This window comes from Sinohyriopsis cumingii, chromosome 5 (genome assembly GCF_028554795.1).
Source record: "Sinohyriopsis cumingii isolate HCF-2022 chromosome 5, ASM2855479v2, whole genome shotgun sequence".
Taxonomy (NCBI): Eukaryota; Metazoa; Mollusca; class Bivalvia; order Unionida; family Unionidae; genus Sinohyriopsis; species Sinohyriopsis cumingii.
The window spans coordinates 45,794,433-45,866,521 of NC_142965.1; the positions used below are offsets into that span (position 1 = coordinate 45,794,433).

The window sequence follows — 72,089 nt, forward strand, 5'->3', positions numbered from 1 at the left end:
AAGTAAAAAGAGACTGGAGTCAAAGATGCGTGTGTGGCGCCAGGCCAGGAAGGTGCAACCATTAGATAGGTGCATCTGGAGTTAAAAAAAACAGCCCTTTTCAGGGCTACCCAATACTCTAGAAAAGAAATAACTATTAATTTGCCAATGAGTGTAGGTAGAGTAGTGTGAATATAAACACTAACTCTTTTTAAAAAAATGTGAGGGTATGTGTGTTTGTGTGTTTGTGTTTGTAAGAGCTCTGGTATGTTTGTGTGAATAGTAGATTATAGGTTTCTTTATTGTTTCTTAGCGTATGTGGAGAGTATAGTTTGGGTTTGATTATATGAAATGAGAAAAGTGGGGATGTTTTCCTTCACGTCCGCGCGTTGTTGGGTCATGATCTAGGTAAGATCAATTTTATGTTTTAGGGGGATGTTTTCCTTCACGTACGCGCTTTCAGTATAAAACTAACAGTGTTGGCCATTGGAACCCATTCTACGGAATAAGCAAACAAGAAGATGCCAGCAGCTTCAGCTTTATACAACGATCTTATGGGAAGTTGGTATTGGATGGTGGATGGATTGAGTGTAGTAGAAAGGGTTGAACAGGAATGGAGGTATGCAGTGACAAAAGACTTCGTCTCAAGACAAGTAACCAGCCTCCACTTATCCGTAAATATTGTAAAAGAAATGATAGAGGATGAGGAGAAGAGAATCAGAGGTTTAATTAACCCACCGTATGTCAAAGTGGGTAAGTTAAAAGAAGCGATAGATCATGTGACGAGTGCAAGGTGCTTTCTAGAAGACATTGTAGAATGGACAGATTGGTGTTTCGCGAAGTGGGGGTTAGAAAAACTTAAGAAAGCTGAAGAACTAATGAGGAATGTGCTGACCGAAGAGGTCAAGAAGATCAAAGAAAAGTGGTCAAAGGAAAGAAAAGAAGAAGAAAATAGAAAAAAAGGATGAATTCGAAAAACTGAACACAAACTGGATGAAAATCCAAGAGAAGTTCCGGGCCATGGGCCACCCGGACTGGCTGCCGGAAACAGAAAAGAAGAAGAAAGGAATGATGGACAAAATAAGAGGATGGTGGAAAAAGTTAAGAAGTTAAAAGAAGAAGAAAAAACCCAAAGGCCCTTTTCAGGGCCCGCCATATTTCTCGAAAAGAGATAGCCTTTCCATTGCCTACCCCTTTTTTAAATTTAAATTTAAATTTAAATTTAAAAAAATTTAAAAAAAAAAAATCCCATATTCAATTCCCCTTGACGCTAGACAGTCCCACGATTTATTCCCATGTTAAATTCCCCTTGACGCTAGACAGTCCCACGATTTATTCCCATGTTAAATTCCCTTGACGCTAGATTGTCCCACGATTTTTCTCCATGTTAATTTTCCATTGACGCTAGATTGTCCCAAGGGGGTCTGTAATGCTAATTTCCATTGACGCTAGGGTATCCCACTTCACTACTGCCAGCTGTGGCCTATTTAATCATCCACATTTCGGTATAGTTTTTAGATGACAACTTGTACAAGAGTTAACATACACAGAACGAATTCCTCTACTGTAATTGTAATTTACTGACCATTTAATTTTAGGAGGTGGGGTTGTTGCAATATTCTTTTGAGCAGAGATAGTTTTTGTTCCTTTATTTCAAGATAATTTTTTCTCTTCAAATAAAATAATGGAGATAGTATGGAGTCATTTGGATTTAAACCATAGTAAGCTATTTTTGGTAGCTATTTGAGATCCGGATATGGAAAAAAAATGCGATGTCTCTGCCCCAGAAAATTAAATTGCTGGTCGCCGATATAACTGCGATATATTGTGGTACATATCGCAGTGTATTCAAATATAATGCGGTACAAAATTGTTCAGGGTACACATTTTTAATAGATAGTGACTGGACTTATTTACAAAGGCAATGTATCTTGATAACACCTGTATCATCGAGTAAATCGTTGAAGACTAAATAATTGTTGATAAACTACCTCAAAAACGTGCAATATGTCCCAAAATCCAAAGTTTTATTTGAGGGTTTAACTGCTTTTTTAGGAAACGTTGTCAAGGAATGAGTATTTTATTTAAACAAATATAAGATAGAATAATGTAAATTATATTGCTTAAGGATATTATCGGTACAAAGAGGACTTCACTAAACTGAGTCATTTTTGTCAGAGTAGTAACACGAAAGAAAAGGTTTTAAAATTATTAAAAATATGTTGAAGACGATTTTTAAAATACAATTAATTTCATAGTGATTTTGTCTGACCTTTCATAAACTGAGGACTAAGACGGGATCTCTTAGTGATTCGATATGATCTCTTAGTGATTCTACATGATCTCTTAGTGATTTGATATGATCTCCTTCAGTTATGCTGAAAACTTTTAAAATAACATTACTTAATCTTTCAAAGTAAATTTCACATTCCTGTATTTTTACAGATCCAAGATTCTAATTTATTCATTGGAGCACCTTTATTAAAATATGTACGAACATGAGTGTCGGGGATAACGTCCTTCGTAAGTACGATGAATTCTGCAACGGGTGTCTATTGTAACAAAATCTCCCGGTGCTATAATTTCATGTTAAAACTGCAGTCTTAACCGCTTCCTCTTTCGCATAGTTTTTATAAGTCCGTCCAAAGAATACAAAACCCCCAAAACTAAATATCAGCACTATTGAAGAGATAAAAAGTAATCCCTATTTTGCTGGTAGTCAAATTGTCAAGCAAGTAAAACAGCCAATGTTTTTCACAAAGGCTTTATTTAAATTGCAGGTGTCATATAGTGTCCACACTTTTATGCTTTATCTACAAAATGCCCTAAGGAATAAAAGTTAGTAGCTTTCTTTAGAAGAAAACGAGATTGGCATCTGCACAAACGTAATTCAAAGGTTTGTTCATATCGGCTTCAAAACAAAGGCACACGTTCTAATGAGTCGATGTCAAGGCTGGGTAATTTAACAATTTGATGTTAAAATATACACTATACATTAGAATTACTCATTCCTACATCTGACTAGCAGAATTAGTCCCTTAGTCCTGTTGTTTTTTAATTTAAGCGGATTTATTTATGGTAATTGTTCTTTGGATTTACAAAGTGCTCATTTATACTTTTCGGACTCGGTAACTATTTTGAGATAATTGTGAATTCATTTAGAAACGTTTTGAATTAGGCACAACAACACTATTCCAGACTACTGGTACATGAACACATTCAAAATTGGAATTAATTCGGAATACCACTTGTATTCATTCAGAACATTCTATAATTTTGGGCATGTGTTAGAACATTTAGGACAACTTGGGATTTAGGTCACAATACTGTATGTTCTTTAAGAATGTTCGCTTTGTATCAAAGAAAATAAAGAATCTGTTGATTTTTACAAAACTTGTTTGTTTTCATTCTTTTCTGTCGCTTAATTTAAGACAATAAAGTCGTAACAATGACCATATGTGCAGACATTTAATCTTAAGGTTTGACAATATTCGTTCACCGAGATATGTACGAGGTATTTATAGAAATATATTAAATATGCATTAATTAATTTGATTCCGATATTTCATGACTGCTAGGTTTGACCATTGTTTAAAACTTTTCTCAAAAATAATCTTCTTATCTCTTTATGGTTACATAGGGAGAGGATATCCTCACCAAGGCACCCAACTCTTCAAAATGAAAAACAAAATCTCGACAGCAAGCTAAACCAATTAATAATATTCGTGACTAGTTTTCCACAAATAGTTTTTCTAATGGTCACATGTATATTGTCTGTTATCTATATCTGTATGTGTTTTTAAAATCTTGGTACATGATTGTGTATATGTATAAGTTTTGCTCATAACTGTAAAATAAAATGATCATCTGAAATCAAGATATTATATATCTGTTATTGTACACGTGTATAACATTATATTTTAAGATATTGAGAGTTCAGATTGCGTAAGATCTAAAAATAAGTGTTTACGATCGGTAATGATATTAATAATAAAACCCATTGACAAGTTTGGGGTAATTCCTCATTGGCTGCTGGTGTCAGGTGCGTTCTCAGAAGAATAAAGTTATTTCCCTTTAGATGGGTTTGGTCAAGTGGGTTCTTTCACTGTATGGGGTATTTGCCAAATGTTGTGTAGCTAGGAGGAGAAAAATGCATTCTCACCCTTTATGCTTGTATACACGTAGGTGGAACTGGACACTTCTCTAATTTTATTTCTTATGTTGTTGTTACATCAGTCTGCAGACGAAAGTTTAGATATTATTTGAGAGGCAACATTTGTTTAGATTATTCGTTAGAGCTATTGAGTGCATGTTTAGCTAAACTATTATTCTGTTACAAGTATGAATTATTCAAATAAGTTCTGAACAATGCCAATTTGACACATCGGGACTCTTGGCAGACAAGTGCATTCAAGGAACTGAACTTCAATCGGAACATTCTATTCTTTTCGACTTGAATGTGACTTTATACAATTATTTTGGATTCAGTTCCTAATACTGGTCGTTCCACTCAAATTTTCATTTTATAATTTTGATAATTAAATTGATTTGTTAAATTGTACAAAACTTGTTGCTTTTGCTTCTTTCTGTTTCTCAGTTTATGGCCATAGACTAGTAAAACTGTCACATTAAGACCAATAGGAGAATAATGGTACAATAAATATATGGTGTTAAGTGACTACATTGAATAGGAGTAAACACAAGGAAAGCAAATACTGTAATCTCTTCACCATACTTTAGTAGATACCCTTATCATGTCACGTAGACCATGTGACTCGTTCGGCTGTTTCCGCATTTTGAATAATCATGATCATTTTCGAAGACAATTCAGCTCTCAAACTTCACCAACAACCGCCTTCGGCATATCTGTTTTCAATATCTTTATTTAAACAGTATGGGGCATGTAATTTTATAAATCAAGTAGTTCCTTGAAAATATTTTCCCAAGTGATTCCCGTCCTGACGATTATGACGATGATAAGCAATGTTAAAATATAAACAGTAGGTCTTAAAATTATTTATAGCTTCTCTTTTTTTTCTCTTTAAAAACTTTCATCTTTTAATAGGAGCAGAAATGGAAGTGAATCTCAGATTACAGAAAGCGATAGTGGTACATCACATAATTCAAGTAGTTAGTTCAGTGGTTGTCATCGCCTTGGAAGCAACAGCGTGGCCATTGCATTTGATGATGTTAATTTCGGTAAGAAACTACAGTGTTGTAGCGTCAGTCACAGGAATCGCTGTATTTAACTACTACTACTACTACTACTACTATTACTACCACTACCACTAGTAGTAGTAGTAGTAGTAGTAGTAGTATCAGTAGTAGTTGTCCGCTCCGGTGGCCTACGTGGTTAGAGCATTAACCTCTGATCTCGGAGGTCGTGGGTTCGAACTCTGACCGAGCCATACCAAAGGCATATAAAAATATTAATAACATCTGCCTTGCTTGGCGCTCAGCATTAAGAGGTTAGTGTTAGGACTGGTCAGCCTGGTCTCAAGATAATGTGACTGGGCGGGACATGATGCCACATGTCTGCTGCATGTTACCCCAGTGCTGGACATCACTGTAAACAGCCGCACTACAGACATCGTTGCGATATGACTGAAGCTAGGTTCAAAGTCCAATCACACACGAGCACACACACACACACACACACACACACACACACACACACACACTACTTCTACCGGCACCACCAAAATAGCGACATATAACACAACCATGCCTTCAATCCAATAGTCAGCAATTACTACACATTATAAGTATCATTAATTACCATCATCAGTAAAATATAATTACCATCCTCAGTGTCATTAATTACCATCATCAGTAAAATAGAAATAACATTATAAGCATCATTAATTACATCATCAGCAAAATATAACTACCATCATAAATATAATTAATTACCGTCATAAGTATCATCCTTCGCCATCAATTTTGTCCCTTTTCACTCCATTGATCTTGCCAATTTCAGTGCAACACCACCACCACTTCTAACACTGCTACTATTTCCAATTTGACATTTCTCCTGTATTCATATTTATTTTTCTACATGCAAAGTGCAACCTAATTGCATACTATAAACAACTTACAGTGAAGTAATGAATTTATGAATCCAATGTATGTATGTATGTATGTATGTATGTATGTATGTATGTATGTATGTATGTTTGTATGTATGTATGTATGTAAGTAGTGAATAGGGCCACCTTAGCGTCAAGGGGACTTACCATTAAAAACACTCCTGGGCCACTCTAGCGTCAATGGAAATTTAACATGGGGAAAAATCATGGGCCACTCTAGCGTCAAGGGAAATTTAACATGGGGAAAAAGTCTTGGGCCACTCTAGCCTCAAGGGAAATTGAACATGGGAAAAAGTCTTTGGCAACTCTAGCCTCAAGGGGAATTTAACATATGAAAATTGAACATGGTGGGTCTGTATAGCGTCAAGGGGAATGGAACATGATGGGACTGTCTAGGGACTATGATGGTAGAGGGTCAAACACAACAGAGACAGAGACATACATACACTAGTACAAGCGTGAAATTTATATATAAAGCATTACCAAGACCTGAAATCTTGCTGGGGTATTAAAAATTTGCATAATTGTAATGATGCTATAAATAGCTATAATCAAGGAAATGCTCAACGACAAAATGGATGTGACTAAAAGTAACGCTAAAATGACGAAATTGTCCCAGAATTTAAAGGAAAATAAACATATCCCCGAAAATTAAGTTACAGTGGTTTAGACTAAAATGGATAAAATTAGTAACTACTTACAATATCAACTTGTGTGACGATCGTGGATAAACACCCATATATCTATTTATAGCTATAATCGGCTGAAATTCCTATGAAAGCTCACTATCTATTTATAGCTACAACTTGTGGGCTATTCCTTTGAAAAACCCCACTATCTTTTTATAGCCTCAGCTTGAGTGACGTTCCTGTTTATGAACTCTAGTACATATGCATAGCTACAACCTGTGGAAAACCCCAAGTCCATATTTATAGTTTCAAAATTTACAGCGTCAGTGACGTCACTGTACTGGAAACCAGGGGATAAATGGCAACAGTGTTGCAAGTGACTGACCTGAATACGCGCTACTGTAGGTAGGTAGAATGTATTTGATAAGGATAAAGGGAGTTTTATAGGGAGAAACAGAGACCAATGCACACACACACACACACACACACACACACACACACACACACACACACACACACACACACCGCAGAGGGAAGAAGAAAAAAAAACAAACCCAAAATATACTATTCAGACAGGGAAGAGGAAAAAAAAACAACAAATATACTATCCAGACGTTCTTATACTAACACACACACACACACACAAAGATCGAAGAATAAAACCAAAATTAAAATATACTATCCATACAAACGTACGCTAACGCATACAAAACCCAAATATACTATCCACACAAACGTACGCGAACGCATACAAACCCCAAATATACTATCCACACTAACTTACGCGAACGCATACAAACCCCAAATATACTATCCATACAAACGTACGCGAACGCATACAAACCCCAAATATGCTATCCATACAAACGTACGCGAACGCATACAAACCCCAAATATACTGTCCACACACCGTCGCTAACGCGTACAAACCCCAAATATCCTATCCACACAAACGTACGCGAACGCATACAAACCCCAAATATACTATCCACACAAACGTACGCGAACGCATACAAACCCCAAATATACTATCTATACAAACGTACGCGAACGCATACATACCCCAAATATATTATCCACACAACGTCGCTAACGCGTACAAACCCCCAATATCCTATCCACACAAACGTACGCGAACGCATACAAACCCCAAATATACTATCCACACAACGTCGCTAACGCACACAAACCCAAAATATACTATCCACAATGAAGGGAGGGAAAACAAACCCAAAATATACTATCAACACCGAAGGGAGGAAAAACAAAAACAAATATACTATCCATACAAGCGTACGCGAACGCATACAAACCCCAAAAATACTATCCACACAACGTCGCTAACGCGTACAAACCCCATATATACTATCCACACAAGTCGCTAACGCATCAAAACCCCAAATATACTATCTACACAACGTCGCTAACGCATACAAACCCCAAATATACTATCCACACTCGGGAGGAAGAATAAAACCCAACCAAATATACAATCTACACAACGTAAGCGAACACACACACACACACAAAAACACACACGCACACCACAGAGGGAAGAAGAAAACCATTATACACTATCCACGCGGAGTGAAGAAATAACCCTTTATATATACTATCAACAGAGAGTGAAGAAAATAACCCATTATATTCCATCAACACAGAGTGAGAAGAAAAAGATTTTTGAAAGCACCTAAGCCCTCACCTGCAATGACCAACTCTGCCAAACACCTACACCCCCCCCACAACACTACAAAACCCATTTAACCCGTTATTTTATGGCATCAGTGTGTGATTTAGGAAACATCAAGACACAAAATGATGGATGAATAGACTGACTATTATTTACCGACTTGCATGCCTAAAGAGCATGCGTGAAGGAAAACATCCTTCCATTTCAATTCTAACTAAAACATGATCCAGAGGGATAGAGAGAGGTGAAAGAGCACAATTTCATAAAGTGTTAGTAAAAACAAAACACGCCATCCTTATTATACAATGTCAAGACCAAGAGACACTTACGTTTTCTTTCTGGTCTATTCTCTTTTAGAAGATAGTATGAAATTTCACATCAGGGCCAACGCATCGGCTCACATTGTCAATTTTTCCATTTCCATGTCTTCACTGGCACAAGTTCTTCCTCATCTTCAATTTCTTCTTCTTCTGAATCCCTCTTCTCTTTTTCGTCTTGTTTCTGTTTCTTCTCTTTTCCATGACTTCTAATAGTTTAGAATGACTTCTCTTAAACTGTTGATTTTTATCGTATTGTCAAATTCAGCATACAGGATGACGTTCACCATATTATCTGCGCTTAGATTTTCTGCAAATTGAATTTCCACACGAATCTGGCCGGATTTTATAGGGTGGAAATGTCCCTCGTCGCTGTCTTGACTTACAATTCGTTAGAGAACCGTTTTCGAAAATGGAGTTTCACTGTAAATTTCCCTTTGGTGAATGGAATATTTTGTCCCAGATCTCCTTTTATAGCAATGTTGACAGTGTTCAAATACGACTTACTGACGGGCAAATAATGAGGATGTACGAATTCCCGGTGTATGTGGTAGATGTTTCCACCTTCCTGGTCACTGGTCGTGGCACTATCCACTTTGAAAGGAATGACACGCAGTAACGGTATGGAGGTGTGTCCCACCACGTTGTGCTCCACAACATCGGAATACACAAAGATCAAATTCAGTCCTTGGTTCAGTTCTACCGGGTTTCCAAAAACTCTGTAAAAATCCATATTACTGTTGATCTTGGGGCTCAAATTGTTTGCGACCATTTCTGCATGTCCATCCAAAATTTCAAACAAACTACCATTGAACCTGCGGGACAATGTGTCCGTATCTTGAAATTTGATCATGAGACGATGAGCCACTTTATGGTACTCAATCTTCACACTTTTTTGGCTCTGTTCAGTGCTTTGCCAAAGGCTAAGTTGAACCTGTCCGCAATAGTGTCCACCAAATGTTCACCACTAAAATAATAACCTGAAGGAATTTTCAAGGTGTAGATAATGAAGGCTGGATTGCTGGCTGGTCTTGTGTCCCCTAAAAACCCGATTTTATTGATTTCTTCTTCCAATTGGGCATTCAGGATTTCCACCTGGAAAGTGTTTTGCTTTTCGGTGATGTTTTTGATTTGTGTTGGGTGAATGATTTCCACCAAAGCCACTTCCCAATGGGCTTCGTGATCTAATTGGATGGTTTGAGGTAACTTGACCGTGTAAGAGCACAAAGTGTTGTTGGAAAACACCTCCACAGAACTGTCACTGGGTAAGGTTAAGTAAAATTGGTTGTTATTGTTCATAATTCCAGAGTTCTGTGACTGTCCGAGGGGTTACTGGAAGTCAGGGAGTGTCTCCGCCCAAAATGGGTTGTTGTTGTTGTTGTTAGAGTGGTGACTGACACTGGACACAAGATTCCCGTTCTTCCCATTCGAGGAGAATTTCAGGAAGGGATTGGGAAGCAGGTAACCGATGCAACTGCTTAATAAAATGGTCCACAATTGTTTGTCTCCTTGTTGCAAACTCAAATTGGCAATGGCTGCCCCGATGACACAATACACCACGAAGATTTGGCAGAAAAAGACGATTTGCGTTTTAGGCACACGTTCTCCACACCACACCCACAAGGGTTGTTTTTGTAAATCTTGCACAGAAGAACTGGGTGAAGGAGTGATCGCAGTAGCTGAATCTGTGTAAAAGGGCATGATGGTCACTTCTTTTTATAGTCGATGACTTGCGAAGCGTCGATCCAAGAATCAAAACTGGGTGGATATCCTTTACAACGTACTTTGACTTCTTTGACACGTCGTTTGCCCACTTTACGGGTTCTGCGTTCGAGAATGCCTTCGATGTCGTACACGTCTTCTTTTTTGGTGACACGACTTGATTTGAAATAAGTACGGGTTGGCGTTTTTAGGAGTACTTAACATCCATCGCTGGCTTGCTGAGCACCTTTTTCCCTCCTTTACCACACTCGGACATCGTACACGTGGCAGAATGTGGAACGATTTCCACCTGCCACACGCCCATGTGTCCTAATGTGACGTCATCGCTACCGACCAATCGTAGCGGGCTTTACATACTGCTTGGGTTGACACCTGAGGCATTTCAAACCAACTAAGAAAAATGAGTGTCTGGTGAGACTATTCCCACTCATGTTTAAAGCCTTTCCGTCAGGTTGTTAAGGACTAGTTAGTCCTACACCTGAGTGGCTAAATTTAAAAATAGTCTGTGAGTACATAAAAGCCTGGGGAATGAGGCTCTCTTTCCTTCCCCAGGAGTAATTAAAAATCACGCGGTGCGTGATTAAACCAGTGATACATGCTCCATTGGAGCGAAAATCACTTTTATTCAAGTAAGCAAGCAAGCAAGTTCGGGTACCGTCTCTAGCACTCTTGATGACACCAACTGTCTGGGTTATTTTCTTTCTTGCAAGCCCCTATGTTCCACTTCTGTTTGTGATAATAACTTGCGATACTTCACATTTTCTAAAGTGGAAATCTTTACAAGCCGTGCAAAATACAAAACTTATCTGAATTTGGCTTTTGACACTTGCACAGACTCTTCACTTTATAAGTGTCACGAGAAAATTGTATATCCAATTTTTGCCATTTTCCAAAACACGAACACACTTGCAGCTTGACCAGAAATATGTACATCTTGTTTTGTGGACAAGTCACAGACAAGTCCAAGCATATATAGGTGATTATGAACGTTAGGAATATCCCCTCATTTTTTCAGAACTATCAAAGCTTTTATGTGCATTTTCCCTTTTCCACTCTATATTAGTACTTAGATTTGTTCCAGAAAAGAAAACAGAAACGAAACAATTTCTTTTTAAAAAAAGAATTTTGAATTCAGATTTCTCTCTGTTTATAATTTTTTCAAGTTGATGGTGCATGACAGATTACATTCGCCTACCTTTCCAAAATGACAGACATTTCTTCACATGTCATTGCCTTTGTTAAATTCGGTTTCATTGGTTAGTTATCGTTAATCTTTAATTTGTTGATGCATTTCTTTTTGAGAGAAGATTTACGGCTTTGTGGTGTTGTGACGGTATTTATGTTGTTTAGTCTGTTGATGAAATTATCTATAGCAAAGTGCTTAAGATTTTACAAAAGGAGACCAAGTTTGTCTTGAAAGAGGATTGAAACTCTAAATTACACGGGCGTGAAGGAAAACATCGTTGTGTTCGTTCTAATCATGCTTGCCGTATCTCTTTGTGTTTTAGAGGTCATATTTCTTCTTAAGTAAATACACGCATCAATAGACAGACAGATTGGGTCATCATCCTTGAGGTTCACTGTACTTTCGGTTCTTTACTTCATACAAACCCCAAATTTATCTGTTTGAAGGAAAACAAAAGATAACATGCCCTCAATACTGTAACACGTCTGTTCTGACTCTACCGATGTGAGCGTGAGTGTTTATGTTAAAATGTTTAAGTAAGATATAGAAAATGGTCAGCTTGAAAACGCGAACAAATACTGTGACGCTCAGTATTTTGATGTGGTAAGAAGAAATGGTACAATACACAAAGAGGGCTTGTAAGTTCACATTCCAGTCTGTCTGCACTGTAATGGTAACAACGCAAGAGCGTAGGGATTATTATGCCACACAGTCCTAGAACTAAACAATGCATCATTGCCTTTTACTTTCTCAATGAAATCCTTTCATCTTATTGCAAAATTACAATTGACAAGGTTTCATACGCAGTAGGTCCCTGTATATAGAGAGAGTGTCTTAGCGTCAGAGTATTCATTCCGCTCTCAAACGGTCAAGAAGATGGAAGAGTCAGCACAGATCGACCTGCTGGTCAAATATATGCTAAAAGTCATACGGAAGCATAATTCGCAGGCGAAAGTGGCAACAAAACTTACTCTTTTGGTCGTTGATTTGATGAGAGTCATACGAAAGTGTGTAAGTGCTGATGAAGTTTGCTATATCTGCAAAGGTAAATGGGTATTTGTCTCCAGAATACCTGCTTCGTCTAAGAAAGAGAGACATAATGCCAAGATACCTAATATCGTTGTCAGGAGAAAGGACGCGGGATTCAAAGTGCCCTAAGAGAAAAGAGAAGAAACAGAAACAAGACGAAAAAGAGAAGAGGGATTCAGAAGAAGAAGAAATTGAAGATGAGGAAGAACTTGTGCCAGTGAAGACATGGAAATGGAAAAATTGACAATGTGAGCCGATGCGTTGGCCCTGATGTGAAATTTCATACTACCTTCTAAAAGAGAATAGACCAGAAAGAAAACGTAAGTGTCTCTTGGTCTTGACATTGTATAATAAGGATGGCGTGTTTTGTTTTTACTAACACTTTATGAAATTATGCTCTTTCACCTCTCTCTATCCCTCTGGATCATGTTTTAGTTAGAATTGAAATGGAAGGATGTTTTCCTTCACGCATGCTCTTTAGGCATGCAAGTCGGTAAATAATAGTCAGTCTATTCATCCATCATTTTGTGTCTTGATGTTTCCTAAATCACACACTGATGCCATAAAATAACGGGTTAAATGGGTTTTGTAGTGTTGTGGGGGGTGTAGGTGTTTGGCAGAGTTGGTCATTGCAGGTGAGGGCTTAGGTGCTTTCAAAAATCTTTTTCTTCTCACTCTGTGTTGATGTAATATAATGGGTTATTTTCTTCACTCTCTGTTGATAGTATATATAAAGGGTTATTTCTTCACTCCGCGTGGATAGTGTATAATGGTTTTCTTCTTCCCTCTGTGGTGTGCGTGTGTGTGTGTGTGTTCGCGTACGTTGTGTAGATCGTATATTTGATTGTTTTTTTCTTCTTCCTCCCGAGTGTGGATAGTATATTTGGGGTTTGTATGCGTTAGCGACGTTGTGTGGATAGTATATTTGTGGTTTGTATGCGTCCGCGTACGCTTGTATGGATAGTATATTTGGTTTTGTTTTCCCTCCCTTCGGTGTGGATAGTATATTTTGGGTTTGTTTTCCCTCCCTTCCGTGTGGATAGTATATTTTGGGTTTGTGTGCGTTAGCGACGTTGTGTTGATAGTATAGTTGGAGTTTGTATGCGTTCGCGTACGTTTGTGTGGATAGGATATTTGGGGTTTGTACGCGTTAGCGATGTTGTGTGGATAGTATATTTGGGGTTTGTATGCGTTCGCGTACGTTTGTGTGGATAGCATATTTGGGGTTTGTATGCGTTCGCGTACGTTTGTATGGATAGTATATTTGAGGTTTGTGTGCGTTAGCGTACGTCTGCATGGATAGTATATTTTAATTTTGGTTTTATTCTTCGATCTGTGTGTGTGTGTGTGTGTGTGTTAGTGTAAGAACGTCTAGACAGTATATTTGTTGTTTTCTTTCCTCTTCCCTGTGTAAATAGTATATTTGGGGTTTGTTTTTTTCTTCTTCCCTCTGTGGTGTACGTGTATGTGTGTGTTGTGTGTGTGTGTGTGTGTGTGTATGCATTTGTCTCCGTTTGTCCCTATAAAACTCCCTTTATCCCTATCAAATACATTCTACCTACCTACCTACAGTAGCGCGTATTCAGGTCAGCCACTTGCAACACTGTTGCCATTTATCCCCTAGTTTCCAGTACAGTGACGTCACTGACGCTGTAAATTTTGAGACTATAAATATGGACTTGGGGTTTTCCACAGGTTGTAGCTATGCATATGTAATAGAGTTCATAAACAGGAACGTCACTCAAGCTGAGGCTATAAAAAGATAGTGGGGTTTTCCAAAGGGATAACCCACAAGTTGTAGCTATAAATAGATAGTGAGATTTCATAGGAATTTCAGCTGATTATAGCTATAAATAGATACATGGGTGTTTATCCACGATCGTCACACAAGTTGATATTGTAAGTAGTTACTAATTTTATCCATTTTAGTCTAGAACATTGTAACTTAATTTTCGGGGATATGTTTATTTTCCTTTAAATTCTGGGACAATTTCGTCATTTTAGCGTTACTTTTAGTCACATCTATTTTGTCGTTGAGCATTTCCTTGATTATAGCTATTTATAGCATCATTACAATTATGCAAATTTTTAACACCCCGGCAAGATTTCAGGTCTTGGTAATGCTTTATATATAAATCTCACGCTTGTACTAGTGTATGTATGTCTCTGTCTCTGTTGTGTTTGACCCTCTACCATCATTATACCTAGACAGTCCCATCATGTTAAATTCCCCTTGAGGCTAGAGTTGCCCAAGACTTTTTCCCATGTTCAATTTCCCTTGAGGCTAGAGTGGCCCATGATTTTTCCCCATGTTAAATTTCCACTGACGCTAGAGTTTCGCAGGGGTGTTTTTAATGGTGAGTCCCCTTGACGCTAGGGTGGCCCTATTCAATACTTATGTATGTATGTATGTGTGTGTGTGTGTGTATGAACTGTTCGGTCAGGGACTGTATCAGAATAAATTAGAAGCTGAGATGTAATTCATAACACCAACGAGAAATCCAATCTTCAACTTTGTCAATCTTTTTTGTAGGCCATCGCTCCTACAATTTTGTTCATCATCTTCTGGATTGCATCGAAATGCAATTACAAGGACCTGCGTGCTATTCTTGTAAGTATTCATATTATTCATATGTTCCACGTTAAGTTCCAGTAACGATAGCACTATCATTTATATAGAATGCATATTCATTCCTCCAACACTAATTTAGATGAAACTATCATTGTCGTTTAGATTTGGTGGCAACAAATTCCGAAGATTCTTCTAAGTATTCATCTGATCCATGTTATTTTCCAGTAACGATAACTATATCCATTATATAGAATGCATATCAATTCCACATCATTAATTTTTCAATCCTTGATGTATTGAATTAATCAGAACTGGCCATAAATCCTTCCAAAAAGAATTGACAAAAATTCAGTAGTGAATCCATATCCATCACTTCAAGGAATATTTCTATTAATTATTTTATTTATGGATTCTGAAGCTTCAGCAAAAATGATTCTACCGTCAAACATTTTTTTCATCATCGGTCAATTTGAGAACCTCAAATCTTCCAACTGCCTTTTCTAGATTTATTTGACTTTTATTATTATCTTCTGTACTAAATAATGTATCATATAACTTATCTACCTCATTCAAAACCTTTCCCTGATTCATCTCTCTTATTCGTTATTGTTTCATGCCTTTTTTCCAGGTAAAATATGTTTTGTTATTTAGTCTCCTTTTTTTATTCATTTACTTTGTGATGCTACTAGATTCATCCCTTTAATTTTATTTGTCTATTTTGTTCGAGCCGAATGTTCACATTTTCAAGTATATCCAAACAAAATGCATTGCCATTGATTTTAATACATTTTCAGAAATGGTCAGCTTCCTTGAATAGTTTCTTTTTTTTCTTTTTCTTCATCCCTTCTTCTATAAAAGGAATGTTCTGAGGTGAGAGCGCCGATTTCTTATACAAGGATGTCGAAGACTAATTCAGAATCCAAATTTTTTTTAATTATTATTATTATTATTTGTTGTTGTTGTTGTATACAGTATATTTATTTCATATCTTTTTCATTATCTTTTCTGCATATAATTGGTCTTTTAACATCGAATTATTGGATGTCTAGGTAATTTGTCTCTTTTTAAACTGTGTAAATTGAACGGTGGGTAAGGGCATCTGGGACATGTGTGTATTCTTCCTATCAATACAACTTAGACATTCTTCATTCTTAAGAAAAAAATCTACGTGTGCCATTTTTAACGGGCTTTTCTGATTGCAGATATAGCCTGTGATTTTCTTCTTCCAGATCCAGTAATCTGTCTGTTGCTTTAGGGTTATTTATTGTTCTGTAGTCATATGCATCTATGTCACTATTTTGAACTAAGTTCCAGTCTGCACAGAGGACAGAGGTGGGATTTTTATATTCTTTGATAACTGACTGGCCACACTGGAAAATGTTGGAGAATCTTCATTTTGCCAATACATATTAGTAAGCGTTTTTATTCTCAATACCCTTATCAAGAGCAGTTATACTTAATTAGAGTCCTTAAAGCTTCCTTAAAGCGTCTATTAACTTATAAATCCCTTCTTTGCTTCGATATATGTTTTGATTACTTTTTGTAAACAATGTATGGAACTTGTTATTGCTTTTGGTCCTCTTGCATTTAAAGACAAAGTACTAAGCATTTTCAAAAAAAGAAAAAAAGAAAAACAATACCAGAGTTCTTACAAATAAACGTATACAAGATGCGTGAAAAATTTTTCGAAAAAGAATTATACATTGTGAGGGATAGACCCAAGAAAAAGATCTTAAAATGTTTACACTGAAGAGGCGTGAGAAAATTAAAGTACTAAAAAACGAGCCAAAATGTATAGTCTAGATCTAATTTCGCTTCATTTTAGAAAATGAGGCACGGTGCATTTTTATTTCTAAAATAATCGATTTGATAATGCATCTAGGCAACGACTATTATTCATAATATTTGATCTCCACAGGAGATACATGCCAATCATCAACATGATTCATATGTAAATGTATACTTAGTTTAGAGTATTTCTATAATTTATGCCATTGTTACGATTTTATGCTTTTAAAATGATTAAAAGCAAAAATCTAAAAGCAACAAGCTTTGTAAAATTCAACAAATAATTTATTTCCCTAAAATAAAAATTCAAAAATGTAATAAAAAGGAATTAAATCCAAAATAATCCAAGAATTACAGACACAAGTCCTAATAATTTAAAGTCCTGATAATATTCAGTAGAAGTCCAAATTAAATCCAAAGCTGAAAGTGATGATGTGTCTGTGCGAACTCGTAGAGTGTTGATGTGCTAACAGTCTTTTGTTGAAACACAGTAACACACTAATATAATTCCAGGTTTGAATTCACTATAAATTCCTCTGAATGTCTCAGTCCAAGAATTTTATGAGAGCACGTTCATATTTCCAGAGAAAATAATCACTTGAATTCAATAACTTGAAAAAATAAATTTCTGTCCAACTGGAACTTATAATACTACTTGATTGTGCTAGATATTAAAACACGAATGAATAATCCTCTCAGTTACAAGATTATATAGTTTTCTAATTGACCTCCGATCAGAATTATCATTTTCTATTAAAAAAATATACTTAATGGAAAATAACCTTCTAGAACGATGCTGATGTTTACAAAATGATATTGTTAGTTTTTATTATAAATCTATTACTAAAATTAAGATTTTATAACTTGGACTATGTCTTAAAAAATAACAAACAAACAATGCAAATTAAATATACATAAGACCATATTAATGTTCATAATGAATAACAATTTTTTTAAAAATTTTGATATTTAATTAGCACTGGAGTGATAGCACATAAAGCGCCAAGAAAGAGTATTGTAAGTTATATTCATGCTGATAATTAACTATTGTGTATGTCTCCGTTCCAAATACACACATTTATACACAAAGATACATTGTACTTCATTCTATGACTCATTTACACAAGTTCCTTGCTAACAATAAATTTCCAGGACGAATTGAGAGTTCTGATAACAGAGATTTACTTGTACAGTTATTCATATCGGGAACGGACACGGTAAGAATGAAATTTATTTTACAAATATTTTTTAAAAGAAATAAATATATACCACTGTCTAGATTTAACATAAGCATATCACCTCGCAACATATTACGTAAGATTTCCACGTACAAGTTAAATGTACTGCGAAGCAGATCATACATTTAAACAGTTGCACAGTTATGCACCTTGTAAGCGAAGAAAAATAATTCTAATGAGCCGTAAAATATGTTCGATCAGTTACTAGAAAGTTTTCATACCCAACCTCCCCTCCTTACCGGGTCAGTCCAGCTTAGATTGACAGTTGTACTAACAATTCATCATTTCATGTATTTACTAGTCCATTAATCACTTGCACATACACCTAAATTAATGCGGCCCGGTGTGGCCGAGTGGCGAACGGTGCTCGCCTTTGTAGATTACCCACGTACTTTGTACGGAGTCTGTTTTTTCCAACTTTCAACGTGAATACATAAAACGCTTTGGTAATGTTCTTTCGTAAAAGGATCTCGGAGCCACTGAACGATTTACTAGGTAGTAGTACCTACAGTTCGGTTACATGCCTCATGCATCAGCAAATTTTATCAGTCTGTTTGCGTCTTCGTCAAATTGACCCAGTTGAAGTACTATACCAATATCTTGTGGTTCAATACCAATGTTGATTTTATTTTTACAAAACGATATGACCTTCTCCATACTCTTTTGAGGGGTTTCATCTATGTTGGAGTCATCTACCCCGTACAGATTAATAATTTCTTTCAAGATATATTGATCAAAATCAACTAATCTTCTTCAGTGAACCAATGGAGAAACGTATTCCATTATTTTCCTCCCTGATTATGTTATTTTATGTATCCAGCTTATCGATTCTCCGAAATCGCTTCAACCTTTCTTCACGTAAATTTTCCAAATCATTCCACTGACCACCAGTCTCTTTTGAAATGCTTTAATTCTTCTAATATTTTTAGCAGCAGGGAAGGTGAACAGGCCACTTGGTTGAAATATAATTTGCTTAAAACAAAACATCATACGAAAAAGAAAATAAGGTCACAAATATCTTAAGGGTTATTCTTCGTATGTACTTTGTTTACATATATGAGGTCGCGCCTTCCCTGCTGCTATTAATTAAAAAAATTATTGCTATAATAAAATGGTACATCCGGAATCTTATACTGCAAGAATAGCTTGAGAACGATTAGAAGCAATTTAGAAATTTCTTCCTGTTAGAGATTCATTCAGAAAAAACCTACAAACACAGTAGGAAGCACAAGTTGAGTACGAAGAAGACACTAAAAAGTTATTTAAACCCGTCACTGCAGCTACTGAGAAAGTTACAACTGTCATCAAGGAAGATCTTCTTCCAGTATCAAAACAAACCGCAGAACAAACTGAAAAAAATAGCAAGAAGAACCAAACAAACAAATAAGATTTTACGAGATCTTCCAACTAATATATATGTTGCTCAATCTCAACCTGTTAGTGAAGAAATACCTGAAGATAGCATTGAAACAGATCACACACCAGAAACAGAAACCAGGGCTAGGGTTGATGTGACCCAAAAATTTATTAAAGCTATAAAATCAATTAAAAACATAAATGATCTAGGTGAGTTTGCAGCGCGGACTTTTGATGGACGAGAAAGGATTTTAAAATCAGAGCATGCTGATGATAGTGTCAGTCGTAATATCTGGTACAGGTGGATTTATCGTATACACTATGGACTTGGTCAGGCTAGAGAAGCTGATAATATATATATATATATATATATATATATATATATATATATATTGCATTATTAACGCAATTGATATATATTTTACACGAATACAACAACCACATGTACAATTTTCTTTACCACAGCAACAGCAACAAAAAAAAAACATTAAAAAAAACCAAAACAAACAAACAACGAAAACCTCCTTTACAGCAACAAACAGAACAACCGAAGAAATTACCATTACAACCTGTAGTAATGTTTACCAACGAGGCTCTTGATATTTTTACTGACCGAGATAAATTAATTGATATTGCTGCGTATCAGTATGATTCTAAAGAAATATATCTAAAACCTGAATATTCTAAAATAATAGATAATAAAAATTGGATTTCTTCATTATATTTTACTTCTAAAAACTCGACTACTAATATAAAGGATCAAGAGTACATACATTTTAGACTGGATGTAAATGGCAAAATAAAACAGGATAAACGACAATCTCCAGGAAAAAAACCCAGGTACCACTGGTAGTGGTTTGGGAAATAATTTTGCATGTCCTGATAATATCCTCAATGATGTGTCATGGTTAGAAGTTCTCATAGGCGAAAACGTGCCGGAAATAACTCACCAGAAATAATTAATGAAGCAGCTGATATTTGAAGGCGATTATTTCAAGGTGGTATTATGGATATCAGCGTTAACCGAGAACTTATAGATGAAATTGTTGATGATTACACGGACTAGTTGTTACCATGATTAGATAAATGGCAATTAAAACAAGATGATTTTACACAATAATCATTGCAAATCTGTACCTGTCAGAGTAGTAAACTCACGATTTCCAGTCTACGAGGCATTTTACGGATATTGACTTGGTGATGTTGTACGGGGATTATTTACAAGGATGGCCGCCCCAAAAGCAGCGCCTATTGCAAAGCAATTATCGACGAAGGCTATTGATATTGTTCGTGAAAAAACTCCTGGTGCAATTGTCAATGTTGCTGGTAAGGCGTTCTCGGCAATCAAGGATAGACTGGCACGATTAATAAGACGAAAATCACAACCAGTAAAACTACCAAGTACTGAAATTATGCCCGCAGACGTCAGTAAAATAATAAATCAAGCTGAAAATCAGAGACTAGTCGCATTATCAGATCAAGGGCTTCGTGAACCAAGGAATAATATTTCAAGTTTAATATCAGGGATCTGAATTTCCCGAACACGATGATTCTCGTGTTAGACTAAAATAATTATAATAAAATGTTCAAGCACCTATCCGACTAAGCATTTGATATGGAAGCACCTGTCCGTAAGGATGAATCAATACATGATTATCAGTTTTATTCTTATCACGCACAAATACCAGATCAACGTGGAAGAATTGAACTACAAATTCATGACACAAATAGATATTTTCTACCCGCTGAGGCTTTTATTGAGGTAGAAGGTAAAATTGTAAAAACGGATGATACTAAGTACGGAGATTCAGTACAAGTTAGTTTTGTCAACAATGATATTATGGCATTATTTGATAGCGCCACTTATATGATTGATGGAAAAAAAATATCGAATCGATTCAGAAAGATGTCGACGTTGCTACAACAATAATTGGTCTAGCAAGATATTCTGATGATTATACAAGATCAGTAGGTCCTACAATGATGTTGTAAAAGATAATACTGGTCACCCCGATAATAATCCGTATAATATAAGACGACCAAGAAATTTTGCAGGAAACAGTGACGCTGATGTGGCACCAGTAGTTCATGGTTCTAATGCAAATTTTAACTTGGGATTTGCAGCGCGTAAAATTATGTTGCTAGGAGCCAACAGAAGCTTTTCATGTACATGTTTTTTGATTTTGTAGGAATGTTAGAAAAAATATTTTTGGAGCTAGACACACGGTTGTTTTTGTAAGAAAAGGTCATGATAACGATGCTCTCTGGAGACCCGCTGGTGATGCTGGTAAAGTAGTATTAACAAAATTATCTTTGTGGATGCCGGTGATGACTCCAACGATCGCAGAAGAACAAAAATTGCTTTCTTTCATGGATGCAGGTGGTAAGTCTCTGTTGTCATGGTTAACAACAAGCACAGACAGTATACAAAATGCTGGTGGCACTGATTTCACATGGCATATAGCATCACAACAGGGTGTTTCTGCACCACGGCATATTTTTATTGCGTTTCAGAACTATGATCGTTTAAATTCACAAGAACGTACTCATATGATATTCGACAATCTGGGTGTTAATGATATTTCTCTGCAAATAAACGGACAACAAGAACCAGTGGAAAATGTACAACTTAATTTTGAAAATAATCAAATAGGACGTGTGTATCACCGTTTGATGTCATTCATGGACGTGATCAAAAAGTGGATGCTGGTTTACAAATTTCACAGTATGATTTCAGAACTTTGTATCTAATTTATTGTTTTTCATTTGAGCATTTTGATCTATCAAAACAATCTGTTATTGATGTACATCTCAAACCAAAATTATACCCAGGTGGTGCTAATTACAGAGCAATCGCGGTTATACTCAGCGACAAAGTGATGTTACTCGAAGGTGGTAGAGCTCGAATGAGAGTCGTTGATGCATCAGTAGAAAATCTTTAATCATTATTTGGAGCGTGGCAAGTATTTATCATAAAATGTCATATAGTCATGTTAATGTAACTTTGACTCCCGGTCAGATGAAAGAATTTCAATTAAATTCAACAAAAAATTGCGGAACAAAAATAACATTAAAACAAGATCAGATTTCTAATGGTGGTCCAAATAAACTGTCACTCTAACCAAGAATCAGATTAAACACTTCAATAAAGCACTGAAATAAAAAACTGGAGTTCAACTTGTTCTTTCTTCGAGTGCCATTAAAAATATGGTTACAACAGGTGGTATTTTCCCTCTTCTTGCAGCAATATCAGCGTTAATAGCAGCTGTTGCTCCAGCCGTAACAAAAGCCGCTACGTTAGGTGCTGTTGGAACCGCTACTAGAATGGCTCTAAAGAAAGCAACAGAAAAAGGATATAAAAAAGGGAAGGGGTCTAATATTACCAGGAACTTACCTGGGGAGAGACCTAAGATTACCAGGAATCCATCTTGGAAAAGGTCTGAGTATTCCAGGAACCTAAACTTCACACCGATGTCAAATTTTGATTTACTTGATGCTGCTAAACAACTAAAAATAAAAAACTTCAGAGGTGTTTTTATGCGAGATCAATTACCGAAACAACCGAATGAACTTGAAACAGGTATTATTAATCTTGACTCGAATTCAGGACACGGTACTAATTAGGTATCATACGCGATTGATCCACGTGGAATCGTTTATTTTGATTCATACGGGTTGGCTCCACTGCGTGAGTTTATCAAGTATGTCGCGCGGCTAGTTTGGTATTCAACGCTACCCAAACAAGCAATGACAGATCCGCCAATATGCGGCCGTGACGTAATTGATGCACTTAACACAATATCAAAATCATCCAAACCGCCACATAAAGTCGTGCATGATTATACAAGTAACCGATTCGTTTTAAATAAATCTTAGATCTTATATGAAAGTTGATATTTACGGAAGAAGATCTTCTTCTACCGGCGTTAATAAAGAAAGATGACATTGATCTGTCGAAGTACGCGACCAAAGATGAACTCGCTGATAATATGAATCTTGCTGAAGTTGACCCAGATGAGGTTGCTATTTTTCAGGATCGATATGGTAAACTAAAAGCTAGCAATATCAGGTGGAATGATATAGTTCGACGAGTACTCGGTGCGGTCACGGATAATATCCCTGTGTTTACTGACAGCGGAAAAATTAGGGATTCAAGTATATCGTTTACAACTATCAGAGATGAAATTACAAGAAGCGTTGCTAACCGCGTGAAAAATACCATGACACAATGATGGGAGAACTCAGCATGAACGGAAATAAGATAGTAGTTTTAAGAGATCCAACATCCGACGAAGATGCAGCAACAAAAAAAAAAATATGTTGACATTAACTACAGCACCGTAGATGGCAAACTATCCACGTTGCGGGCCGAGTATGTCGTTCACGTAAGCGCGTTTACAAATCTCCGTAGAAATTTTAGAAAACTTAACGAGGCCACAGATGAATGTTTTGGTATTCCGTTGACCGTTGACGCAAAACTATCTGATATAAAAAATACATTAGATACGATTAAAAACACAAGAAGATATCGTAGCGGAGATTCCTGAGATGTTAATAAAACCAGTTTAATTAAAATTCCACCTGGAGTTACTCCCGGGCATATTTCCAACATCGTGTCCACGGTATCATCTGGATTCGCAACATGGTCACAGCAAAATAAAACTATCAAATATATCGCAACGGTCACTGGCGTGTACAGGTTGTCTGTGTTCAGTGCTGCAAAATTTGAGATATTTACAAAGTATCTATGGTGACATTCCACCGATAGGTTTTCCTGGGTTGAGTCTGTTGTATTAAATAAAGGAACCGAAGAAGAATTTATGCTGGAAGCAGCTGATAAGACATTAAATGCAGCACCTTACTGGTGGTGTCTGGAATTTGTAGCTGAAACACCTGAATTATTTGCTGCATAAAATAATAATGAGTACCTCAATCGACGATGCATCTCAATACAGGTACAATCAAGCACGTGAATGGCAAACATCGCTGAAAAATATCATCGAAAAATACACGATAAAATAAAAAAAATATCGACGACGACTAGTTATCATTGACGTAATTGTTTATTCAGTATCCGCTGTTGTTGCTGAAACCGGTGTGTTATTATCAGCAATGACAATGATGGCACCAGTAGCCGTGACAATCTGTATTTTAGCTACAACAACGATGGCAGGTGTTCTTTACATTATTGCGAAAAAATTATGTACTTGCACGAATGAAAAATTATCCGATTGTATGATAAAATTACATACAGCGACAACAGCATACTCGAAGTTATCTTCGTTGTTATCAGCGAGTCTCAGTGATGGAATTATATCTGATTTCGAGTGTTCAGAGATGATTAAAATATACAACTGCGCTGGTATTAAATGTACAAATATATTAAATAATGACATCAGTAGAGCTACTTCAACAGATCGTGACAAACAAAACCCCGCACAAGACCACGATGATCTCAGTAAGTTCGACTAATCCTGAATTTAGCATAAATTTTCCAACTGCAATTCCAGTAAAAGAAATTGCACTAGCGAAATTACGAGTGTATCATAGTTGGCCAAACATCAGATCGAAATCATTTAATGGTACACCAGCAAATAATTCACTTGTATTTACTAATAAAAACAAACCCGATGGAACTCCCGATTGGCAGGTTATTGAATATCAACTGGTAGTTAACATATTGAAAAAATCAACGATGCATTACAGCGCAGAATAAAAGCTATCATTGGGAAAGAAACAAAAATATAAATTAACGTTCATGAACCAACTCTGTCTTCTGCAATCGAAAGAAACTCTCCCGACTACACCGTGGATATTTATCAGAGTTCTATCAGAACGGTGTTAGGATGGCCTGATATTGCGCCAGAATATCATGGACCACCAGAACCGAAGTTAAATGATTTTATCACAGATGAATGAAAGTTGATAATAACGTCATAATATCAAAGTAATTACCCATGGACTCTAACAAATTACTATATTGGTGATGTTAGAGCTGTTTTTAATGCACACAACTTCTTATGATGGTAGGAAATAATATGTACAAAATTATTAATAAACAACCGTTTGTCAATGAAGGATTTATTGGTTTATTTTCCAGTACAATTAAGTCCGAGTATGAACGTGTATTCGGTGATCTACGAAATTTATTTCTTGATATGACACATCTTTATTCAGAAAATACAAGACAATAGATTATTGAAACAATACAACATTTAAACCATGTTATATCAGATCTTAATTACATTAATAAAATTATTACTCTATCACTTACTATCAACACATGTTGTTAGATACAATAATGATCCATAAGGAGGCGGTAGACATATTTCACCAGAAGTAGTTAATATGACATCAACAATCTCGGTTAATCTCGTTTGTGATGTGATCAATGGTAGCTATCAAATAGACCTTGGAAAATCAAATCAGGCTCAGCAAGGATATATCTTATATACGTTCACACCACAAGTTCCCCCTGGGAGTTTGATCGTGCAAGAACCAACTAATCCTGTTTATCGGCGAGTATCATTATAATATGTTAACACGAATAAATTTTAAATTAACTGACCACCTCGGACGCTTAATTGACCTGCGTGGGGAAGAACTAGTTGTAAATCTGTATGCAAATTCGTAAGGCTTTTGTCGTAGAATTTTATCGTAATGATTTTTTATCAGAAATATTTTATTTATTCTAAAAGATTTTATTATTATTCTGGAATATTTTTTTTATCAGAAATATTTTACTTAATCAGAAATCTTTTTATTTATTCTGAAATATTTTATTTATTCTGAAATATTTTATTTTTATCATATTTACAGTAAGGACGGCACAATATATACAGGGACCTTCTCTACACTCAACAAATTTTGAAACACACCCCAGTAATCAGCCCGTGGGTGATACAAAACATGTATCCACCACTGGTGACATGGTGGGAGGGTGTTTTTTTCTTTTGCTACGGAAGCATCTGATATATATACGTTTCAGAAATTATTATATAGTTAACTGTTAACAGTTATCACTGAAGAAAGCAATATTTCGTATTTTTTCGATAGAACTGAATTTTAATTCAGAACAGGTAAAATTCAGAGTACGTTAGAAAATATATTTACTTTTACCTAACAAAATCAGATGTACCTAAAAATAATTTAGGAAACGTTGTGGATTCGTGACATGGTCAAACGGAAGTAACTTCATTACATGAATATACTCAATGGAATATACACAACGGAGTTATCTTCCTTAAATACGCTGAAATTTATATTTTAACGGAGAATACAAAAAAGAAGAACAATTTATCGAATTTATGATACAATATTACGGGTTTTCGCCCGACGTAACAAGGATAATTAACACAACAAAATATTTATTTACAAGTCTGATACTTTATTGTAAATACGTCTGCGGGTCCGTGACATGGTCAAAGAGAGGTAACTTAATTACGTGAGTATACTTAACGGAGTTATCTCCCTTAAATACACTAAATTTATATTTTAACGAGTTAGAAAAAATTAAATAAATGGTTGATAAAAATATTTCGAGGTAATTGCTTGCTAAAGATGATAATTTATCTCCCTAACAATAATAGAATATATTTTTTGTTTATATTTTTTTAGAGAAAGCAGATTTGTATATGTTTTCTGCGAGGTATTTTACCGCACGCTGGTTTACATTAAAATATTTGCCAGCTGAATTGATTGATAGAAAAAGTCTCTCTTCACTAGTCTCTGTATTGAAGGATTTAATCGCTCTATGAATCTTTGTGAACTTACTAGTCCCTCCTCGTGTAGAATTCTCACTTTGTGTCATAACCTGAAGGTTGGATTAATTATTGTCGGTTTTCACACGGTTGATGTGATCGATCACAAGATCGTCTTTGATCAACCCCTGATGACACACGTATATGAAACGATGACAAAGATAATTTTCTTCCCAATAGTAAACATTAGAAAACCAGTATTAATAACAAAACCAACTGGTTGTGTCAACCAACAGTGTCTAATCACACAATCACGATTTTATTCTTAGTTCGTTATTATAGGATGCTTTATAAACTCGTGGTTGATATTTTGCTCCATTTATATAATAATATCATTTGTTTAAAACATAATTTGCCTGAAAACTTAGATAATCCTCCCCGGATTTTATAGCGTTGTTACTGTTATCATTTTTTATCATAGTATCTTTTAAGCTCGCGATATTTTTTCCACAACAATTTGCACATAATTGTTTATTTTCTCGGACTCCACCACCAAATCGTAGACACGGTATTTATCCTAAGCTTCCACTACGAACGCAAGTGTTGGTTGTCCGCAGATTTCCATTTTACAGGATTTATTAGAAGGAGTCAATGAACCCACCATGAGCCATTTGCATCGAGACATTGTATACATAATATTTTAATTTAAATATTTGTTTGAAATATAATATGAACGAATGCTATAGATTATCCCGAATCAAGCCTTGGAAAGCAGATACATTTAATCTCGACAGAATATCTCCTGACCTACCGATGCGAGATCTGGTTGATCCGAAAAATAAAAGTTTGATTAATAAAATGGAGAAATGGTTAAAGATAGCGGGGCGTCTATCAGGGATGTCGCCGAGTTAGGAAAAAAAATTAAATTCCCAATAATCGTAGCGACGATAACAGTAGAGATTTTTTATGAATCAAAATATAAATCAAAAGGAGCTTAGATTGAAATTATTGAACATAACGCGCACGCGTGGACTAGTGCAGTAACAATATTTTAACGAAATCGAACTGTTAAATTTTACCGCGGAGACTTGTTTGATTTTATTAACGAAATAAGTAAAAACGATCCTGTGTCAGTATGTTTCTTTCAGAGTTCTGAAAACGACGAATGAGATATGGAAGAAAAAGTAAATTTGATCAGTTTGTAAGACCCAATGGTGTTATTTATCGAACAGATATCGTACAAGATTGATCATGGACGATGCTGAGTTAGATTTTATAATCGCTGAACGGATAGAAACACGTTTATAAATCGAGAAATAGCTTTCTTACCAAATGGAACTAAATTAGGTACAATTGTGAGCTATATGGACGGTGAGTCACCTCAATATACTCATTTAAGATCATCAATGTTAGTGTACGTGTCGATAAATCTATTATCGATGATAAATAAAATTTCTGAGTTTGCTGTCAGAGTTGCCACGGATTCGTTTTATATCAAGAAAATATATTCAGGACTGTTGGAAAAATTAAATATCGATGCATATGCATCGTGGGGTTCGTAGAGAATAAAAAAAGAATTTTTTTTTAATTATTCCGAATCAGCTGATGTTGCGGTTAAAGATATTTATTGTAAAAAATATCAAACATTAAAGCTATCGTCTGCACCATCGGTATACGATCCAATAATTAGACACAAGACAGTTTATATTAACGGACCTGGATGTTCTGGTAAAATCACTCGAGCGATCGAACTATTTCAGAACTCAGATATGATCGTGCTAACACCTACACACAGTGATGTGTGATGTGACTTTGATTTTTAACGTAGCTTTAACAATTTTTCAGTCATATCGCTACGATGTCTGCAGTGTGGCAGTTTATAGTGATGTCTAGCACTGGGGCATCATGCCGCAGACACGCAGCATGATGTCCCACCCAGTCACATTATCCTGACACCGGGCCGACCAATCCTAACACTAACCTCTTAATGCTGAACGCCAAGCGAGGCAGTTGTTAGTACCATTTTTGTAAGTCTGACTCGGCCGGGGATCGAACCCACGACCTCCCGCATGCGAGGCGGATGTTCTAACCACTAGGCCACCGGAGCGGTCTCCTACACACAAACTCGCGCGAGAGATGAAACAACAAGGAGTACAATCATGTACTTATCACAACTTTTTTAGGTACAAAGGTGATGCATGGACTCCTGATCGAATGGGAGAAAAATATATTCCGAGGACTATCGTTTGGGATGAAATATGTACAGTATCATCAGAAACATTAAAAACATTTCCTGATTGGTTATTAACAAGAAATACTGCTGTGATAATGTGCTGCGATCACGGTCAACCACCACCTATAGATGGACCATCTCTGAAAAATATCGTTGATTACTATGAAGAAATAAATGATGATCATAGAGCACTTGATGCAGAATTAAAGGAATTATAAAAATTAATCAGACTACTACCGAATAAAATTCAATGTGAAGTTATGCGTAAAATTATTTCAGAAACTTCAATGAACGACTTTCTGCAAACGTGAGACCAAACGATTTGATAGTGGCAAGTAGAAAGATAGTTCGTGATACATTTCAACGGGAGTTGTTTCAGTTACAACGAGAAAAATTTCCAACGTTGCCAGTTCCGTTATGTTATCGACCAGCAGATACGGGACGGCAAAACATTGACGTTGATATACCAGGGCAGGGGAAACAGAATCTTGTGTTGAATGATATTGTCACAGTTGATTTCAATGTTGTTGAAGATGCTTTACGTGCTGATAAATCTCCGTGGACGCTTGGATACGCGATGGCGATTTATTTATCTCAGGGATTAACTATTACTGATACAGTTGTTTGGATCGTTGATGATCGTATCGAATGGTCGAACTTAGTTTATCTTGCAGTGTCTCGAGTTAGAAAAACATCTCAATTGCGGAGAATCGTCATGGACTCGTCAGTGATCAATGATGACCTCGATAAATATCGAGGCGATATAATAAGAAAAAATTGCCTGGTTATAAACATAGTGACAAAAATAATCGGGAATTTGATCTTGACGTTGAATTTATTAATGCGCTGAAACAACAGCAGAATAATCATTATGCTAGTTGTAATTGTATTATGTTATGGCGGCATCTGAAAAATGATCCAAGACAATTTACCGTAGACAGAAAAAATAATCATATAGGTCATACACGAGAAAATACTATGTTGAACTGTCTTGAGTGTAATCGACGTAGAGGTGCTAGTTAAGTGATTTGGGTGGTAATTGAGTGTCCTCGGGAACTATTTGTAATTGTTCACGTACAAATCCATGTTGAGGAGCAGTTGAATCCAGTCTGTAGATTGTGGGTCTACCAATGGATCTTGTGACGCTAGATATCTTGTGCGTCGTAATACTCCAAATAGGAACAGTCGCTCTTTTTTTTTACCACCTTCAAGTTCACCGGGCTCATAGTAATATCTTACAGTGGTATTAGCTAATACTGGCTAAGTTGAAAAATCTTGTCGTTGTGTAGGTAATTGCATGAATGGGTTTCATGTTGGTTGTTCGAGTTACTTCATTATTTAATGCGTCTATCACACTTGGTAATCTTGCAACCCATTCACGAATTCTCGTATCCTGAATAAATTCCTTCGAGTATTGATATCAAAATAACCGCTCAGCAAGTTTTCGATTAAATCGTTCAACAATTGCCTGATGACGATGAATTGCAGTATGTCCTCGTCGTATTTTGACATTATGTCGCTTTATCAACGATGATACTGGACCAATAAATTCCTTGTCAGGATCAACTTGTAATAGTTGTGGCCATCGTAGACCACCTCGTTGATAAATTCGTTCAAACGCATCGGCTACTTCAGTTGCTGTTTTAGTTGATAGCAGTTCTGCATCTTTACATCTACTTGCAACATCAACTACATTTAGCGCGTACTTATGTTATTTGACGTCGACCAATTTTAACGGTATCATGTGGTAGAAATAATATATCAGCTTGATGAACTTCATTAGGAACACTAACATCAAAATGTGCAAAGTGAATTTGTTTCGGTGGACGTAGATAAATTTGCCATTTTGCCTGTTTGGATAAGCACGCTTTAGCAGTAGAATGCTTGACTTTTGCTGCATCAGCGAGTTTACTAATTGCTGCATTACCCCTCCAGTATCCTCTTGGAGAATAATAAATCGATTCCATTTATACATTACCAGCCCTTAGCGCTAATTTACCTTTCATTGCGGATCTTACTAAACAATTAGCTAATGATTCTCTGATATTTTTATTTTTTTTATAGAATTTAATGAATGAATCAATTTCACATCTGCAATATGTCTGTCTTGTAGGTTTTCGCTTTTATAAGCTGCATCATGAACATGACATGCTTTATCAATAGCTTTTATTGGTTCTTCGCCTGGTTTTGGTTGATCCTGATTATCCAGCCTGATATCAAGTCGAGTACCAGGACCACAATAATTATATCCTGGTAGATCTTTTTCTCCAGAGTACTTAGCCCAGGGAGTGCCTGGGAACTTTGACATTAATTTAGCAATATCACCACCATCTTTTCTAGGTAGAAAAGAAAACTTTTTTCTGTTACATACTGGACATTTTCCACCATATGCTATTTTCGCATTTTTTGTTGTAACCGTGGATAGATCATTAGTTGTGGCTTTAGTTCTAAACAATATAGATTCATGTGTTCACATAATATGGATATAATTGATTTCTCAGCGACTCAAAAAAGAGAACCTGTCAAACACCATCCTGCGTCACCGAACTCGATTAGGATGATACTACTAGGACCATCTGGTAGTGGAAAGACACAGTTGCTACTTAATCTTATAATGAGATGGCTGAAATGGGATAAGGTGTATTTGTTAGCTCCGTCTGAAGATGATCAACGATGTTATGATGTACTTAAAGAGTTTAATGAAAAAGCAAGATTATTGGACAAAGATAAAAATGTTATCGAGTTTATAACCGATATTGATGAAGCACTGTCCGTAGATTCTATTGAAGGATTTATTAATAATTTGGTCGTATACGATGATGTGATGCTAGACAAACAATCAAATCCAGCCAGGATTTTTTCTCGAGGTAGACATAAAAACACTGATGTGATTTATGTTACTCAGCTATACACACAAATGCCAAAAGTGATCAGGGATAATTGTAATATTTTAGTTGTGTTTAATGGAGTTGATACACATACGTTGCGAAATATTCATCAAACTTAGTGTAGTGGTGACATGGATATAAATAAACTCAGAAACTTTTTTTCACGAGCGCAAGCTACTCCGCATGGATTTATAACAATAAATTTACATGATCCTCGAACACGATATCGTGTAGGTCTCGATAAGATATTTGGATAAATTAATAGCAGCAGGGAAGGCGCGACCTCATATATGTAAACAAAGTAATACGAAGAGTAACCCATAAGATGTTTGTGACTTTATTTTTTTTTCGTATGATGTTTTGTTTTGATCAAATTATATTTCAACCAAGTGGTATATTCGTCTTCGCTTCTGTTTTTAAAGAAAGTAGACACTGATATGTCTCTGTCAGTAACATACACATTCCAACGACTACTTAAACATGAAGAAGAAAATAATACGAAGTCCACAGTCAGAAAATGTAACACTTCTCACATTTTCACAGGAAACAAAACTATTTTACAGTTCCCAAAAGATTTCTTTACAAAAGATGTTATCCTTCATTGTAGAAGACCGGTCTTAACTCTGTAGTGGTGGCCTTGACCTTCGTACCAGACCATAATGAAAAGAATATATTTTCGAAAAGAGTGATATTACTTCACGGTTTAAGTCATCAAAATCCTGGATTTTGTTACGATCAACGCAATATCATTTACAGTTAGTTAGCCCCACCCACCCCACCACAAGAAAAGAAGAAAAACAACAAGCTATCAAACAGACAACTAAAAGGCAAAGAAGAATTGTTGCAGATTAATTTAATGGACCGCGGATAAATGAATTTCATTTTGTTTTATTTGCTTAAAAACTGATCTCATGCAAAATCGTTATGAGGACTAGTACAACATATTGAAGTATTAATGGTTAAAGATTGTAAATGAAATCAACCGGTCATTTAGACAAGATCAAATTGCAATTGAATGCAAATTCCGATTTATTTTCACTTGGTCGTAGTTATTTACAGTCTAATGATCAACATGGATTCAATATGAAAACTTCCCAGGAATCCCATTTAAATTCCTAAGGTCAGTTAGTTTATGCTACATATTGGTTAAGGTTACAAATTATATAAATTTTATGCTAAGTATGCAGTAGATAAAGTTATTATCGAAAGTGAACCCAACGATAGCGTTAATTGGGTTACATTCCTAAAATCTCCAAGATGCATTTACTTTTCCATCAGATTCGAATAATAACTTAGAAAATTCTGATAAACTCCCTTCATATAAACATATGGAAACTGACCTCCGCCTGAAAGATTATTTTAAAGTCTCTGTAAACATATATATAAAAATATTTTGACAAAATCTGAGAATCAAAAATTGCATTTATGGAAACAATCTAAATGATAGTGTATAATATGTGACAGCAACGATATTAAGGATTATTATATGCTGATATTTTTCTCTATTAACTTTATTTATTTGATCAGAATCGTTCAGTATTATACGACATTGCACTCGCTCGCAACTTCATATTAAACTCACGTGTGCTCAATAGTGTATTGGGAACTACTATGTAAACAAATCATTTACACTCTCGTAGTAGACAGACGCTTTACGTTTTGGTTGATTAAATTTGTTTCTGAATGAACTAAACGAGATGTTTCGTGGACTGCCACATACCAGCTGTTTTGACACATTCGACGTTAATATTTTTTTATACAATGTTTTGGATCTAGGTTACCTATAGACGCCAGACAGGTCCTTACAAATAACATGCAAGTGACAAGGCATAAACTGTCTTCTTTAGTTGATAATAAGAATGCCAAAAAATATACTTACAGTTTTACATCCTGAATTTTCTCAAAATGTACTTTCTTAGTTCTGCAAACCCAAATTACATGAACCATGCCATGGGTTGTCACATTTGATTACACATTTCGAAATAGTACTGTAATTTCGACTATATTCCAAGTGCAATTACATCCTCCTTACTGCACTAAAAATGAAATAAACATCAAATTCTAAAACGACTTTTTGATTATTGCAATAGAAAGAATTCATATTTTCCCCACATTATGATTTCAAACATTCAATGACAGAACAGAAACACACTTGGAGATGTAAACACGCTTCTCCATAGCTGCTACAGTCCAATGTATTTCATTTAGAATCGGCACAGATAAATCCAGTCCATAATCACGAAATTTCGTAGAGTCGACAATAATACCAAAATATTCTCACTCCAGATCAAATGGAAAAATTGTTGGAATGCACATTCATTCAGAATAGGAGTCCAAATGTCAATTTTAAGTAGACCAAAATGCCATTTTCTGTTGAAAATGATGTCTAGCGCGCGAATAAGTTCAAATTTATCTGGGCGGAGTTATGTGCAGAATAATGTTGTTGTTGTGTAATAATGAATCTGTGTTTGTGTATATAATATGGAACACGGCATGCATTCAGTTACTTTGTGTCTTGTAGAGCATTTTTTATACAATTAAGCCTAAGGTAGAATATGAAAATGAGCATATAATAAAAAAGTTACTGCATTTATATGGGAAAATATGAACTTGTTTTTTTGATGAATATACTAAGCTCCGACGGTCGTGCAGTATTTCCATCCGAAAAACTCGTACACATTTTTCCATACAAATGCAGTAAACTATAATTATCCTTTTATTTTATTGTGTCTAGTGTATACTAACTTAGCAGTAAACTTAATTAAAAATACTTCTGGAACAAACCATCCATGAATATTCAGCTTCACACTACTAGTTATAAGAAAATACTACGTTCAATAGATTCAGTTTTGTGTTTAAAAACGGAGAGATTGTTTTATTCAGTCATTTATTATAAGTTTATTTAAATTTGTCCATTGTTTCCATTCCAGCTTTTCTTCATTACCAAATCTGAGTTTCTAGCTAAAATTATACGTACATTATTTGATAACCACTCAATACTTTGATTATGTACTCTATGCGGACGTGCATGCTGGTGAGAATAACCAATTAAATTGTATTATAATATATTAATGAGGGCGAAGGAGTTCTATTTCATGCACATTAAATTGCACGTGATGTATTTTATCTTATTTCAGGTCCACTCTAACGCTCTCCTCAGTACGCTGTGGTTCCTTCCATTGGTCCAAGTTTGCATCCAATATTGGCACTTGAGTGACGGAAGTTTACTCACGTTTCTCGCCATTTTACCGGCTTCCTGAGTCTCAGCTCGGCGTTTTTTGCGCCTTATGAAATCTGGAAGTCTGCCCGAAATGTTGCTCTCCGTGCAAGATCTGCCAAAGACGAACATGACAATGCACTTGGGCGCATCATGTCCCGAAACGAGGCACCAGTCTAGTGTACCGACCTACGTGGTATACAGCTGCCTCCAGTCACTTATAATCAACCAGTGTCAACTGAGTGACAACGGTAGCGTTTCAATGGCCAGAGACCACGTCTATATGATACAGGTCTTAATTCATTAAAATGATTTAATTGTACATTTCAGATTGCTTCAATATATGATCCACTTGTATTTAGCTTTTATCTGTTTCTTAAGTTAGATGGAATAAAAATTAACTGAGACATTACAAGATCCCAGGACAAGTAGTTGAGACATTTCAAGGTGTTCTAAAGAAGGAAAATGTTAATCAAGCATTAAATTTATTATTTTACAGGCTTAATCATGTAATGAAAAATATAAATAGATCACACACTGCGTTAATGGCCGTAGTGAAGAGGAGGTTGTTGATGCATAATATGTAACAAACCTTCAAATTTCATGACTTCGTGTATCCTGTAATTTTTTTTTTGTTTAGCGGGGGACACCAGATTCATGCTCCCCTTGCCGAAATTTAATTTTTTGTGTTTGTGTACCCCCTAAGGTCTGTAGTTTTGTGGTTTGCATTAAACAGAATTTTGAAAAAAAAAATTAAAAGTATTTTTCAAGCGGGGTATTTCCTAGCGTTGAGGAACTCAGGCTGGTTCCTCTAAGGTTTTTTTTTTGTCCAAGGCGAATTCCCTTCCCCTGTTGTTTGTTTTTGTTGCTATGTTTCCCAAAGATCTCCTACGTCCTCTGTTTGCTATATGTGCATTTGCTATATTGTTTGTGCGCTACAAATATTCCGAGAAAAACAACAAAAAAAAAACCAAACAAAAAAACAAACAAACAACAAACACGACAATTCCATTTTGTAAATTTAGAAGTTAGTTTAATGAGTGAGAGATTTTGGTATATTCTGTTTGATTTTAACTTGCAACTAGTGTCAAAGCACACTAGATGGACGCATGAATACATACGCTGTTCTTCTATAGTAATATGAGCGAAAAACGCTTAGTATCCGGAGTCACATGATTCGATTTTATCCAATCTAAATTCTTTTCACAAAAGATTGATTAAACATTGCAATTATTAAGACGTATGCATGTTTTGACTTTCAAAGTTTAACAGCAAATTTACAATTTATCTAAGCAAAGTAACGTTAACAAACGGCTAGCATCAGTAACAGAATCTCACAGTCTTTAACAGTTTGAAAAACATCAAGTACTGATTTTAATTTTCTCAAAATGTATGGACGAAACACTTATATTTCGATATAGCAAAGAGTCCCAATAAGGTCAACCAGGAAACTAATTCCACAAGGCAGCATATCACCTCCCAAATATGTCAGGATTCTTATAGAAAATATCTGAAAATTTCGTATGGGACGAAGGAGTGGACAAAACATATTAACAATGATAGTTTGCTTTTGTTGCATATTAAACTAACAGAGAGAATATATTTTCATGGTAACATAGTTCAGAAGCACCTCAGAGTCAGATGAAACATTAAGTACGGTTATGTTTGATTTGTTTCAAAACGATAAACAGGCATACTGAATTAAATGTAATGCATACTTTGTTGATTATTTGTCATTGCAGTCTTTAATATAACATCTTTCGACTAACTTTACAGCGTATACGGAGACCTATAACAACTGGAAAATATCAACCCTTGTTGTTCAGTTTTATAAACTCGATACCAAATGTCATATAATGTTTTCTGGGAAATATGCATATGGATTGGAATAAAAATTTCGATCTTTTTTCTATCAACCTATCCCCAGCGTTATAAAAGTAATGATGATTAAGGTTATGGCCACAAACCATCGCTATTCATAAGGAATTCAGTGACGATACTCGCATGCAAATTAATTTGTTGCACGATGGAAAAATATTTGCATTGAATGTGCTGTGTATGTTTTCTTTAAATGTAGAATTCCTGTGTACAAATTTGGAATTCAGTTTTGTTCCACCAATGAGTGAACGTTACGAGCAAAGACGTGTGTTAAACAAGCAGGCTAAAATGCAAAATGTTAGTGACTTTTTCTTTTCATTTTTTAAAAGAGAAAGTGTTACTGGTGATGAAAACATTGTATCCAGTTTTTTTGCACTGAAATAATACACCCTAGCCACATTGAATTCCCCAGTGAACATTTCGCGAACTGGTTTTTTTTTTATATTTAGAGAGTTTTGTCACTACATATTTGGGATAAGTTGTATATCCTGAACTGTTCTTATCCTACTAGTTAATTAGAACAAAATATACAAAGCTGTGAAGAATTTTACGTATTTTTATCTGCTATGGCTGCAAAAGAACTTCAACGTTAGAATTTATATAATTCAAAATCCATTTGTAACTATAGACATATTGGATAAGGACGGTTGCCGACAAAGATACATAAATTGTACGGTAAACCCTATCTTTGTCTTAAGCACTAATGTTGAAAAATACAGCTGTGTCCATTTATTTAATCTTTAGGTAGTTTTGTTTTAAGACAAAGACTATATCAGATAATTTTGAATCGTTATGAAGGCAATAATCTTAGAACATAATTTAGGAATACTGTAAACACCTACATCTTTGAGCTGGAACATTATATTCTTATTAATATTACTGTACTACCTATTCACAGGTGTTGTTGTTTATGTTATTCTGGTTTTGTGCATTCACTTGTATATTTTCCTACTCATGAATTGTAATGATCTAATGTTCTCTTCATATGGAACCAAGTCTGTTTGCAGAGATGATGAACTTTAAAATATCTCACAACACCACAGAGAATGTGCTGTAATCTCCATTCAGAAATGTCTGTAATAGCTCATTACACCGCAAGGAGGGAGCTGTAATCTGCATTTAGGAATGCCTGTAGGTGAAATGTAATTTCATGCAACGTTTATTCAGATTTACATCTGAAGCTAACTTAGTATCAAGTTATTATTCAAGGTTACTTCTTTTATTGTATGACTAATATCGAAACTTCTACAAAGAGAGCAACTGTATTCAGATAGTTGTTTCATCCCCACCCATCCCCAAGCAACGAATATAAAATCGAAAACTTTCCATTTCCGCAGCCTTATGATGCTTTCATTGAAAACCGTCCGAAAATGTCAACTTAAGCATAGGACTTTTAAAAAAGAAAGAAAAAATAAGATACCTTACAAATTAAATGAGAAATGCATTTGAAAAGCAGGTCACACGACGTTACGCGACGCTAAGATGCCTTCTGATGGAACTCCTCGTTTGATAAAAGGATTTTGAGTTTTGCCTCTTTAACACTAGATATAAAGCAGCTAGAAATGAAACCCCAACAAATGATGTTTCGTTTTGTTTGATGTACAACATTCTGAACATAGTGCTAGGTGTTAATACTTATGGATAATAATAATAATAATAATAATAATAAAATGAATCATTAAGAGACACTATATGAGAACAAACTAAGTTCTTTATTTGAGATGCAAGGCAAGAGATGCTGGCATTAATTGGTACATAGAATTCGCCCTGACAGAAATACCGCAAATCCTCAACATTTACTTACTGTTGCTAATTGATACAAATCTACTTTCTAATTAATACGTATGTAATGTCTAATTAGTACACATCCACTTTCTATTTAATACACATGTACTTTCTAATTAATACGCATCTATTGTATAATTGATGCACATCTACTTTCTATTTAATACACATATACTTTCTATTTAATACACATGTACTTTCTAATTAATGCGCATCTAATGTATAATTAATACACATTTACTTTCTATTTAATACACATCTACTTTCTATTTAATACACATCTACTTTCTATTTAATACACATATACTTTCTATTTAATACACATCTAATACATAATTAATACACATTTACTTTCTATTTAATACACATCTACTTTCTATTTAATACACATCTACTTTCTTAAAAGGATTATATTTGTACACTGATTTATTTGCTTTACATGCAAGATTCTTTTTGCACTCATATTTCTATGTTGATATATTTGCTTTAAATGAATCTTTTTGCTCTTATTCTCACCCATATATCCAATATAAGTAGACAATACCCTTGTAATTCTTTTAGTGATTGAGACTGATTTATGTTTACTTTCTGTCTGTTTCCTAAATAAGGGATAATTTTGTCCCAGTCTGCTTCTGACGGGAAATATGTATGTATGTATGTATGTATGTATGTATGTATGTATGTATGTATGTATCAATGAATGCATGTACGAAAGTAGAAAGGTATGTACGTACGTACATACTTAAGTATAAATGTATGTATGTATGCATGTTCGTATGTATATATGTATGTATGAATGCATGTAAGTAGGTAGGTATGTATATATGTATTTATCAATGTATGCATGTATGAATGTAGTTAGCTAGGTAGGTATGTATGTACGTACGTATATACTTATGTATGAATGTATGTATGCATATACGTATGTATGTTGTTGTTGTTGTTGTATTGCTTAACGCCATTTTCAGCATACGACAGGCTATACATGAAGGCTAGTATTAATGGTGAGGAAAGAACCCGGGAAAATTCCGGAAAGAACCACCGATCCACGAGAAGCTCCTGGCAAGCTTTCTCGCATACCCACATTGGCTAAATCCGAGACTCGAACCCACGCAGACAGAGATGAGATGACAGTGATCCGTAACGGAGAGCGCTTTAGACCACTCGGCCACTCGGGGCCCCACGTATGTATGTATATATGTATGAATGCATGTATGCATGTATGTATGTATGTATGTATGTATGTATGTATGTATGTATGCATGCATGCATGCATGCATGTATGTATGTATGTATGTATGTATGTATGTATGTATGTATGTATGTATGTATGTATGCATGCATGAATGTAGGTAGGTAGATATGTACGTACGTATATACTTATATATGAATGTATGTATGTATATAGGTATGTATATATGTATGTATTAATGCATGTAAGTATTTTGTATGTATGTATGTACATACGTACATACTTATGTATGTATGTATGCATGTATGTATGACTGACTGACTGACTTTCTATATTTCCTCTTCAGAAGAGATTTCATTCAGTTAATTTTTCGTTAATACAGAGAAGTTAGGAACATAGCTTGTCATTAATGGACTTACAGTACACCATATGTATATACATACATACATACATATATATATATATATATATATATATATATATATATATATATATATATATATATATATATATATATATATATTCATATATACATAAATGCACTTACATATATATGAGTACATACACACATCTACACACATACATACACATATATGTATGTATGTATGTATTTTGGTATGCATGAATGTATGTAAGTATGTATATATGCACGTATGTATGTATGTATGTATATTTATTAGTATGTATGAATGTATGTAAGTATGTATGCATGTATATATGTCCGTATGTATGTATGTATATATGTATGTATGTATGCACCTATGTAGGTATGTGTTTGTGTGTTTATGTATGTATGTATGTATGTATGTATGTATGTAGGTATGTAGGTAGGTAGGTAGGTATGTATGTATGTATGTATATATGTATGTATGCATCTATGTAGGTATGTGTTTGTGTGTTTATGTATGTATGCATGTATGTACGTATGTAGGTATGTATGCACGTATGTATGTATGTATGTATGTATATATGCACGTATGTATGTATATGTGTATGTATGTACGTATGTATGTATGTATGTATATATGTATGTATGTATGTATGTATGTATGTATGTATGCATCTATGTAGGTATGTGTGCATGTACGTATGTATGTACGTATGTATGTATGTATGTATATATGCACGTATGTATGTATGAATGTATGTAACTATGTATGCATGTATATATGTATGTATGTATATATGTATGTATGTTTGTATGTAAGAGCTGTACGTCTGCATATATGCATATTTATGTGGTCGTCTGCAGAGTTGTGTATTTATCTTCCTACATACTTATCAGCCTACCTACCTATCTAGTTATGAATTTATATGTATTTCTGTGCGTTTGTTCATTTATCTATTCGTCCATCCATTCAATCTTCCATCCACTATCTAGTCATCTGTCTTTTTGCCGCACCAGTAAACATGCTTACAATGGATACAATGAAAAATTGAATAGCTAGTACTTCAATTAGCTAACATAAAACTCAGTCATAGCCAAAGTTTCATTTGTCCGGGACCAGGACCATGTGATAAAGGCCCCAACTCATGAAAATGATTTAATTTTTCAATTGAAAGGGATTGATCATTAGAAGATCCATGACAAACTAGTTGAGACGTTACAAGATCCATGAAACATTACTTGAGATATTCCAAGATCCAAGTAAAACTAGTTGAGATGTTACGAGATCCGTGAAAAATTTGGTGAGTCATCTTGAGATCAAAGATAAGCTAGCTGAAACATTGCAAGGTCTTTTAAGGAAAGAAATGCTAACTAGGGATATTTCACAGAAATGATAAAGTCATGGAGCATGAAAAAAAGATTACCCACGGTACGAATGACCGTGGTGAATTGGAAGTCGTTAACAAACCGATGCATTAAAATGCCGGTTAAATACTTTTGGGATTTATAAGGAATTCATTGAAGATTCTTTCAAACATACTAATTAACATGCACCAGAAAAGTGTGTAGTGAATTGAACTGAATGAGCTTTGTATGCTTCTCTTTGCTCTTTTTGCCTCTTAAATTTACAATTACTATAGGAAAATATGGCATTCATTTTGTACGACGAATGACTTAGTTTTACAAGCAAGGACACGTGTGTTATGGACAAGCTATAATGCCAAAATTATCGATGTTTTCTTTTCATCTTTTTTAATGTAAACTTGTTCCAAATAACAAAACTCAAAATGTCCACGTTTTTCCACCGAACGAACACATCCTTAACACATTAGATTCTCCAATAAACCATTATCATATATGCTATTTTATACATGGAGGAAAGAAGGAATGTATACATGAACTACCCTTCTACGTTTAGTTTTCGTGAACTGAGTGTTATGCATCTTAAGCATTTCCTAAACTGGTCTAATCCTGATAGTTAAGTATGTATTTTCGATTGTTACGGTGGCAAAAGAACTACAACTTTAGAACTTCTATAATTCAAATGACTTTTTAAAATATAAATATAAACTGATATAAAACAATATCATCGAATTCACTATAACTCCAGATTAATGTTGAAGAATATTATTTGACAAGTACTTTGTCTTTCTAATGAATTATAATTTAAATTAATAATTCCACCCAAGATCGAAAGGGAAGAATGAGCAATTTCTATTGAACAACAATATATAAGACACAAAAATAGAAAAAGGATGAAGGTCAAAAGTTCATTTCTAGAACATTCTAAATTGTCAACAAGATAAGGTCTATAACTAAAAATATAATATAGAACATTACAAACATCAGGTACACCAACTTTATCCATGTGCGAGTTGTAATGTCCTAGACTCATTGTCATTGATAATGATTCTACTATTAATTCTATACTTACACAGAAATATAAACAATGTAGTAAGTTATTTATAAAATCAATGTCTCTAGTCAGGTATCAGATGAACTTGATTTCTGTTACAAAGGTTAGTTACAAAACACAATTATACATGACATATAGTCATGAAGAAAAGAGCCAACAAACCATACAAATTAGATATACAAAACACTTGGATATTGTGTAAATAATTAGAACTGTCAACATTTTAAAACCTTTTTTATAACACGTGTTCATTTAGATCTTCCAGGTCGTATGTTGTGTTTTGTGAAAAACTAAATAATTATCAAATAGAAATCTAGCTATATCTGCAGCTCTTTGAAAAAGAAAACATTTAAAACTGTTACGTTTTGTTAATATTGTACAATGAACATGTAAAAAGACATCAGCTTGGTAAACCGCAATTTGGTATATGGACACAGGTACGTAGGTAGGTAACGTGGGCCACAGGGCTTGTTTGACCAACCATTTGCGAGGAGCACTGTGAGTGACCTTTGCCTTGTTTGCTAAATTTTCAACAGCGGGTTTCGCGTCTACAATAATGGCAAGAACTGTAATATGATATGAATACAATAGGTTCGGTAACCATATTTGTTTGTATCAATATAGTTTTCCTTTAATTTCCACACAGATCAAGTTTGTTGATGATAACGCTTTTGATGATCCATCTAGCGATTCGTTCTCTGACACTTGCTCACATTCAGGTCAAGGTTGATATTTATATCGGCACCTTGATATGCACGGATATCCTTGAATGATTTGTAAAGAAGGTCATATAGGTAACATGCGGAATCAACACAATTTACGGGTGTTTCACTAGGCTTTTTGTTGGTTGTTAGAATCAAGCCGTGCACCAGGCCCATAGTAAATATATATATATATGTCCCGGAGTAAGTCAGATCAGCTTTACAGCAGGATATTTACTCCATGATGTTCCTGGTAATTTTGTTAACGCAGCAGCGACATCACAGCCGGCGACTATATTATAAACCGGATATATCAGCTAGACGGCTTTGCCATGTACTGATGGACTTGAAAGTAAGATGGCTTTGCCATTTGCGACCGTGCTTGACATTAAAAAAAGTAATCTTCATTGCCCTGCATAAAGCACAAATTGCAGCGACCGCTGAACTACAATTACGTGTTACGACTTGCACTAAGACTTTTCGTTGTGATAACAACAATTACATTATGGCATGATGATAAAGGAAAGTCAAGGTCATCGATTTAGCTGCACAACTAGCACATGGTGGAACCAAGTGCGTGTTTCCAGACTCAGTTTGTTTATTAGTCCTGCTGGATCAGGAAAAACTCAATTGTTGTTGACTATGATCTTACGATGGCTGCCGTGAGATTGTTGTAACGTGATTGCACCGTAGGCTGATTATCAACCATGGTATGAAGTTCTCAAGGATTTAAAGAAAGCGTAGATAGCAAAGTGTCATCTATCATTGATTAATTTTCAGCGATTGATGAAGCTCCTACCTTTGATGTTTTGGATTCAACTAAAAATAATCTTGTAGTGTACGACGATGTCATGCTTGAAAAAGAAAACAATCCCGGCCTAATATTTTCAAGAATCGTACACAAAAACACCGATGTGATCTAATTTTACTCAACGATGCGCACACAAGCCTAACGTGATCCCCGACAACTGCAACATGTCGATTATATTTCATGGCATTGAAGTGGCTGGCCTTCCAAACATTTATTTGATTTGGTATACCACTGACTACTCACATCATGAATTAAGTGACATGTTTGCATCAACAACTAAGAATCCTATTGTTTATGGGCTTGGATAAAATGTTTGACACGACACTTAATCCAAATAATAATCATTTAAAATGTGTCTTGAGAGAGCTCTTGTTGATAAAGCTGAGCTTTCTGGCGGTCATGTCATAGAAGAGAATGCAAAGTGACGCCGTAAAGCCACTATTGAACACCAGGAGCTGATTCGTAATGTTATAGCCAGTCGTAAGAGTGGCAAACATAAGTTACAGTTAAATCCTGTATATGGTTTCGTAACAGACCCTACAACTGGAAATATTTCATGATTCAATTACTACCACCAATATATTATAAACACATCAGCACTGAATAGCCTAACCTGTAGTTAGGGAATAGCAACTATTGCAGCAACAACAAAAACAACAATATAAATTATCAAGATGACGAAATTACAACAAGGACTTGTAGCATCACAATGGGAAGAATTTGGAGAACGACAAAGCAAAAGAAAAAAAAATAATTGCAGATGAGTCATTCTTAAGAATAGGTGCATTGCTTGTCCAGCAACAGGGAAATAAACACAGAGTCAAAAGATCTGCAAGCCTTAATTTGAGTAATACTGAAAAATAATATTCGCAAACTGGAAAATGCTTTTGCTCTACGCTGGGTCTGTGAAACGTTCCATATATACCTATATGGAATTGAGTTGGACCATTGCAAACCATAATTCTCTTGCACGAATCGAAAGATGGGTTTTGAGAATGTAACCTTACAGGTATAAAGACAAATACGTTAACGGTTCAAAACAATATGGCGGATTCTGTAGAAAGAGTCGCAGAGAAATATATGGTAAGGGATGTTACCGAAGAATCCACAAGTCTTGTACCTTAGGAAGCTACACCAGTAGGGATGAATACGCATGAAAATGATAAGGCATCGTACGATGGTCATTATCTGGGAGAAATTCGAGACAGATTACCTGACAGTAAATGGTATAATGCAAAGAGTAATTACCAAATTCGTAGTGAACTGAATACTATAGGCAAACTGGTACCATGCGGAACACGGTTTGCAATTACAAAATCTTTGCGTGAACATATTCTTGAGTTGGAACAAGTATTGAAAGCATAAAGCATTGATTATGACCAAAGGTATTGTAGCCTAATATCAGCAAATAATTTGTGAGTTAATCTAAAGGTTGCTATGTATTCCAGATAGTGTCATCCATTAGATAACCTGAACCGATGACGCTAACTGTACTATCAACCGGGCTGTATCAACATTTTGCGTCTGATTTCCTGTGACCGCTTCGCGCCGGTGATTCATATTTGCAGTCATGGATAATGTAACGTCGCCCTCTTAGTAAGAGGGGTGATTAATTTGATTTGGCTGGCGTTTTCTAGAGGATGATCTCCCTCGATATTACAGCCCGGTGGGAGTGGAAATATAGAATTTCAGCAGAGAATTGAGCAACGATATTGGGAAGAAATAATACAATACGAACTCCTTTAGACAAGAAAAATAACAAATATAATGAAAACAAATCAATAGCGGCAATTCCAACTCAATCCAAATTACATCAACAGAATTTAATAGCAGTGTCCAATTTGGATTTATTTCATCATAATAACGAGTGGTGAAAAGAGCGCAATGTCTAACGACTGATTGCATCACCGATCTTCCATGACCGTGTATGGTCGCGTCTTCCTGTTTTCTCGAGCCTTCCTATTCTCTACACTTCACCCATTTCTAGACTTCCTATTCCTTTATTCTGAACTCGTCCCTTCTTTTCTTAGGACCCCCGTCTTCGAACTGTCCAGTCTCTCCCCAGAAAGCTGTTCCTTAAAGGACAAAATTACCCCTAAAGCTCTGTATGTACCACTTTCTACAGGTACAAAACATCCCTCACTTACACTACTCAGAATCATATTAGCTATCCATACTGCATGAATACTGAACTAATTCGATAGAACATCACCCTCGCTTCACAGAGACAGGCCATAATTAACACGTTAGCAATATGTCTAACGTTACCGTATCTCTTTATCTAGGTTACCACATGCTCGGTTACTATTGCATAAAATTCACAAAATTCTAGTTCACAGCAAACCCTAACTTATAGATTATTTAAACATTGCAAAGTCAGATATTAATATGCGATTATCGTTAACTCACGATAATCAATATTGTCCTAACAGGCAAAGAAAATTATTTCATATGACCCTATGAAATCCTACTCATATGAAAACTTAGATAGCATGCAATCGTCAATTCTATCAATGAACTAGTAAATCTAAAATTAAAGAGATAAATTGAATAACAACTCTAGCATCAACAAATTTCCAAAACTGAATAAACGATACGTAATATTGATCATAGTCATATCAAACACATTTGTATAAAACAAACAATCAAAAATATAGAAAATTCCGTGGGAAATTAAAATTGCGTACCTTAATACTGTTCCCTTTCAGAAATTGTGCGTCATAGCACTAAACCCTGTCTTTTCTAACAAGACAGCCACCTGGTCCCCTTTTCTTGTTTAACGAGGAAAGCACTATTCTTTTTAGGCTTCCTCGAAGACAAACTACTCTATGGAATTTTAAGACTAAAGAATTTCGACTAAGGTTGTCATTTTAAATTCATATCATTTTCAAAGGGTACGCCTTAATTTACTCTTGCCAATCGTAAGCAGCGGTTCCTAAATTTTCATTTCTTCCGTCAGATTTCAGACAGCTTAGAACCTGCGAAGTACGAGGTATATCAATTTCCCTTCAAAAATGATAATTTGACATGGTTTCCAATCAAGCGGTTATAGTTGGTAGCTCAAAAGAGTACTTCCTTAGGACAGCGCAGCAATGCTCTGGTCAATCTCGCTGAGTCATAAGTTCTAGCCTTTAAGTGTTGATACTGATTTGGGGGCGAAAAGAAGAAATGTCGAAGAGACCCTTCACAAAGACTTTTCTGGCTAAAATGTGATAAAATTTTAATGCTCAATGCATTCTAATTTACGGTTCAATACAATTCAAAATTCGACACTTTACAAATAACTATTATATGTTTTGGAGACTGAGTTTAAGAAATAAATAACTTCCGAGAATATAATGTTGTTTTTATCCAAGATATTTCTTACTCATGGTTAACCAATTTCTGTTGAAACTGATAGCGGTCCTCAGATAATAAGTAAGCATTATAAAAACCGTCTGGCCGAAAACGTATTGCTCACCGCAAAACAACCCTGTTGTGGCCACAAGCTAATGAAGATGTATTGCAAAAGAGTTGCGCACGCAAAACATCGTCATTAGAAGTCAGATATCCAATCGTTTTAGTTTTTGTACAGAGTTACACACCACCCCACCGAACCCAATTATGGCCGTCAGATGGTACAAAACTACACGATCACGATAGCAAAAGAAACAAAAGTGGAAACGTACATGCGGATGCAATACGAAAATCTTGTGAACGTAATTTAAAGGCAGAAGACACAGTCTTCAAGCCTCAATATAGAGCAGTTCGCTCTCTACTCCATTCAACCCATATTCTTTCAAGGTGTTCAGCAAAAGGGGTAATCGTGTCGTTGTAGATTGAACAATGGTATGAGTAAAACGGAAAAAATGCGAAAAGATTCGGTGAATCATTCGCGACCGGTAAAATAATTTGATAATGATGATAAGATTTCGCTTAAAGTATAAACACATGTGGAACTAAATCCTCCTGAACGAACGCAATCGGACCCATCTGAACCAGGACTGAAATTTCAAAGTGTCAAGTTGAAGTCAACACGACCTTCGAGGGCTATAAAATTGCCCGAATAAGTTTAAAGGTATTGTGATGTGATTTGTATAGATTTTGCATAAAAACATGTTCTAGTTACTAGATTTGGAAAGACATTAATTTATATTATCAGTGCTTTTATATCGTTTCACAGCTGCTTTATTTCGTTTCCTTCTAAACAGAGAAGGTTATGTAGAATCTGATACGCTAATTTTGATAAATAACTCTAGCCTAATGGATACAAAATAATGTGTTCTCCGTCAATATTTCGGATGCGTATTGAAAATATGATATAGACATTATCATGCCGGCTAAACGTCGATGGCTTTTTGTATTAGTTAATCCGATGGTATCGTTTCAGTTCGTAAGCAAGACGTGATAAGGTCGGACGTAAACTAAGATCTAATACAGTGCCAAGCATTTTTCCATAGACCTCAATAATGAAGTTTTCTGAAATAAATATACTGTGTACTTGTAGTTCAGCATGTATGACACATAGGCCCATTCAAGGCTCAGAAAATCGGGTCTCTTCAAGAGTTTGGAGCCTCTAATCCATGTTTATATTACAATTTTGGAAATGGATTGAATGCCAAAACACAACCATATAATTTACTATATTCAGATTTAAAAGACAACTAAGCACACAACGAAGTATATTTTTTATTTTCAGAATCATGTATTGAAATAATGCGTTTGGAGGCCAATTAGGGTTGAGGACTGGGCCATGCCCTCCCGCTACCCTTCCAATCTGTTTCGGCATGGTGCCAAATTTTATTATTCTGAGCAACCTTAGATCGTTTTATATAACAAGTAGATAACCATATACCTCACAGCGTTTTAGAGAGATAACTCTACCGGAACCGGGCAGATCTATCCAGTCAAAGGGATACATGTTCACGATGTGAACCCCTTTAGAAACCAAACGATCATGAAAAAACATTATTTATAAATGAATCAAAACGATTTCACTTATAGTCAATAGACTGACAAAAGCTCTATGTCCCCTCTTATATCTCAGTATGTTTGTCTCATGATTCTGCACTGCAAATATAACATAAGATACAGTTTTCCAAAATACTAGCAGAGAGATCTCGTTTTCTTTCTATAACAAATCATCACTTCAAGCACAAAGTGCATACATTGATCGTAGTGACTGAAAGCAGAGGAGATGTGTTTTGTTAAGTAAAACTTGCCTTAGATCTAAATTGTTGTTGTTGTTGTAGGGTTTAACGCCATTTTTCAGCACACGATAGGCTATACATGGCGGCCAGTATTAACGGTGGAGGAAAAACCCGGGAAAACCCCAGGAAAGAACCACCGAACCACGAGAAGCTACTGGCAAGCTTTTTCACATAATCACATTGGCTGAATTCGAGACTCGAACCCACGCAGACAGAGGTGAGATGGCACTGATCTGTAACGGAGAGCACCTTACACCACTAGGCCACTCGGGGCCACTGATCTACCTTGTACAAAATCGAATAAATCATATACGTGACACATGGCCTTAAAAGGAAATCAACAGGAATTTGAGGTAAAGAAAAGGAAAAATTGATATTCGATGACATTATTATGTATCATCCTTTTCGTACAAGTAAAATTAAAGAAAAAATCTAAATATTAACAAAGCTTCAATTAAAGTTAACAAAACGGCCACGAATGATATTAGGTTTTGTTCATTTATTTATACATTGTTTGTTGTGTTTTGTTATTTGTGCAATTTTACCTCAAGTGTAATTTTATAGGGCCTCTTCTTCGACATCCTGGTTATTTACGCAGTAGACATGTGAACAGATAGAAGAAACACCTAGACGTAATAAGGAAATACTGTTAAGTGTATTAATTTTATTTTATTTCCAAAGAAGCCGGTCTTGTTTTTAAGTAATATTATTAACGGACGTTGTTTTCTTACATTCAACAATCATCAATTCTTAAAACCAAACTGTAATACCAAAATGAAATGAAAGTGATAAAATGGAAATATTGTCATTTCGTTATTGGATTTATCTTCTGTCATATCCTGAAAAGCCGAACTTGTACGTATATGAGATCATTTACGGAGATAATTTTGCTTATAATCACCGATTAACAATTCTTAAAACAAATATGTATTAGCAAAAGGAAATGTAAGAGGTAGATTGGGACTATTGTCAATTCGATGGTGGTTTCCAGCCATATTTGTTTGAATTTAGTGTTATAAAAACGTTCAAATCGGACATGAAAATGAATTCCTACCTTATGACTATCAAACACCCCTTTTTATTCAGACAGTGACATTGCTTTCCGAAACGTATGACTTTTGGTTGTGAATTTAGGAGAATACAATTTGGGGTTATTATCAAGGTTTCAGACTGAAACATCACGCTAACCTTTTCTGTCAAAGGTGAAAGACAACCTCATCAAAATAGATCTGAGTTGTAGGAATACACCTAAGGTAGATGGGTCTGGCACCGTTCGCAGACTTCACCAGAAAAATGTGTGGCCGAGACCGATTGTCACTGTTAAAAATAAGTTCTCAGTAATGTTGTTAAAGGCATCAAACTTTACATCAATAACTTTTTTGTTCCCTAGAAAAACAAGGTCGATTGTACGGTTCATATGCTACTTGTAATTTTGTGCGAACACAACTGAACTTATCTACAAAGTTTACAAGATCATTATGTTCCCAACCATTAATGTAGGCTGACTCTTTGTACATTACTCCTTTTCTGTGAGCAGATGATTACACGATTATCAGTTCTGAGTACCATAATAAATTTATCGTAAGAACTACGATCATAAAAGAAAAAACAATATTTTGGTTCGAAGTTTCGTCATGTTATTTAATTATGATAATTGTGTCGTTCTTTAGCTTACTTATAGAATGTTGAATTTGTACTTTATGACATAAAAATTGTTCAAGAATTTAATCACAGAGTAAATTCGGGATGTTAGGCAAATGTCCTGAATCTTCTTTGAGAAATGTGCTTACAATTAGCTTTTACTGCGAATTTATTCAGTGAAACATATTGTCAAACATTTAAATTCTCACTTCATCCGTCTGGCATTTGGATCTGTCAAACCGCGTCATATATTTTTATTTCTAGAAAACTAACCATTTTTCCTTTTGTTCAGTAAATTGTAAGTATGAAAATGAAATGGTGATCGTAATTTATTTGTGAACACCTTTGCCGTTTGAGGAATATTGCAACGTTTTGCAATAACCCAGAAATAAATAACAAGCAACATATTCAGTTTCCATTCCCTCAAATTGGAAAGAGGGGGCATGCCTTTTTTTGAGCTAGACATTCGTCTAAAAATATAAGATATCTTATATAGTGTCACCATCGTTTGTTTATAGTCAAAATTGGTCTTATTTACACATTGTTTGTAAGCTAATTGTCTGAAGCGTTTGCATTACATCACACACCTTCCTAAAACAATGTATACAGCTGGAGAAATCCAACCGTTAAGGAATTGTTTTACAAACATTAACGAAAGAAGGGACGAGCAAGAAATCTGATCTACCCTGGGTATTTGAAAGGTTCTGGATAGATTTTATGACCTTTTAGTTTCTTTGCACCTGTTTTATTTATATCTATACGGTATCTTTTATTATTGGTACACCACTGTAGATTGCACAAATCAAAAGGTGTTTACAAATTCTAAAATTAATCGTAATAATGAGCACGCGTTCAAGTTTGGGGTGATTTCCAACTGGAAGGTTCAGCCAGGTCGGTTTATTTGCGACGTGAGGTATTGTGACTATTTTGAATTTATTCAAAGGAGTTCTGTACAATGCCATTGTGATACATCAAGGCCGTTGTCACTTCAGCACATTCAAGGACATGGAATTCATTCGGAACGCTCAATTACTTTGGACCTGTGTTGAACCTTTAAGGATCGTTTTGAATTTTTTTCATAATACAGTAAGTTCCTCTAAAAAAATTAAGAACTTAAAGGGTTAAACTATTTGTTACGTTTTACAAACCTTGCTTTTGCTTCATTATGTTGCTTAGTTTAAGACCATGGAGTCGTAACAACTGCCCATTAATTTAACGCCGAAAGGTAGACAAATTAAAGTTCTATAAATTAATGTGCAGCGCACAAATGTTGCGGAACACCTCCCAACTATTCGTCAGCAAACCGGAAACATGAAAGAGTCGAATATAAATTCGTTTGTCTTAAAAAATTCACAAATTTAAATCTTCTTCGAAGTAAAGATTATAACTTTCCTTTAAAAGGGTTTTAATGCTTATTTATCTTTTCACAATATAGATTTATTGCTTACAGTTTTCACATCATTCTGTTTTGCAGAGACTATGCAGCATCTATCGAGAGACCGTACACTGTCCGGTACAGCTCATATTACACAATCCATATAGGCTCTGGACGACAAAGAAGCAATTCGTTCCGTTTCGAACTCTCTCCAGGAAGAATTAGAGATTCTTCGTAAAGCCATACAGAGACTTAACACAGCTTAAACAGTTGAGAATATCTCAATCACACAAAAATTTAAGAATTGCTTGTTGTGTTTCCTTTTTGTGCAGCACAGGTACGTCTTACCTGTATGAATTATAGCATTGGTTTTCAAGTCATGCCTTGCAGAAAGCATAGCCAATTGTTTTAAGACAGTTAAAACTTGAAAATGTAATTATCACACACATCATTTGTACAATAATACGAGAAGCGCTTTGATAATTTGAAAAATAAATGGTTTGTTCGTACAGTTAATATAGATTTAAATTTCATGCATAGTTATAAAGTCAGAAAGCCAAAAATAAAACATTTAGCTTTTTATGTAAATTCAAGATATCCTCGTAAAGAAATACTGAATGCAGGAAAATATGTCTGTGTTTGAAAAATGTTCCTTTTTTCATTCTTGATTAAATTATTTGTTTCAATAAATTTCGCATTGTAAGTTCCTTGTTAACACAACTTTAATAATGACAGACTCATTTTTAAATTCCTCATCTGCCGATGTAGCACAGTAAAATCTGCTTCAACAGACACCGTCATATAAAGGACACTGGGACATAATTTAAAATACATTAGCTTTATTATATCTATCTATCTATCTATCTATCTATCTATCTATCTATCTATCTAAACACTAAAAGATCCAAAATAGTATGTTCTTTGCAGACAGATGTCCTTTATATGTGAATTGGAAGTGATAATTTATTTCGTTTCTGTCTGACCGTACACCCTTATACGTATTCAGTGAATGATCACGTGTTTATTAATACATGTCTTTATTGTCCTTAGGTAAACAGTTATCAAGAACCTTTAGCATAAATCGTTCGTCATTAAAATAGAAATACGTCTTAGCTGAATGCCCTATTACAGTGTTTGCTTTCTTTAGCTGATTCTTTTCTTCATTTTTCACGCTCGTACAATAATTTGTCAAACTAAATTTTTTATATGCGTATACAACTAGTTTTCAATTGTTCATCTCGAATTTTGTTTCATATAATTAAAAATCAGTACGAATTTTTTGTAACAAACCTTTAGAGGTGGTTAAATTGCATAATGGGACGTATATGTATTCATGCGCTTTTCTTGTCTTCTTTAATATTTATTAACGTTATAACTATTTGCAATGATAGGAATTTAACTTCACATCCTGTTTTACAAGATTCATGAATTCAGGAAATCTGAAGATCAATTACACTACATCAACGTCTGTTGTGTTTCTCCTCACTACAGTGATTTGTGTAGTGGGTAATTTATTTTTAAGCTTCTTAATTTTACGAATCCGCTCAAACATGAAGTTCAGTACTGAAACAGCAGCACGGATCCTGTAAAACGTTTATTTCATATTTTGCAACTGAATTGGCTTAAAACATTTCTTAGTCTTCAATCTTCTTGACTGTGATTAATGTTTCGAACAACGTACTATACTATACTACTAATGTTGAAATAAAGCTAAAGCCATGATGCTGCAGACAAACTATAGGCTGATAATATCAGATAGATGAATTGTATTTATTCACATGGGATGAAAATTATATGGTCTGTTTCCAACTATATTTATAAGGCTCTCCTGATCAGTGAAATTACACACTCTGTGTGTGTGTGTGTGTGATTAAACACAAATATTTGTCACCCCTTATCACTTAATAAATGTAAAATGTCCTAACATTTTTATATGTATCCACAAACATCGTTGCAATAATTTCCTTCAGCGTTATTTTGAAACAGACCATACCTGTACAACTATTTAAGTGAATGCAAGTGTCTTACCAGTGCCTCGATATTGAAATTACTTATCAGACGTAGCATTTGCAGGTAAAATTACGTATGTTTGTTTATAGTTTACAAAAAGAACTAATGCATCTCATAATATCTAATAAAGGCTCGCAGCTATTTTGCTGATCTCAAAACTTTAATAAGCATACGTTTTCTCACAAATTATAATTGTAATTTATTTAGCAGCAAGTTTTCTCACACATTATTACTATATATTTAATTAGCAGCAAGTTTAATATACGGTATGTAAATCTCTTAAGGAAATATCGTGCAAATATAGATTAGTTAAAATGTTCCAGTCTAATATCTTCAACTTGTTCGAAACCCATGCCTGTGGAATTAAGTAGCAATGCATCAATAAAAGATAAGTCTCATGAAATAAAATGTCTTGGTATGTTTATTTATTTCTGTGGAGACACAACTTACAATAGTCGTGACGCGTCTCTCAGTTTATTACACGGTAAATGAATTAATACTCCGAATATTTGTATAAAACAATATTTCACCTATCTTTAGTTTAACCATGTATCTCCGATTTTTATCGCTTATTTGAATTATCATTTATCTTTCTCAGAGAGATGCAAAATTAAAAGATCTTAAATCTCTTATTGCCAGAGAGAGATTTATTTGTAATTGGAAGATCTTAAGTAACTGCTCATTAAAAATTTATTGAATACGCTGATTGACTTCTACATCCAGAGGTGCAGGTAGAGAGGATTACTTTTGTCCATCCGTTGTCATTTCATCACGTTTTAGTGAAAGCAAATAGTCCCACTCTTTCTGATGGATTGCCATGGAAGTTGGTAAATATCATGGTCAACAACAGCAGCAGAGAGGGCGAACAGACCACTTGTCTGAAACCTAATTTGCTTAAAATATAAGCTTCTTCCGAAATAAAATTAAAAATAAGGTCACTACGTACCTGACCGAGAGTTGTGTTTACATACCAGAGGTCCCGCCCTCTCTGCTGCTATCAATTAAAAATTATTATATTAATAAATGCCAACAGCCAAGGAATCACATACTGCTAGATTAGCTCGAGAAAGATTAGAAGCAATAAAGAAATTTCTTCCTGTTCGTGATTCTGTTAGACAAAAATTGCAAGAAAGTCAATAAGCCCAAGTTGAATTTACAGAAGGCACAGAACAGTTATTTAAACCCATTACAACAATTACTAAAAAAGCTGTATGGAGAGATTTTAAGGATGATGAGGAGGATGAGGATGACGACGACGAGAAGAAGAAAAAGAAGAAGGGTATTCTTCAAGTATTAAAACAAACCGCTGCGCAGACTAAAAAATAGCAGAAAGAACCAAGAAAACAAAAAAGATTTTACGAGATCTTCCAACTGAAATAACTGCAGCTCAACCTCCACCCGATGAAGAAATACTTGAAAATATTGACAAAATTCCTACTGAAATAGGTGATATGAAATATCGTGTACCAGAAACGGAGCAAAGGGCCAGGGTTGACATGATCGATAAATTTAACTACAGCAGTAATGATCAGATAAGAGGAGCTAGAAACGTATTGATCAGATAAGAAGAGCTAGAAACGTAAGTGAACTAGCTAGTTTTGCTGTGAGAAGTTATGATAAACGAGATAGCGTTTTAAAATCCGAGTATGCCAATGATCCGGTGAGCCGTGAGAATTGGTACAAGTGGATATATCATCTACATTATGGAGCTGATCGAGTTAGAAGTAATAATACTATATATACTAAATTTATTGACACAATTAATGATTATTCTACACTAATGCGACAACGACAATCTTCATCGTCGCGACGATCTACTCAGCCACAATCTCCACCACAGCAGCAAACTACTCAACCGCAATCTCCAGAAGAAGATCCTGACGATGATGCACCAGGTGCTACTGGAAGCGGTTTGGGGAGTGGTCTTATTGTCTGTCCTAACAGTGTTCTTTCTGACGTAGAACGACTAGAAATACTAATTGGAGGAAAACGTGCAGGAAACAATTCTTCAGAAATAATCAATGAAATATCTGATATTTGTCGAAGATTATTTCAAGGCGGTATTATGGATCGCAGCATTTATCGTTCTCTTATTGATGAAATTGCCGATGATTATCACAGCGACTAAACAATTAATTAATCAGTATATAAAAATGATTATACACACTGCTCAACGTAGACCGATCATGGTCAGGGTAGTAAGCTCACGACTGCCAAATTACAAAACAATTTACGGAGATGGACTTGGTGATGTTGTTCAGGGTCTATTTAGAAGGATGGCTCCAAAAGCAATACCGATTGCAAAACAGTTAGGGATGAAGGCTATTGAGGCTGTTCGTGATAAAATTTCTGGCGCTATTGGTAGTCTTGCCAGTAAATCGTTCTCGACTGTCAAGGACAGACTTGCTCGATTAGTACGAAGAAAACAGCAGCAACCAATAAAACTGGCCAGCACTGAAGTTATGCCCGCAAATGTCAGTAAAATAATAAATCTGGCTGCAAATCAAAAACTAGCGGAATTATCTGAAGAAGCAGAAAAAAATATAGCTTCAAGTTTAATAGCAGGAAGCGGTCTTCGTGTCCTTGGTAAGTCAAAGCGACCATGATTTAAATCATTACAATTATAATAAAATGTTTAAACGTGTATCTGACCCAGCGTTTGATATAGACGCACCCGTTCTCAAAGACGAATCAATACGCGATTATCAATTTTATTCTTATGACACAACGACAACCAAATCAACGTAGTCGAATCGAATTACAAGTTCAGGATACAAGTAGATATTTCTTAAACGCCGAAGCGTTTATTGAAGTAGAAGGCGAAATTATAAAAGCAGATGATACTGAGTACGGAGGTGATGTTAGAATCGGTTTTGTTAACAACGGTATTATGGCGTTGTTTGATAGTGCCACATGCATGATTGATAGAAGAAATATTGAATCGATTCAAAAAAGACGTTGATGTTGCAACAGCGATAATAGGTCTAGCAAGATATTCAGATGATTATACAAGATCAGCCGGTCCGACAATGATGTTCTCCAAAGACACTTCTAATCACCCAGACAGCAGACAGTATAGTATAAGACGACCAAGAAATTTTGCCAATAACGCTGATGCTGATGTGTGGCCGGTTGTTCATGATATTAATTCAGAGTTCAATTTAGGATTTTCATCACGACGATCGATGATAAAAGGTAATCGTATAAATTTCTCATGAGCGATTCCATTATCCCATATTTTCGAATTTTGCAGAAATGTCAGAAAATTTATCTTCGGGGCTAAACACACAGTTGTGCTTGTAAGAAAAACTGATGATAATGATGCAATCTGGAGACCTGCTGGTGATGCTGGTAAAGTAATACTGACAAAACTTTCATTGTGGATGACAGTGATGACTCCATCAGTTACTGAGGAACAAAAATTACTCTCTTTTATGGATTCAGGCGGTAAATCATTGTTATCATGGTTGACAGTAACCACAGATGCTACTCAAAGTTCTATTAATGGTTTATTCACATGGAATATAGCATCACAGCAGGGCATTTCTGCGCCACGAAATATTTTTATTGCTCTACAAGATAATCACCGAATTAATAATCAAGAACTTTCACATATGATATTTGACAAACTTAGTGTTGATGAATTTTCCTTGCGGATAAATGGACATCAAGAGCCAGCTGAATATATATTGTTAAATTTTGGTCAAAATCACGTAGCGGGTGCATATCATCGTTTGATGTCATTTATGGGACGTGATCAAAATGTGGATACTGGGCTGCAAATATCACAGTTAGATTTTACAAATCTTTATCCGATTTATTACTTTTCGCTGGAGCATCTTGATTTATCTAAACAATCTGTCGTTGATATACATTTTCGAGCTCGTGTTAATGAACTTCCTCCTGATATAGCTGGTCCACCCCTTATTCGTGGCGCCTACAGAGCAATCGCTGTCATACTCAGTGACAAAGTCATGTTACTTGAAGATGATAGTGGACGAATGAGAGTCGTTGATGCATCAGTGGAAAATCTTTAATCACGTTACTAAACACAGGTATTATCATAAAATGCCATATCATCACGTTAGTGTCAGTCTGACTCCTGGTCAGATTAAAAACCTTCAATCAAATTCAGCAAAAAACTGCGGTATGAAATTATCACTAAAGCGAGATCAGATCACGGGTGGTCAAAATAAATTATCATTATCAGAACGTCAACTTACACATTTCAACAGCGCTAAACAATCAAAGACAGGCGTCAAACTTAATCTCTCTGCGGGTGCGGTTAAAGATTCAATTAAAACAGGCGGTATTTTTCCACTTCTCGCGGCTATTCCAGCATTAATTGCCGCAGCGGCACCTGCCTTAGCAAAGGCGGCCGCATTAGGTGCTGTTGGAACCGCTGCTGGAATGGCTCTAAAGAAAGCAACATGGCAAGGATTAAAAAAAAGAGGAACCGGATTAAGATTACCGGGATCTCGTTGGGGAAGAGGTCTGAGGCTTCCAGGATCTCTTCGTTAATTTCAGCATCAAATTTTGATTTACTTGATTCTGCCAAACAACTAAAAATAAAAAACTTCAGAGGTGTTTTTATGCGAGATCAATTACCAGACCGACCAAACAGCGCTGAACAGGTATTTTTAATCTCGATGAACATTCTGGACCTGGTACTCACTGGACCGCATACGCAATTGATCCACGTGGAATCGTTTATTTTGATTCGTACGGGTTAGCTCCACCTCGTGAATTTATCAAGTATGTCGCACCACTTCACGCAGCGGTTTGGTATTCAACGCTACCAACACAAACAATGACGGATCCGCCAATATGCGGCAGTGAAGTAATTAATGTACTCGACGTTATATCAAAGACATCCAAACCGCCACATAAAGTCGTGCATGATTATACAAGTAACCGATTCGTTTTAAACAACAGGTCTCATTATAATGGTTGATATTTATGGAAGATCTTCTTCTACCAGTAAGAAAAACAAATCCGACATTGATTTGTCGAAGTACGCGACTAAAGATGAACTCGCTGATATTATGAACCTGGCTGGAGTTGACCCAGATGAGGTTGTTATTTTTCAGGACCGATACGGAAAACTAAAAACGAGCAACATCAAATGGAATGATATAATTCGACGAGTGCTCGGTGCGGTCACGGATAACATTCCCGTGTTTACTGACGGCGGTAGAATCAGGGATTCAAGTATATCATTTAAAACCATCAGACATGAAATTACAAAAAGCGTTGCTAATCGTGTGAGAAGCACCGGCGACACAATGACAGGTGAACTCAACATGAACGGAAACAAGATAGTAGTGTTAAGAGAACCAACATCCGACGAAGATGCCGCAACAAAAAATACTTCGACGTCAACTACAATACCGTTGACGGTAAATTATCCACGTTGCGGGCAGAGTATGATGTGCACGTGGGAGCTTTTGGAAGATTTCGAAGAAATTTTCAAAAAACCGATGAATCTATAGATAAATTCTTCGGCACTTCGCAGACATAACACTCGTTGATATCAAAAGTAACCTAGACACAACTAAATAAACATTAGAAGATGTCGTGCGTGGAATTCCTGATATCGTTAACAAAATTAGTCTGATTAAAATTTCAGCCGCAATAACTTCCGGGAATATTACCAATATCCTGTACACGGTGTCATCTGGATTTGCAACATGGTCACAGCAAAATAATACTATCAAATATACCACAACGGTCACTGGTGTGTACAGGCTGTCTGTGTTCAGTGCTGCAAAATTCGAGATTTTTGCAACGTACCCATGGCGTCATTCCACCGACAGGTTTTCTGGAGTTGTTTCTATAGTATTAAATAGCGGAAACGAAGAAGTATTTATCCTGGAAGCAGCTGATAAGACATTAACCGCAGCATCTTTCTGGTGGTGTCTAGAATTTGTAGCTGAAACACCTCAATTATTTACTGCATAAAATATAATGAATACCTAAGGCGTGTACAGGTATAATCAAGCACGTGAATGGCAAACGAACTTAAAAAATCGAGTCGAAAAATATACGGTAAAAATAAAGAAATATCGACGACGACTAGTTATCGTTGACGTTATCGTTTATTCAGTATCTGCTGCTGTTGTGTCTACATGCGTATTATTATCAACGATAACAATGATGGCGCCAGCAACCGTAATAATCTGTATTTCAGCTACAACATCAATTGCAGGTGTGTTAAATATCATTACAAAAAAGATAAATACTTGTACGAATAAAAAATTATCCGATTACATAATAAAGTTACGGCGACGGTAGCATACTCGAAGTTATATTCGCTGTTATCGACGGGTCTTAATGATGGAATTATATCCGATTTTGAGTTTACAGAAATTATTAGCGTATACAACTATGCTGATATTAAAGGTGTAAATATTAATAATGACATCACTAGAGCTACTCCAGCAGATCGTGACAAACACAACTCCGCTGAAAACAGCGATGATCTCGGTAAGTTCGATTAATTCTGAATTTAATGTCAGTTTTCAAATTGCTATTCCAGTAAAAGAAATTGCACTAGCACAATTGCGAGTGTATTACAGTTGGCCAAATATCAGATCAAAATCATTTAATGGAACACCGGCAAATAATTCGCTTGTATTTGCTAATAAAAATAAAGATGATGAAACACCTGACTGGATTGTTGTTGGAATACCAACTGGCAGTTATGAGATCAAAGAGATCAATGAAGAATTTCAACACAGAATAAAATCAATACCGGGAAAAGAAGCAAAAATATCAATCGACGTTCATGAATCAACGTTATCTTCTACGGCTGAGATACATTCTCCTGATTACATCGTTGATATTTATCAATCATCGATAAGATCAGTACTAGGTTGGCCCAAAATCAAGCCAGAATATCATGGACCACCAGAACCACGTCTGAGTGATTTTATCACAGATGAAAAGAAATTTATAACAACTCCCAAAAACCGAGATTTGTATCCGTGGAAACAGACTGGTGCTTCCTATTTTACAGAAGCACCTGATGGTGAATTATATCCTCAAATAATAAATAATTGGTATATAAATGGTGTTAAAGAAACTCCACTCCTTGATGAAAAATATATCCAGTCATATTCTGATCCTGTTAATTTTGAATTTAAACAATCAATCAGCAAAACTACGAAAAAAATTTTTCTGATATCTATAGCGATGATATAAAGCAGCAAATCATTGAGATGATAAAACATCTAAATCAGGCTATAACAGATCTTAGATACGCCAATAAAACTATCATTGTGAATATAATTAACCACGGTGATTAAAGTATTAGTAAATATAAAGCTAAACCATGGTTCCTCAGTCATTATAAGATAAATGAGGAACAATTACCAACATTTGTAATACCAGGGATTAATGCTGACAAACTAGTAAAATCACTGAGCGATCTTATCACGGAGAACTTTCCTAAAATCATCGAATCATGGTGAAAAAGAGCACCACCTCCGCTTGTTCTCAAACATGATAACGATATACACGGCGGCGGCAGACATGTATCAGCGGGAGTAGTTAATATAACATCGACAATCGCAGTTAATCTCGTTTGTGATGTGATTGATGGTAGCTATAGCATAGATCTTGGAAAATCAAATCAGGCTCAGCAGGGATATATTTTATACACGTTCACGCCACAAGTACCCTCTGGTGATGTAATCGTGCAATTACCAACCAATCCTGTTTATCTGCGGTGTCATAATAATACATTAACATGAATAAATTTTAAACTAACTGACCACATGGAACACTTAATTGACCTACGGGGAGACGAATTGATAGTGAATCTGTATGTGAAATCTTAATGATTTTTCAGAAATATTTTATTTATTCAGAAATTTGTTGGGGTGGTTTGGTACAAAATCTATCGGTTTGTTAATTCTGATAGGGTGGGTGGTACTCAAAATCATGTAAATCTATCGGTTTGTTAATTCCGATAGGGTGGTTGGTACTCAAAATTATGCAAATTAATCACTGCTGCAATAATTATTATAATCTGAAATATTTTATTCTGAAATAATTATTTTAATCTGAAATATTTTATTTATTAAGACATTGATGAGATGCTGCAATAATTATTATATTCAGAAATATTCTATTCTGAAATAATTTCTGAAGTAATTATTTTAATCTGAAATATTTTATTTATTCAGAAATTGATGAGGTGCTGCAATAATTATTATATTCAGAAATATTTTTTTATTCTGATAATTCTATTTTTATATTAACAAAACAAAATAAACTTCTAGTTAAGGACAGCACAACCCAGAACTCGTAGCTTGCCATCGCATTCTACGAGTTCAATGGGCACACGAAACAACAACCCCCTATGAGAGCTCCTAACCCGTCAAACAACGGTCTAGAGGCCAAGAGGGTGCGTTTGGTGAAGACAATCCCCATTAAACTCGTAGCTTGCCACGGAACATATAATCTTAATTAAGGACAGCACAACCCAGAACTCATAGCTTACCACCGCAATCTACGAGTTCAAGGGCATAAAATCCTCATATAAACTCGAAGCTTGGCACCGCAATCTACTAAGTTTAGAGGATACACGGAACATATAATCTTAATTAAGGACAGCACAACCCAGAACTCATAGCTTGCCACCGCAATCTACGAGTTCAAGGGCATAAAATCCTCATATAAACTCGTAGCTTGCCACCACAGTCTACTAAGTTTAGAGGATACATATAAGGACAGCACAACCCAGAACTCATAGCTTGCCACCACAATCTACGAGTTCAAGGATACATATAAGGACAGCACAACCCCATATCTTGCTAGATTGCCACCGCATTCTAGCACGTTTAGAGGCGATAGGACCCCAAAATCACTTCCCCCTATATATAGTGCCGAAAACTATATGTGGGTAGTTGGTCAGAAAGGTTCAATTTCCCACCGCAGAGGCCAGTATATATAGTGGAGGAACCCGGAAAACCCATAATTGGGGAATTTTTCTGGGGGTTTTCCGCATTTCATCAAAATGATTAAATGTATCTCTGCAACGCATGCATAACTGAGTTATATTTTTCTGTTTGTAAGTTATAAACCATAAGAATCCTTGTGCAAGTAATAATTACGACGTCGATGGTCAAAATACATCGCGAATTTGAAATAGATGTATTACAGTAAACTTCCGCTTACGATCGTAAACACGGTCAAAGGGAAGTAACTCAATTACATGGTTATGCTCAACGGAGTTATCCCCTTCTTCAGGTAAGCATAATTTCAGGTAATTCAATTACAGGTATAATTTTACGATTTAAATATAAAATAATTACTTATATATGGGCGAAGAAATAATCTACGCTGACTGGGCCGCAATAACACAAAAAGAAAAAGTATTTATCGTTGATTGTATTGCTGGCGAAATTAACAGATCCTCTCTTCACCTGGAATACGCGAAATTAATGCTGAATAAACTAACAGTGACAGAAAAAAGGTTGTACCGGCAGAAGATTTAACAGCGACGGAAGATTCTACGGTTGTGCCATCTACGGAAGGCTGGGATTCGGAGGCTAATCATTCAACATTCACGCCAGAACCCGGTCATTACTACACAAAACACTGATGGCTAAATTAGTTGCAATAATTTCAACTTCGCAATTTCTTCTTCCCACCTATTACGTCGCTGACTTTTACACAATTGCGGCAGAGTTATCTGTATCTAACACCAATGGAATGTATGAGAACGAAATCCAGTTTCCAAACCGGTATGAAAATGATGATTTCGTTCTCTTATCTGCAACATATTTTACTATACGCGAGTTAATGCCGAAATATTTTCCAGCCGCGTTCATTGACTGAAATATCACCTCGTCGCCGGTCTCTGCATTGACAGATTTAATCGCTCTAGGGATTTTTTCATTTTTATCTGTCCCTCCCCGTGCAGAATTCTTGCTTTGTGTTATAGCCTGAAGATTAGATACATTATTATTAAGTTTATCTCCGTCAATATGACCAATCACAAGACCGTCTTTGATCAACCCCTTGTGACACTCGAATAGGAATAGATGACAATAATCAGCTTTCTTCTCACCAGTAAACATTAAATAACCGGTATTATTAACAGCACCAACTGTTTTTTTTTTAACCGACAGTGTCTGATAATACCATTACGATTTGATTCGTAATTCTTGATGATAGGATGCTTCACAAACTCGTTCATATTTTGCTCCATTTATATATAAATGTATTTGTTTAAATCATAATTTGTCTGAAAACTTAGTTAGATAGTCCTCTAAGGATTTTATAGATCTGTCACTGTCATTATTTTTTTTAATCATAATATCTTTAAAGTTCTCTGTATCGCTTATCACCACAGCGAGCACATAATTGTGTTTTTTCTCGCACTCCAGCACCACATCGCAGGCACGGTATTGGTCCTAAACTACCATTACGAACAGATTGTGAATGCTGTCCGCAGAATTCGTTTTTGCAGGATTTATTACAGCGAGTAAATGAACCGATCATCAACCATTTGCATTGAGACATTATATATAATATTTTTCATTTAAATACTTGTTTGAAATATAATATGAGCGAGTTCGATAGATTGTCCCAAATCAAGCCCTGGGGCGCAGATAAATTTAATCTCGACAGAATATCTCCCGACCTACCGATGCGAGATCTGATTGATCCGCAAAATAAAAGTTTGATTAATAAAATTCACGGCGCCAAGAAAGAATTTCACACAGATGGTGCATCTCATGTATGCTCAACGTTCAAGATTATACGCGACGATGTCATCGACGCTACGATGAATGACGAGGGAGCAGCAACTATCATTAACTACATTGATAATCGCAAATATCTTTTCAGAATAAAATTTGTCGTGCTAACAGAGACAGATGATTGGATTATCCGTGACAAATATGATCCTGTACAGAAGGGTGAAAAAACTGTCCTACTAAGTAAAAATTCCAAACCAGGTCTACTGACTGACATTGACAAACCGTATTATGAGCGAGCGTATCCTGTGACAGCGGTTATTTATGGAATCTATGTGATAAATGAAAAACCCAGCGTTGATAAACTGGCGCCGATGAAATTTTCAAAAATAAACTGTGTGGCTGAACGAGTAATAGAACATTTTACCGTTTCGACTCGTGGAAACGGCTTAACGGATAAAAGACGTGCAATAATAAACACGTGGGGAGAAATGGTTAAATATACCGGGGCATCGATCTAAGATGTGGCTGAACTGGGGAAAAAAACTAAAGTTTCCAATAACCGTAGCGACAATAATAGGAGAAATATTGTTTGAATCAAAATATAAATCAAAAGGTGCTTCGGTCGAAATTATTGATCAAAACGCACACGCGTGGACTAGCGCAGTAACAGTGTTTCCACGAAATCGAACTGTTAAAATTTACCGCAGAGATATGTTTGATTTTATTAACGAAATAAGTAAAGACGATCCTGTGTCAGTATGGTTATTTCAGAGTTCATACGAGGAAAGAAAATTTGATCAGTTTGTACGACCTAATGACGTTATTTATCGAAAAGATCTTCTCGCCGAGCAAATGAAAAATCTTGCACTACAATATACTGATGATACTGACGAACTATTATGCAACTGTTTTACTGTTCCGTCAGTTACGGCTCATTTTGCTAGAAAGAAAAATTCGTGGAAGCCAACTAGATTTGCTTTTCTCAATGACATAGTATCCAGTTGTGTCGAATACGGTCACGGTGGATTATGGAATACCAAGTATAATTATAAAGATGTTATTTCGGTTGATATGGTCGCGTGTTATCCCGGAAGTTTTCTCGGGTACGGAGATTGTTCTGTGTATTTTGAGCGATTCGGTCATCCGACGCACGGGATGACACGAGTATCAATAAATGGACCATTACTGGATTTTGATCTGACTGGATTCGCTCGTATCGAGTCATTCGAGTTTGCTATGGGACTTCATCCAATTTGTTATATTTGGTTTGGAAAACATTTTTCAGAAAAAATGTGGGCACCAATAGTACCGTTACGGTTCATGCTTGATTGTGCGGTTTTAATATCGTTGACGATCGGCGAAGCAATTATATCATATCGGAAACAAACCGAAGTTTGGTTACCACAGCAAAAACAGTATTCTGATGATGAAAACCCGGATAAAACAGATTACGAGAATAAAATTACGAAAGATCTTGGCAGAAAAATAATTGGCAAGTTCACTGAAGGAGGATCATACGATCATAAAGGACGTTGTGCAAGATTGATCATGGACGATGCTGAGTTAGATTTTATAATCGCTGATACAACGAAGAAAAACACGTTTATAAGTCAGGAAATAGCTTTCTTGTCAAATGGAACTAAACTAGGTACAATCGTGAGCTACAATGACGGTGAGTCACCTCAGTATACTCATTTAAGATCATCGATGCTCGCATATGTTTCGATAAATTTATTATCGATGATAAATAAGGTTTCTACACTCGCTGTCAGAGTTGCCACGGACTCGTTTTATATCAATAAAAAATATTCAGGATTGTTAGAACAACTACATATCGATACTTATGCACAGTGGGGTTCGTGGAGAATAAAAATGCAATCATAATCGATTATTCCGAATCCTCTGATGTTACAATCAAAGATATTTATTGTAAAAAATATCAAACACTGAAAAAGTCTTCTGCACCATCGGTGTACGATCCAATAACCAGAAATAAAACGGTTTATCTGAACGGACCAGGAGGTTCTGGTAAGACGACCCGAGCAATTGAATTATTTCAGAACTCAGATATGATCGTTTTAACTCCTACACATAGACTCGCGCGAGAGATGAAACAACGAGGGGTACAATCGTGTACTTATCACAGCTTCTTTCGATGGAAGGGTGACGCATGGACTTCTTCGAGGATGGGTGAGAATATATGTCTCGGAATACCATTTGGGATGAAATATGTACAGTACCGTTAGAAACATTAACATTCTTGATTGGCTATTAACAAGAAATACTGCTGTGATAATGTGTGGCGATCACGGTCAACCACCACCTTTTGTTGGACCATCTCCACATGACTTGCTGAAAGATTTTGTTGACCACGCTGAAGAAGTGACTGATTATCATAGAGCACTTGATCCAGAATTAAGGGAGTTTAAAAAATTAATCAGACTACAACCGAATAAAATTCAATGTGAGGTAATGCGCGAGGTGATTTCAGAAACACCCATGAACGACTTTTTGCGCGCGTGGAGACCAAACGATTTGATAGTTGCAAGTAGAAAGATAGAGACACACTTCAGCAGCGGTTGTTTCAGTTACAACGAGAAAAGTTTCCAACATTACCAGTTCCGTTATGTTATCGACCAGCTGATACACGGCGGCAAAATATTGACGTTGATATACCAGGACAGACCGAGAAACAGAATTTAGTGTTGAATGATACTGTTGAAGTTGATATCAATGTTGTTGAAGATGCGCTAAAACAAATAAATCCCCGTGGATTCTAGGATACGCGATGACGATTCATTCATCTCAGGGATTAACTATTTCTGATACAGTTGTTTGGATCGTCGATGATCGTATTGAGTGGTCAAACTTAGTTTATCTCGCTGTATCTAGGGTCAGAAGAATATCTCAACTACGAAGGATTATCATGAACGAGTCAGTGATCAATGACGATGATGTTGACTGTGACATAATAAGAAAAAAATTGGCTGGTTATAAACAATGTGATAAAAAAAATAAACGCGACTTTGATCTTGACGTTGAATTTATTAATTCGCTGAAACAACAGCAGAATAATCACTTTACGAGTTGTAATTGTGTAATGTTATGGCGGTATCTGAAAAATGATCCAAGACAATTTACCGTAGATAGGAAAGATAACCATCTTGGCCATACACGAGAAAACACGATGTTGACCTGTCTTGAGTGTAATCGACGCAGGGGTGCTAGTTAAGTGATTTGGGTGGTAATTGAGTGTCCTCTGAAAGATTATTTGTAGTTGTTCACGCACAAATCCACGTTGAGGAGCAGTTGAATCTAGTCTGTAGATTGCTGGTCTGCCAGTGGATCTTGTTACCCTAGATATATTGTGTGTCATAATACTCCAAATTGGATCAGTCGCTCTTTTGTTACCACCTTCAAGTTCACCTCGTTCATATAAATATCTTACGGTCACATTACCTAATACCGGCTGTGTTGAAAAATCACGTCGTTGTACGGGTATATGTTTTTGGTAATTGCGTTGATAGGTTTCATGTTGGTCGTTCGAGTAATCTCATTATTTAATGCGGCTATCACACTTGGTAATCTTACAACCCATTCGCGAGATCTTTTATCTTGAATTCCTTCGCATATTGATATCCAAATAACCGCTCAGCAAGTGTTCGATTACATCGTTCAACAACTGCCTGATCACGGTGAATTACAGTGTGTCCTCGTCTGATTTTGACATTATGTTGTTTCATCAGCAATGATACTGGACCGAGAAATTCTTTGCCAGGATCAACCTGTAATAAATTTGGCCATCTTAGAGGTCTTCGTTGATAAATAATTTCAAACGCATCGGCTACTTCAGATGCTGTTTTAGTCGTTAACGGTTCTGCCTCTTTATATCTACTTGCAACTTCAATGACAGTTAACGCGTATTTGTATGTTATTTGACGTCTAAGTACTTTAATCGTATCATGTGGTAAAAACAGAATATCTACTTGATGAACTTCATTAGGAACACTAATATCGAAATACGCGTACTGAATTCGTTTCGATGATGGTAGGTAAAATTGCCATATTGCTTGTTTGGATAACCACGCTTTAGCAGTAGATTGTTTGACTTTTGCTGCATCAGCGAGTTTACTAATTGCTGCTTTATCCCTCCAATATCCCCCTGGACTATAATAAATTCATTCCATTTATAATTAATTACCAGCCCCTAATACGAGTTTACCTTTCATCGCGGATTTTACTAACCAATTAGCTAACGATTCTCTGATATTTTTATTTTTTACGGAATCTAGCGAATGAATCAATTTCACATCTGCGATATGACGATGTTGCAGATCTTTATTTTTATAAGCAATATCATAAACGTGACAAGCTCGATCAATATCATTTATGGGATGCTCATCCGGTTTTGGTTGATCCTGATTGTCAAGCCTGATACCAAGTCGAGTACCAGGACCACAATAATTATATCCTGGTAGATGTTTTTCTCCAGGATATTTAGCCCATGGGGTTCCTGGGAACTTTGACATTAATTTAGCAATATCACCGCCTTCTTTCATGGGTAAAAACGAAAACTTTTTTCTGTTACATACTGCACACTTTCCACCATATGCTATTCTCGCATTTTTTGTTGTAACTGTAGATAGATCATTAGTTGGAGTCTTAACTTTACAACGTAAACAATATAAATTCATATTATTTATATATGGATATAATTGATTTCTCAGCGACACGAAAACAAGAGCCAGTTAAACACCATCCTGCGTTGCCAAATTCGATCAGAATGATAATAATAGGTCCATCTGGATCGGGTAAGACGCAATTATTACTTAATCTGATAATGAGATGGTTAAAGTGGGATAAATTGTATTTGCTAGCACCATCAGTTGATGATCAACGATGCTATGATGTACTTAAAGATTTCAATGAAAACGCAAGATTGCTGGACGAAGATAAGGATGTTATAGAGTGTATGACCGATATTGATGAAGCGCCGAGCGTTGATGTTTTAGACGGATTTATTAATAATTTAGTTGTATACGATGATGTGATGCTGGACAAACAATCAAACCCTGCCAGAATTTTTTCACGCGGCAGACATAAAAACACTGATGTGATTTATGTTACTCAGCGATACAGACAAATACCAAAAGTGATCAGAGATAACTGTAATATTTTAGTTATGTTTAATGGAGTTGATACGCACACGTTGCGAAATATTCATCAAACTTGGTGTAGCGGTGACATGGATATAATTAAATTTAGAAATTTCTTTTCACATGCACAATCAACCCAGGCCGGGTTTATAACAATAAATTTACATGATCCTAGAACAAGATATCGTAGTGGACTTGATAAATTTTTTGGATAAATTGATAGCAGCAGAGAGGGCGGGGACCTCCGGTATGCAAACACAACTCTCGGTCAGGTACGTAGTGACCTTATTTTTTATTTTATTTCGGAAGAAGCTTATATTTTAAGCAAATTAGGTTTCAGACAAGTGGTCTGTTCGCCCTCTCTGCTGCTACAACTGACGATGCGCGTATCAATACATCTCAATGCACCGCATTTCTGGCAAAAGTAACTATCACTTTGTCCTGCAGATGAAAAAGTCTGACGGAATCTTGTGAACAAATTAGTTTCACAGATCTAGATGATACGTATTATGGACCTGGGCATTCCGTCAAATCACTTTGCTCCTGCCAACTTTGTTTTATTCATGATTCGCATAGCGACAACTCTCTTACGCACGCACATTTTTCAAGAGTTATTGCCCTTATAGTGTAGCACTATATAGCAGTATCTTGAGACCACACCGTGTCAGCTCGTTCATTGATCGCTGTGAATCCGAATACTTTTTATGGTCTTCATATGATCATGCACACATGAAACTTTTTGAATAAATTAAATATTAAACCGTTACCAATTTGAGATCCTCTGTACAAGATATCTGATTATTATCCCAGAGTACACGGTAGTCAGTTGATGAATAGAGCTTTCGAAATCGGTATTGATTTAATATTGAATTTATGAAACCAGTTGAAAAATTTTCAGTTTTTGAGAGCCTCGGTGAGAAAGCTGGAAATTATTCAACGAGTTTCATCAATTAAATATTGAATAACTTTGCAATTGAGATTATGTTTACTACATAGTTCTTATTTTAATGGAAAAATTTCGAGAGGAAGAGGAATATATTTCTACAGTTTGACTCAGATTCTGTACCAGTCATCTTTTGCGCGTAAAACATAGTCATAGACGCAAGTGGAAATAATAATGCACAGTTCTATAACCAGTAACGTTTAAAAATAAGATTTAAAATGACCACGGTCATCCGTACATCTGACTAGTGTTAGGTTAG

The 72,089-nt window shown here is 35.6% G+C and overlaps 1 protein-coding gene across 1 annotated transcript; it reads left to right on the forward strand.

Moving 5' to 3' along the window:
• Window positions 1–2,260: 2,260 nt before the first annotated feature.
• On the forward strand, window positions 2,261–36,129 carry LOC149799069 (uncharacterized). Its single transcript, XM_089957023.1, has 4 exons — window positions 2,261–2,502; window positions 5,045–5,178; window positions 15,175–15,252; window positions 35,554–36,129. The coding sequence occupies exons 1-4, from the start codon at window positions 2,478–2,480 to the stop codon at window positions 35,674–35,676; spliced, it is 360 nt and encodes a 119-aa protein (XP_089813149.1). The 5' UTR covers window positions 2,261–2,477; the 3' UTR covers window positions 35,677–36,129.
• The last annotated feature ends 35,960 nt before the right edge of the window (window positions 36,130–72,089 follow it).

Excerpts from the sequence above, each read along its gene's own strand:
- LOC149799069 (XM_089957023.1), top strand. The coding sequence starts at position 2,478 with ATGAGTGTCGGGGATAACGTCCTTC. Across the intron at positions 2,503-5,044 it reads TGTCGGGGATAACGTCCTTC|GAGCAGAAATGGAAGTGAAT; the intron begins GTAAGTACGATG and ends ATCTTTTAATAG. Across the intron at positions 15,253-35,553 it reads AGGACCTGCGTGCTATTCTT|GTCCACTCTAACGCTCTCCT; the intron begins GTAAGTATTCAT and ends ATCTTATTTCAG.